The sequence below is a fragment of the Lepisma saccharinum genome, chromosome 23 (genome assembly GCF_977018435.1).
Source record: "Lepisma saccharinum chromosome 23, izLepSacc3.1, whole genome shotgun sequence".
Lineage (NCBI taxonomy): Eukaryota > Metazoa > Arthropoda > Insecta > Zygentoma > Lepismatidae > Lepisma > Lepisma saccharinum.
In genome coordinates this window covers 31,119,671-31,191,759 of record NC_139251.1, presented here as the reverse complement: position 1 = coordinate 31,191,759, position 72,089 = coordinate 31,119,671, and the positions used below count along the sequence as shown (strand labels likewise).

Genomic DNA, 72,089 nt, shown 5'->3' with positions numbered 1-72,089 from the left:
GTCATTACTTATTTCCAGAACTTCGATCTAATACTTTCACTCTCTTACATCCTTTGATCTATCAACTAGATATTCCATTATATACTCAATGTTCAATCCACTTCAGAGATCTAGGTTTACATGCATTGTACAGAGAAAAATGGCCAATGCATGTAATGATTTACACCGATGGTTCTAAGAATAACAATAGTGTAGGGTGTGCCTATTACATCCCAGAGAAAAACATTTATCAACAATTTAGATTACCTATAGATTCATCTATTTTTACTGCGGAAAGTTACGCCCTATACAAAGCCTTACAATATGGAATAGCGGAAGACTTTAAAAAAATTCTTCTCCTTACAGATTCGCTGAGTGTTCTTCAAGCATTATCTACATCCTATCCCAAATTATGTCACCAATCATATCTTATTATTTTAATTATTCAACAAATTCAACTTGCTTGCAAAAGAAACATTGACATACAATTCAGTCATGTCAAAGCACATGATATTAATGTAGGAAATGATAGAGTGGACATATACGCTAAACAGGCCAGAGATTTACAACTCATAAGTTTCAATAGGTTAATATATACTGATTTATTACCACGAGTAAAAATCAAACTTATGGAACAATGGAATGAATGGTGCAAAGATCAATTTAAGTTTGTGGGCAACACATATAGATGGATTGCAGAATTTAAATCTAAAGTCCCTTGGTTCAATTCATACACACTCCCACGGCAAGTCATAGTTTTTATTAATAGATTAAGAACAGGACACGTACGTACACCAGCACATTTAGCAAAAATAAAAATTAAAACTCAAGAAAATTGTAAATGTGGCAATAATAATCCTGATGCTCAACATTTAATTCTAGAATGTCCAATCTATTCAGATCAACAAATCATACTCTACAAAGGTTTTCAACGTTTAAAAATTCCATTTCCAATATCACTATCATCCATTTTAACAGATTTATCCCCTTCAGTAATATGGATGCTGTATGCATATTCTCGAAAATGTAGACTTGAAATATAAAGTGATTTTTAAGAAACAGCAAAATGGACAAAAAAAAGTGAATTATTTATAATAATTGTTATATATTTGTGATTCCGATTAATTTGTGAGACTAACTGCCAACTTTAGAAGAAAACATTAAAAGAAATAAAAAAAAAAAACAATAACGATGTCCAAAGTCGACAAGATAATGCTGACAGGGACAAAAAAAAAAGAAGAAGAAGAAGAAGTCTATTTTGTGAAAAACGCTGTTTTAAAGAAAGAGCAGCAACTTAATTCAAAAGTGATTGTGTTGGTGAATATTGTTATTAATTAGCAGTGATTGTTTAAAGGAAAAATGTTTTATTAAATTTGTAAAATAGTAAGAAGCTATTTTCTTGTTCAAACCGTTTCGTCCTGAGAATCCAGTGTAGTATACATTAAGGTGAGTCTCATAACTCCGCCGCACAGGGAGATTGGGTAGCTACCGTGACGTAGTAATCCGTGATCCAGTGGCGAACACAAGAAAGGAACGTCACAGGTAAATTTGGCGCTCAACGTGAAGGCATCGATGATGTAAAAGGATAAATTGTAACTGTAATATCGTGTGAAAAAAACGTGTGTTTTGTGCCGTGTGAAGTCATGAGGAAATTGTCGACCGTTACAAAGTCTGATAACACATAGATGTAAGTCATGTGATCGATTTTGCAGAGATATCAAGGTATGAGCAGGAGAATTTTGCGAAGCCAGAGCAAGAAGAAAATGGATAAATTGAGTTGTTGTGATGATAAAGATAAGCCTTTGGACGAAATATTTCAGTGCAGGAAATGCGAGGCGTATTTCCATTTAGGGTGTGCAAATTTGCCAATATCCAGAGAATTTATTCCTGATGATGACTTAGTTTGTAAAAATTGCAAATCGCATAGTGCTACTTTAAATATGGAGGTACTTTGTGGATGGTTAAAGAGAATTGAAGAAGGAAGGAAAGAAGATCAGAATGAATTGAGGAAGATCATTGAAGAAGGAAGGAAAGAAGATCAGAATGAAATGATAAAGAGGTTTGAGAAAATGGAAGAAGGAAGGCTAGAAGATAAGAATGAATTAAGGAAGATCATTGAAGAAGGAAGGAAAGAAGATCAGAATGAAATGATAAAGAGGTTTGAGAAAATGGAAGAAGGAAGGCTAGAAGATAAGAATGAATTAAGGAAGATCATTGAAGAAGGAAGGAAAGAAGATCAGAATGAAATGATAAAGAGGTTTGAGAAAATGGAAGAAGGAAGGCTAGAAGATAAGAATGAATTGAGGAAGATGATTGAAGAAGGACGGAAAGAGGATAAGAAGGAGTTGATGAAGATTATTGAAGACGGAAGAAACGAAACTAAGGTAGCTTTCAGAAACTTGGAGGAGGTATTTAGGAATGATAAGGAGGAAATGATGACGAGAATGAAAGCAGACCGAGAAGAATTGATGAAGAAGATTGAGGATGAGCGGAAAGAAGATAAAAATGAAATGATGAGAGTAATAGAAGACAGAAGACAAGAAAACAAAGAAGAATTGGAAGTTGTGCGATGTGATTTGTTAAAACAGATTGATGAAGGGAGAGATGCACTAAATAACATAGAAGAAGTCAGGGAAATAGACAGACGAAAAGTAATGAATGAATTGGACACCGTAAAAGCAAGGATAGAATCCGTCGTGGATCAGCAAAGTACTTCAAGGAATTTGTATATGCAGGACAGTGAGAAGATGAATAAAGAAATTAACTAGAAGTTCTATTTTATGGAGGAATTCCTTTTAGGGAAATTGGAGAGATTACATTTAGAATCTGTCCAAGGAAATCCAGGAATGACTGCTGAAAATACTGACAGATCTGTGGAAAATGTTCGATGGGTGAGAGATGATAATGACCCTTTGATTTCCGGTATATCTTCAACAGAATCTGTATCTTCTGCTGAATTGTTGACTAAAAGGAACCGTAAGAGGAGAAGACGTATCCAAAGTACAAAAGGGATACCCAGAGAAGATATTGATAAATCTCCTGATGTCTCTCATAGTCCATCTCACACTGGACATTTTTTTAGAATGTCGGATATTAACTCTCTGAGCAAATTTACCGGAGAAATAAATTCCATATCAGCGGAGCGTTATTTGGAAGAACTGAAAACGTCCATGGACATAATGAAAATGCCTATGCACTATAGATTAAAGGTGCTTCCTTCTGTAATGAAAGGGAAAGCTAAAGCCTGGTTTATTGCCAACGAGAGAAGGTGGAAGTCTTTTGAACAGTTTTGTGCCGCGTTTAAAAAACAGTATGCCTCTGCAGAAGCGAAGCAGAGAGAGATCCAGATTTTAAGAAACAGAAGATATTCCAAATCCTCAGGTCTTTCTATGGAGGATTATTGTTGGGACGTCTACGGGTCATACTGTAACTTGGTCGAACGTGTGGACCAAACAGAAGTGTTAAGTTTAATTATTCATCAGCTCCCATACAGAATACGGCAGCTAGTATTAACAAGAGATCCTCGAAACATTGACCAGTTGACCAACTTCTTGGGGAAGTACGAAGCCTCAGAACAGATAGATGGGTGGAGAGGCGACGGTAATAAAGCAGAAGAAAGAAGACCTAACCAACCTCGAGTTCGCAGAGTACAGATGACAACTTCTACTAATAATCCTGGAGGATCCCGCAGCGCAGAGAGCGGAAATGGGAAGGAACCAATCACCAGAGAAGGACAGCGATTCCCGGGTGGTAGGTGGAAGAATAGAAACTGGACAAGTAACAGACTTTATAGAAGGACTACGCCGTACACAAATAGTTGGAGAAGAGATCAAAGAGCTCCAGAACGAAAAGAGTGTGCGATACAGACGGAAGAGCTACCTTCCAGTAATCTTAGAGTTACAGCGTCGCCACGGGAAATTAACTGCAATGAAGTTCTGGGTTTAGCCCAGCGCCCGTTGTAAGCGGTACTCTTACGCTTGCAATGAAGGGCATGCAAGTAAAAGAAAGCGACGAAAGTGAAGACCCATTCCTAACAGAAGATCCGTTAGAAGTATTGTACTTGAATATCGAAGCCACTCCTCTAAATTATTTAAAAATTAGAAAGACGATAATGGAAGAAGATAGGGATAATGTGAAGAAACCTGAAATTTCAGTCGAGGTATTAGGATTCCAAATAAAATGCACTCTGGACACGGGTAGCGAATGTACCCTTATGAATTATAATATTTGGCTTCAAGTACGAGAGCGATTACCAGGTCTTAAATTGCAGAAGTGTCCAGGCGTAATATTAAAAGATTTTGCTGGAAAAGAAAGATCACGGATAGCTGGTTTCAGGCGAATAAATTTTGAAATTGGCGGTTTTATATTTGAAGATTTGGTATATGTGGTCAAGTGCTTAGAAGCTGACTTATTATTTGGTTATCCTTTCCTTCGAAGATACAAAGCCACTCTGGATGCAGGCGCAGAAAAATTGTATCTGATCAATGACGGACACACAGTAGAGCAACATTTACTTCCTAACGCTGGAGATTCAGAGAAGGGCGAGTCGCGGGAGAAGACAGCCTTTATACAGTGTACGAAAACGGAGGAAGAAGCTAACGCTGATGAGTGGACTGCAACAGAATCAGACATAAGAGATAAAGCCTTTGCTTCAGATGTTTTGAGAGTTGAGGAAAAGGAGCAGCTATTTAATTTATTGTTGAACTATAGAAGAATATTCGCCGACAAGCCATGATTATCTAGAAATTCTATCTGTGAAATAAATCTGACCAGTGAAGAACCTGTTTTCTCCAATCCTTATCCTGTTCCGTTGTCCAAGAGAAAAAAGCTGGAAGAAGAATTATTGAAGTGGCAAGAGTGGGGAGTAATTATACCCTGCAACTCACCATATTTAAATCCCTTATTGGTAGTGGATAAACCGGACGGGTCGGTTAGACCCTGCATTGATTTTAGAAAACTAAATAAACAAATTGTAGCTCCCAGGAGTACAGTACCTCAAATTCAGGAAGCTCTACAGAAATTTAGAGGGAAGAAGTATTTCTCCTGTTTGGACCTTGCTTCAGGATATTTACAAATTCCAATTAATAAGAAGCATCAAATATACACAGCCTTTACATACAACGGAAGATCTTGGTGTTTTACGAGAATGCCTTTCGGTTTGACCAATGCAGTAGCTGTATTTATGTATTCCATGCACAATTTGTTTAATCCATCTACTGAGAAATTCTTGACAGTTTATATAGATGATCTTTTGATATTTGATGAAACGATTCACAAACATTTTCAACACTTGTCATTCGTCTTGGATACTCTTCAGAAGGAAGGTTTTACAGTGAAACTTAAGAAGTGTGAATTCGGAAAGGAAGAAATTAAATATCTAGGCCATATTATATCCGGAACACACATCAGGGTTGATCCTAAGAAGAATGAAGCCATTTTAAAATTTCCACGTCCCAGGAACAAGAAGGATTTGCAACAATTTCTAGGGCTGATTAACTGGAGACGTCGTTTTGTAGAGAATTTGGCACAAAAATCTGCCCCTTTATAACAATTGTTGTCACAGAACGTTAAATGGGAATGGACCAACACAAGAGAAAACTGTTTCAGAAGATTGAAACAGGAACTAGTGCAATTGCCGGCGTTAGCGCAACCCGATTTTTCTAAGACGTTTTGCATAATGTGTGATGCTTCTTCGTTAGGACTTGGATCGGTTCTATTTCAAGGAAACCACGAAACTCCAATAAATCTGACTGAGATTCACATTATTCAGTATGCCAGCAGAAAATTAAAGCCCCATGAAAAGCATTATACAGTGCAAGAACTAGAGTGTCTAGCTGTGTTATTTGCGATAGACCATTTTAAAGTTTATCTGTATGGTCAGAAATTTTTCATCTATACTGATCATAAAAATCTAATATGGTTAGAAAATAGTCGTAACTGGAATGGCAGATTAACGCGATGGGCTCTGAAACTTCAACCATATAAATATGAGATCATTCATGTGGAAGGAAAGAGTAATAAGATCGCTGACGTACTAAGTCGTTATCCTGTGGCTGAAGGGGTTCTGGAGACAGAAGGCAACACTCCTACCATTCTACAGGTGTGGTCAGCTAAGAAAATTCTCATGCCTAACCAGGAGATCCAACTGTGGAAGGAGTCCCAAAGTCAAGATCCAATGTGTAAAGATATATCAGACAAGTTAAATAATGGAGATGAAGAGGCTAAATATTTTTTGAGGGAAGACATTTTATTTAAGAATTCTAGAGGTAAAAAGAAATTCCATTGTATAATGGTTCCGCAAAGTTTAAAGGATAAAGTGTTGGAGGCTGAACATGATAACACTGGCCATTTTGGGTTTACAAAAACTTATCAGAGAGTAAGAAAAAGGTACTTCTGGAAAAATATGAAGTCTGACATTTCACGATATATTCAAGAGTGCTTGATATGTTCAAAGAACAAGCCCGATAAGCTTGGGATATGTAGAGAGAGATTGACCACGACCCAAAAGAAACCACATGAAGTTCTGTCAATAGACATCATTGGCAAACTACCTAAGTCTTCATCGTTCTACTATATCCTGACCTTGATTGATGTAGGAACCCGATACTTAACAGCCTATCCGTTACGAACAGCCACTACTAATGAAATTATTAGGAAGTTAGAGCAGGGATACTTCACCCATTATCCGAAACCTAAGTATGTGCTGTCCGACAGAGGAAGCCAATTTCTGTCCAAGCAATGGCTACAATTTATGGAAAACCACTCTGTTAGACCCATCAGGACCACCCCTTATCACCCAGCAAGCAATCCGATTGAGAGAAGCAATCAGGAAATTGTAAGACTTTTAAGGACGTTTTGCAATCGGAAACACGACTCCTGGTGCGAAAAAGTGAGGACTGCCTGTTGGGTCATCAATAATTCTATATCCGAGGCTACCGGTTATGCCCCAGTGGAGTTATTTTATAATCGACCTGTAGCAGCTAACTTACTGCAGGAATTAGACTGGCCTGAAGACAGTGAGTGGAAGACTCTAGCCTGGGAAACCAAATTATTCATAGCAGAAAGTCCAAACAGCCGACAGAAGAACAAAAAGAACATACGGATCAATCCCCATTCGTTCACACTAAAAGAAGGAGACCTGGTTTTAAAAAGGAACCACCGGTTAAGTTCAGCTAAAGATAAAGAAATATCCAAGTTCTTTGAATACTTCGTTGGCCCGTATGTAGTTGAGGATGTTAAGCACAACACAGCTAACTTGCTGGATCCTTGGAAGGATAAATTAATAGGAAGGGAAAATTTTTCCAACCTGAAGAAAATTAATTGTTCACCCGAAAGAAGACAGGAATTATTGCAAAGATGGCATCACCAGATCAAAAAGAACTAATTTTCGTAGCAAAGAAAATTTCGTACATAAATATTACCTCAATTTTCTTTGTTTGTATGGGAGGAGAACTTGATACGCTTTGTTTATTTTGACCATATGAAATATTTTATTTGTTTTCTGTTAATTTCACATTTGATTTATTTGTTAGTTTCAATACTGTTGTTTGATATTTTGATATTGGCTTAAATTTGTAATTTTTGCTGTACATTTGTTACACGCAATATCGGAAGTGGAAGTCATTTCCGGTTTGTGAAGATGTGTAGAACTGTCCAATCTTTTATTGATTCGGTTGCGAGGACAACAGTGCGTAAAAAGAAAATAATAAGTTGAGTTGCGGAAGATGACGTCTATTTTGTGAAAAACGCTGTTTTAAAGAAAAAGCAGCAACTTAATTCAAAAGTGATTGTGTTGGTGAATATTGTTATTAATTAGCAGTGATTGTTTAAAGGAAAAATGTTTTATTAAATTTGTAAAATAGTAAGAAGCTATTTTCTTGTTCAAACCGTTTCGTCCTGAGAATCCAGTGTAGTATACATTAAGGTGAGTCTCATAACTCCGCCGCACAGGGAGATTGGGTAGCTACCGTGACGTAGTAATCCGTGATCCAGTGGCGAACACAAGAAAGGAACGTCACACGTTCAAGAACCTTGGGTTTATTCTTAGAATGGGGAGGGATTTCAAGAGTATAGTGACACTAAAAGTTTTGTATTATTCATATGTAAGACCCAAACTCGAATATGCATCTGTTATATGGAATACAGACATAGCAAAGTACAGTGTAGCAATTGAAAGAGTACAATCGAGATTTCTTAGATTTTTAAAATACAAATTTCAGAAAGTTTACCCCACATTTGAACACTACGACAACCTAATATATGAATGTAAGTTTACAAAGCTGTGTCACAGAAGGAGGTTACATGAAGTAGTATTCTTGTGGAAATTGTTAAATCACGAAATAGATGCTGAACATCTACTCTGCCAGATTAATTTTCGAATCCCGTCGTCGAAAACTAGACTAAAGAATGAAGTTTTTCTTATAAAGAAGGCTAGATCCGAAATTAAAAAGAAATCTCCATTGTGGAGAATGTGCACCAGTTACAATAACTTGCTAATCAAGAATAACACCATTGACATCTTTTCTATGAACCTAAGGGACTTCAGTAAAGCCACTATTATCACAATGGCCTAAGCTTAAACACATAAGTTCGTATTGAAATTGTGTGATAAAGTGTAAATATATATATATATATATATATATATATATATATATATATATATATATATACTTTATCACACAATATATATATATATATATATATATATATATATATATAATTTCTATCTCTATATTACAGAAATATATGTAATTGTAATGACTATGTATCCTTCATATGGGCTCTGTAATTAGGTATGTACCTGTTGAGTTCAATAAATAAATAAATAAATAAATAAAATTCCAACCAATTCCGGGAATCGAACCCTGATCTCCCGCGTGGTTGTCAGACGCCATATAGCGACCAGACCACCGCAGCTCCTTGGATGAGTTCCATACTTTGATTATTTCAATTTATTTTAATATATTTTCTTGTTTTTATGGATTTTCTTCACACTTAAAATGTCTCACCTCGTTGACTAGACAATTATTTCGTATCAAAGAAACAAAAAAATGCTTCTAGAATTTGTAAAAATCGAATGACTATAAAGTAGTTTCGTTCTATTCCATTCATAAATACTATATTTATCTAGATCTCTACTACTTAATAATAATAGTGGTATTAGTAGTATTATTAGGTCTAGTAGTAATTCAACTAATTAATAAATTATAAGTATCATTCATTAATTATGATTATTATTATTTAATTAAAGTATAATAAAACAACGGTAATGTGAATTTGGAGAAGTCTTTAGAAATAACCCCCCCTTGACAAATTCTTGCGTACGCTACTGCCATTGTTAGTCAACCTTATTCTGCACAGTTTGTGTGCTCGATTAACCTTGTATTAATGCGAATACCACGCCCCCACCCCATCCATCCAAACCGATTCTAAAGGCACAAGAGGTGGTGTTTCATTTCAACCCTATCGCCGCGATCACCCACAGGTAGGTAGAAAAACTATACATAATAACCAAAACTAAAAATCAATAACAAGTCAATCAAACGATACGATGCCCTCCCCCCTCCCATTTTTGTGTGAAGATATATAGAATTGGTATAAAATTTTATCCCCCCAAAAAATTCGCATGACGCAGGCACGTCATGAAACACCCTTGTGGATACCCCTGAATCTCAGTGCCACCACCTCTAGTGATGTGGTATGAGCTTCTAAGGGTATGAGTATGGGGGTTATTCCTGAGTAAACAAAAAATGATCGATCAGACAATTCGATTATTGGTGGCGGGGAAAGAACTTCCGGTTTGGCGAATTTTCTTTTCTTATTTCGAATTTATTTTCTTATAAAAGATCGGAAACATAATGGATCACTTGAAATTTTTGAGTGAGGTACCTAGAAAAGATTGGCAATTTCCCGGATCCTTTGGATGCAGATACAGACAAGGATAACAAGGGACAATACTAATATTTCCCAAGCCAATGTTGATCTTCTACCAACAGTTTCGTTTTTTAAAAGACTTCTCCAGGTTGAAATGAAGCTCACATTTATTATAAACATTGAAATACTTCGATTACAACAGTAAAATAAATAATAATAATTACTACGGTTTAAATTATTGTTGTACATTAATAATATATAACTAATTAAATAAATTTTATTCGAATTTTATTATTATTGTTGTTGTTTATTATTATCATGCTATTCGATCCACAAGTCGAGTGAATATCCATCACAACTATTTTCCATTAATACTTTTACATTTCATAGTTACTATACTGAAATGCACAGTTATTGTACTTTGATACTAACTTTTCCAAGTGTCGTTCAAGAAAGGACATTAGAAGTTAGAAAAAAATACTCACAAAGTTTAAATTGTGTGACCTCATCTAAAATTATATTTTTTCGATTCTGAAAACTGTGGAACCATTCATTCTTTGGATTAAATGGTAGAATATGAAAATATAACGTAGTTCCTGTATTTTTCGCACATTTTTTCGATCCAGGGGCGGCGCGCCCCTTAATTTTCTTCCGCACGCCCTACGTTCAACTGAAAACACTAGCATCAATATGTAATATTATGTCATGTCGTCATATTGAGCGCCGAATGTTAGTTATTTTTGTATGCAACAGGCAAGCACTGAAAGAGGTGCCGATATACAGATATACTTTTCTGCACTGGCGGCAACCTCTATAAAGATCAGTGCCCGTTTTTTCTTTCCTCAGCATTGTTGTAATTTTTTCTTCTCTTGTTTCTTCAAGTGGTCTGTCCGTGGTTTTTTATTATAGCTTAATGTGAGTTATGTTTTTATTTTTTTCATTGTTGATAAACTGTTTATTTTCCGCCTGCTTGTTCTTCCTCGCACTGGAGCAAGATTTTCAGCTGCTTTCAAGGTATCACCAGGTCGTCCTCGGGAAATTATTTAATGCGAGTTGTAACATGAAGGGTAGTTTTCTTCTTAATACGTTCTATGTATTTGTTCCACGTAACATGTCTAGTAAACGTACCATTTCAAGCTTTTTCAAAAACTGTTGGGAAGAGGCCCAAAGTTAACGAAGAAATTTTTTCAGTTCGTTGTTGGGGTGCCGCAGAAGGGATTTTAAAGATGACACAGTTGCTGTGCTCTTCGTGTTTATCTTGTATACTATGTGTTTTGTGCCTTCATTGGTTACATTAAAAAGCTTCAAAAATTCTATTTTTGAGGGCAGGTTGAGTTTATTTTGTATTTCACTAATAGTTCAATAAGACTGCAATGTGTATCTGAATGTTTACTGTATGACCACTTTCTTGTAGTATAAGACTTAATACATATCATCATGGACGTCCAGGGGGAGGGCAAGGGGGGGGGCACAGAATCCTTGGAAATGAATGTCAATCTAAAGTTATATTTCACACATATAATTTAATTTCAGTCAGTAATTTATGTTAATCAGTGGCGGCGATTAGGGGTGCAGTTGCACCCGCTTTTTGCAATTTTTGCCCCCGAACTATGCTAAAACTACCGAGGGAAAGTAAACTGTCCTTGCTCCCCCTCTCCCCAGTTTTGAAAGGTTTCATGCGTGTTTCATAATTTCCTTATTTTCAGAATCGCACGCCCTCAGCACCCCTAAATGAATAATCCTGACGCTGCCGCTGTTTCGATCTAATGCATATTTTACATTGATTGATTGATTTGTTGTTTTAAGTCCACTTTATGCACAGGATGGCTAATCGGGACTGGACCTACAGTGCAAAGTGGGATCCGAACCACTGTGCCATGTGCCTCCACCAGGTATCGAACCCGGGACCCCTTGATTACAAGGCGATGACGTTACCACTACGCCATCGGGGAGGCAAGTATTTTACATGGGTTACTCTGTTCGAATACTATTCAAGTGAACTTTATTTCTGTTATTAACTAAAAATAACAAACTTTTTGCTTGTTTACAACTTGAAATGAAGGATGCCAATTTCCAGGAGGGGGAGGAGAGGTCGATTGACCTGCCAACGCCAATGGAGAGAGCGCTTATCAACAACCATAAGGCAAATGCTTTATAATATGATTATAAATAGTTCCAACTTTTACATTTAGTCAACACATAGACAATTATAATTTTCGAAACACGTAAAATATATTCATTTGATTTGATGAGGTGCCGTCTGCAAAGCCTACTCCCTCGTTTTTGTGTCCAATCTTTTCGCTTTACTGCCTAAATCCACGGATTTTTCCATATCGGGTCTGTCTCAAAACGATGCATAGATACCTGAGAACAATTGTTTGTTCCCTATCTCATGTTGAAACCAAAAGCCACACAAATATTGTCGCCTTTTCCGAAGACACTGCCTTTACACCTTTGAATTCAATGTTATTCTTTTCAAAACCGGAAGAGCAGTCCCCGCCCGCGCCAAGGAAGCACAGAAATGTAAACATCCGGTGAATAGCACCCATTGGCATCACTTCCCGATGCCATTCGAATGTCTGTGGCCACAGAGAAGGCTGCCGGATTGAGTTCACCACAGGTCAGAGCACTCGCCGATCCCTGTCGGTCACTTTTGGGGGGGCGGGGGGGGGGGCAGGTTGTGGTTCTTGTTTTTATCACACCATCAAGTTTCCATTTCATCAGTACATCACTGACTGTTACACGTGGTATCTGGAACCTGTGCAAAACCTCACCGATAGGGATAGAAAGCCCGAATCGGTGGGTGCCGATAATCATACCCCTTTCAACCTCACAGCTCGCGTCATCCGTTCAGTTTGACTGCTTGCTGACAGCAGTGTAAAAGTCTACAGTAAACTCAATGTCCTTCATAAGTAAGGTGACCAGACGTCCCCTTTTATCCGGACATGTCCTCCTTTTTAGCTGTCTGTCCGGCGTCCGGTCGTATTTTTTAGAAATTCGTAAATGTTCTCCTTTTTTGGTAAGAGTATAGCATCGACCATAGCAAATGTGCTGCACAGAGAATGTATCCATGCATATACCGCGTTTGTTAAACCTGTCCCGCTTCCCGCGCTTGCTGATCGCTGATCCTCCTTACAGTTCAGGGGATGTCCGATCATATTGGCAATATAGTGTGCGTGTGTGTTTGTGTATGGTCCCGCACCATGACTGTGCAGTCCAGTGTTTCTTTCAGAAGATTTGCTCCTTGGGGGGGGGGGGCTGCATTCCAGAGAACCGGGAGGGCGTTGGGAATCTCATCTGCGAAATACAACATATGTGCGTTTAACATTGAGAATTACCAGTGGTCGTTCGTGGTTCGTCAATAAACTTGACGCTGAGTGTTACAGGTGGGAAATGACGTACAGTAACAAAAACAAAGTAGGATGCGGTGACCTAAGTATAGCTACTTAGTAATTCAATGTGGAAAGACATAGATTTTTCTTTTTATATGTCTCTATTTTTTTATTAGCCCTATTGTCTAACATTTTACAAATATTATCTTGTGCAATTAGCATTACAATAGTAAATAGTAAATTATAAAACATCACCTACTTTTACATTTTATCATCCAGAACAAATTCACAATGGTGAACCAGGAAAAATATTACAATTATTAAACTCAATAGAATACATCATGCAAAGCTTAAGATGGCGTGAAGAATTTACAGCAATCTTACCCTGCGAGTTTACTTCGTGGCATATAAATCTACTGCTTTCTCCAGAAAATCATCAGTTGGAATCTTAGGTCCCTCAATGCTTATTGCAATGCCTTAAAGTTCCTGGTAGCATTCTACTTCTTGTCCTAGTTAGTATCCTATTCATAGCACTCAAGAACCTTTCTACGCCGGCTGTCGTTACGAACGAATTAAACATAAAACGAAAAACACATCAGGCACGTAGCCAGGTGGAGGACTCGGGGGGCTGAAACCCCCCTCCCCGAAATCCTACAAATATCTAATTTAAAAAATGTATAGTGGTAATTAATTTTACTTCATTAGCATAATTAAACACCTTGCATAATACGTTGTAATAATCTGACATTCATCTTCAGGACTTCTAACCCCACTGGTTCAACTTTATGTGGCGGCTGCTAATAAGGGATGATCACCATCCCGAAATAGAATTCTGGCTCTGGCCTGCAATGATTCGAACTTTTAAAACCTGTCATTTCGAGCTCGGAAAGGGATTTTTTTTTTATCATTCATAGGGAATTTCATTCTGAGCCAGGAACACAACAACAGAAGTTTGGCGCGTGAAACTGAATGCGTGTAGTCGTTGGCTTCGTGCTGTGCTTCGTGTTTATTATTTATTTAGGTGTTAGTGTTTGTCGTGATAGTGCTGTGTTAAAGGATAATGGATGTGATACAAGATTTGCTGGTGAAACCTTTTGGAACAAGATCTTTTCAGGAGAAGTTGCAAATTGTTAATACAGGTAGGCCAGTGTCATCGCTTGAACTTATTTCTACACACAAAGACAAAAATCGTGAATATGTGAGGCATTTTCGCAAGCAAATTATGACAAAACACCATGGTTGACAGGAAATATAAGTGTTAATAAGCTTTGCTTTTTTGCTGGCCGTGCTTACTTTTCGGGGCTGAAAAGAATGTATGGACGCGTGGCGGATACTGTAATCTTTGCAACGCTTGTGCAGGGACGGCGCCAGAAATTTTCGACCGGGTGGGCAGAAGCTCCTTATTGATAGAATAGGGTGGGCAGTATAAATGTAAGACCATGTATGTGTACGTATGTATCCCCCTCTCTCTTACACTTCCGATTTTCCTCTTACTTCTTTTTCCTTTCCTTGTTTTCCTCTTTATTCTTTTCTAATCTATTCTCGCATCTTGTTCCATTTCCTTTCGTTTTGTCTCTGATGGACAGAAGGAAGTGTTTACACATGGGCAGCCATACCCCAGCCATACATTCTAATGTATGCATGTTAATACAGTGAAATAAATTTGAATTGGATTTAAGCTTGTGTTGCAAATACAAGGCACATACTTGATTTTATGTATTCGGCGACAATGATAGAAACTGCGATGGTAGACAATCGTGCAGTTTCTCGTAATTTAAATGCATGTTCCTGAGCATAGTATTTTCATCGTATGAGTTTTTAACTGAAAGAGTATTCTTACTCCTTATGGGTCACTTTTCTTAGCTTACAAGGTTTGTACAACTGAGAAATCTATCTGAATGTTTGTAGTAGCGGCGATTGGGTGCCAACGTTTGAGGGGCAAGGACAAAATACTTTTTCTTGGTAGAAAAGGCTTAGCATAAAAAGGCCATAGTGCAGGGGCAAAAAGTGGCAAAATTTGGCGAGGGAACCGCATCCCCCACTTCCCGGTTCTCCTAATCGCCGCCACTGAATGTTTGGATTAAAATGAACGTCTTATTAGGAATGTTTTAAAACACACACGGAAAACAAATTATTTGTTCATTGTCCATTAAGTATACCTAGGCTAATGAAAGGCTATTTTGACAGAATATCACTCACAAACAAGTAAGATCGAAAAATCTGTTCAGAATTGAAGAGATTATTAGCTAAGTTGTTATTCATTTTCTGAACTGTCATGTTACTATTGCGGGAGAAGCAATACACGTATGGTTGGTTACATGAACATATTTTTTGAGGTAACAAAATGATTTAGGACACAAGGAATTCATCGAAGTTGATCACCGTGCCAGTAATAATTCATCTATTTTTCATAATGACTTGGGTTGCATGGCGTGACCATTTCGAAGACACTAGAATGTCAACCTCTATCCTGTGCAGCACACCCTGGAAACTTGATTTTTCAGGCAACGAGTCCCTGGTGCTTGGAACCACTGTCAAAGTAATAATTTATGAGGGTTTGTATTTTGAGTGTCAGCTTGTGTTTGATTTCGCCCCTTCGTAACTTTAATCTAATCACCATTGAACCTTATCGTCGTCAGTATCAAAATTAGCATAAGAACGACTTAACCTTTAAACAGCCAATGGGTCATATATGACCCATGGTGCGGATTACAACATTCACTTGCTTTTAGGAACTTCATACTTGTATGTGAGGTTGTAAACGCTGACAGATGTTGAGACAAGACATTGAAATGTCATGTGGAAGAAAACCCACCTCCCTCCCCCTTTCTCTAATATCCAAATTAGCTATTTTTAGCCAAAATGCAAATTGTACATATTGCTTCATATTTCAGCTTGTATGAGAACTAGAACTTGAAACAAGTTTCGCTTTGTTGCAAAAGGTCTACTCTTTGAAAACAATGCAAATGTTTGCGCCCTTTTTCCAAAATAACGGGAGAAGAGGGTGCGAACGCCAGATTTTTTTTCATTGAAATTTTGGGACTTGGCCCATCCCAACCCTGTTTTTCTCAATTGGGCTTTCTGAATTGTACACGGTCGCGTGCTCTGATGTTTTTGCTTTCAAACAAAAGTTATCCGAAGTAGATTGCTCAAATAGTATCCGAGATATAACGTTTTTCTGAAATGTGTAAAAATTTAAAAATCGCGCGCAAAGGCCGCGGCGAGAGAGGGGTTACTTTCGAAAACCGGCTCGGCTGTTTAAAGGTTAAATATAACAAATCAACCACAACTTACTGTTCCAAAAATGGAGTTGCATTAGTTCATACCTCTTATAAAGTTGAGATGGTAGTTTCAATTGCACAGCGTTTCATTAGTGGATCAAGTCAAGGCAGCTAATTCCGTGAACAATGATGTTGTTTTCCCAAAGTCTCAAATATTTGCCTCAGGCAATCACCCTCCTAAAATGGACGCACCTTCTGTGGTGGTAAAATGCCACGTTTGGTGCGAGTTCTTTCTGTATATTTTCCCCCAAAGGCATAACGCTGTCGCTGTGTTCGACTCACCCCTCCTCTGGTGGAAGCACAATGCACACTGGTTCCACGTTAAACTGTAGGTTTAGTCCCGATTAGCCTAAAAGTGGATTTAAAAACAAACTAATAAAATCGTCTTCTGGATACTTCGTGACAACTTTTTTTTCTTTACTTCAGCTGCATCTGCAGATTCTGTTGCCATTTTCGGCTGATTCATATGGCAAAATTTATGTGTGGAACGAGGATTTCTAAATAAGATAAGCCACTCATTAGCAATTGAATAATTCTGTAGCTTTTTCCATACATAACTGGTTTATTAAAATTTATTCACCGCAGTATTGTAGTGATTATTGTGATTCCTTCTTATTAGTAAAATGAATATAAAGTTGATATTTCGCGTACCATATTGATATTTGAAGATAAGAAGTATATAAAAATTGTAATGAAATAAAAAAGGGACACTTCTGGAATTTTAATGCAGAGCTAATTAAAACTATATTATACTCTCTAGGTTTATGGCTTCAGCAACAGAAGCCTTCCATCTGTCCCTATTCGGGGCAAGATCAATCCAATCTTTTCGATCCTTGTCGATTTCTTTTAGGTCCATCTCAACGTTATCCCTCCATCCTCGTCTTGGCCTTCCTACTGGTCTCTTACCATCAGGTTTCCCAACAATAATCCTGTAAACTATTTTTTTCCTCTGCCATTCGTGTCACATGGCCTGCCCATCTAAGTCTTCTTGATTAAATTATTCTAATAATAATAATTAAAAAGTCAAAATAATGTATTGAGTTGCCGGTGGAAGTAACGCTAAGATGATGATTTTATTGGTTTATTTAGAGATTATTTTAACCATACCCAGGCCGGGATTTATATACGTATGTGGAGACCCGGAGCTGCAGTCCTCAAGTTCGACCTAAATTCTGATCTAATCTTGATCATACCCTGCATAATTTTGAGCCTCCTAAGCCTACTAAATGCTTTTAATTATGGAAGTATTTATTTGATCACAGTTATTGTTTCAATAGCTCTAGTATTTACTTTCACTTTCTAATGACAAAATTGGCTTTTTATGGGTTGATAATATGTGAATATTTCTAGCATAGATAATATTCACAAGTAAAATATACATGTTATGAACACCAGAATACACTTGTTTATCGAATTATTCATATATCTCCAAGTATATGTACTTATTGAATTTGATTGGGTGGGCAATCGGGTGGGCACAGGAATTTTTGGGTGGGCGCTTGCCCACCCGTGCCCACCCCTGGCGCCGTCCCTGCGCTTGTGCCAAACATGAAAAATCCAAAAGTCACATAACTTCCTTTGTTAAGCTGCAGTCTTTCGCACAGACACGTATTGACGTGCAACTGGACAAACAGCGTGCTTTGAATGTAGTACAGCACAAGTAATCGGGTCCTGGAGTAAGTTGAATTTTGCACTTAAATTAATATTGCGGGTTTTTATTTCACTAGTGCGTGTCTTTCATTTTATATTTCACAGGTTGAGTGGGACAATGAATCTCCCCCCCTATTTACTGCGAGCAGCAAAAGAAGACGGCCGCGCCATCTACTGGCCACCGATGGAAATGCAATTTCAAAGCGCAGCGAGGTTTAAATGTGGGGTAATCCTCTACTCCCTAACTCCTCTATGATCAAGGGTCGGAGTTCCCACTCGTTAGAACCAGCATACGCCACTGGGCAGTAGTCCCCACTCACTACAACGAATAGTCCTACTCGTGGTCATGGACGTCCGCAGGATTTTTTCCAGGGAGGGGCAAGCAAGGTATTTTTTCCGGGGGGAGCAATACAGATGCTCCCTCAAGAAACACTGCTTTAGTCTGAAATTATCATGTTCCATCGGTTCCATGAACACCCTTATAATACAGTAATTAACATAAATTATTGTGACTGAAATTAAATTATGTGTGAAATTGAAATATATACTTTTTAGGTGGATCTTCATTTTCCAGGGTGGGCCGCAGCCCACCCCCCTTCAGGACGTCCATGCTCGTGGTCCTTTTGTTGTGCAGCTTCCAAATGCTGACAAATCTTTAAACAATGTTCACGCCCACAATACCTAAAGCACAATAAAAAAATACGTGGAATATAATCAAAAACAGGGTTATCCCTCCTTCAACGATCTAGAACATTCTCTGGCTTGCCTTTGATCTTTCTCGCGGCAAATTGTCGTCACCATATTTTATATCACAGGCGCGCGCGTAAGCCAAAAACCTCACTTTATCTAATGTAAACAGCAAGATTTCGGGAGACTCGAGCCTCCTGAGCCCCCTTGGATACGTGCCTGTTCAGCACAAAGGATATAACATCCATGCTCAGGCCGGGATTCGAACCCAGGGCCCCTGACATAAGAGACAACCACTGGTACGAAGAGATCGGCGGCCCCCCAATATTGCATGTAAATAGTTGGCTTGGCATGGCTCTGGCAACACTGCTGCAGCGTGTTGTGTTTTGTTTGTATGCCATGTGCGAATTGGGTTGCGGGGACGTATGATATAAAAATTCAAAAAGGATACTTTTTGATATGATCTGGGATGCAAGGAAACCGTGTGATGTGTTATTTATGTATTCGGCACGATAAGACCAAACAGTACAAGAACAGGGCAGTTTTTTGGTGTATTATATAGAAATTGATTAAATGTTCGATCGGTAAAATGTCAGTAACCACCAAACGTCTCTAATTACCTTATTTTCTTATTTTTCACATTGATACTTACGTATTCTGCATTCCTAAGGATTCTTGAAGGTGGCGTTTCGTTTTTTCCACGCAAATAATCTCAATTTTAGACATACCGAGTATTTTTTTTGTTCGCTTTCGCTTGCGTTACACTCGATATGGCGGAGAAATCTTGACTAGCGTTGTCCATGATCAGTGGTTATGCAGTGTTGCAACCTTCTTCATAGAAAAATACCTACTTTCGTGTTACTGATTTTGTATTTCTTTCCAGGTTCGAAAACGCACGAACCATGCACGGATAGCCCCACGAACCATGCATGAGGTTAGGTTAGGTTCTGTTGGGTTAAGCCAATATAGTTAAAATTGTTTTTTAAAATTAGGAAAAAAAAATTTTGGGGTTCGAAAACCCCACGAACCATGCACGGCAAGGTTAGGTTAGGTTCTGTTAAGTTAGGCAAATATAGTTTTTTTTTTTTCAAATTAGAAAAATATTTTTTTCGGGTTAGAAAACCCCACAAAGCATTCATAAATAGCCCCACAAACCATGCATGGATAGCCCCACGAACCATGCACAGTTAGGCAAATATAGTTAAAATTGTTTTTTAAAATTAGAAAAATTGAAGATAATAATTTTTTGGGCCATACCAATTCCTTCACATTTCCATGGTGAATTACAAATTCTACTCGATCTTCAATGCCGTGCAATTTCACCATGCATCCTGTGCACGTCATGTTGTCACAAGGTAGTAATCCGAAATGATGAACAGGAACGCATGTTTATTTACGTTCTACAACTTTTACACAGTTACAAAACCGTGCATTTGGAAACACTGACCAGTTGTTACGTCATTAAACGCACGCAAAAATTTTGTTCACGTAGTAGACAGACATCAAGGGAACATCTTTCGTGCATCAGAGTGAAATTAGTGTCGAAAATTACATGATTTATTTCACACTTTTTTACATTGCTACTGTACTATTCTGCATTGCGGAACATTTCGTTAGATATAATAATGAATTTCTAACAAGAATAATGTCCATTTCTTACATTTCCAGGTTCTTCATTATTTCGATTCTGTAACACAATATGGCGATAGCGTACTGGTTCATCGCCCGTTGTGCCAGTGTTTTGTCGATTTCGAGTGTGCATGCAGTGTTGCAACCTTGTTCACTGCAAAATACCTACTTTCGTGCCCGGATTTGAAATTATGCTAATACCTTGCAAACCATTGACGTTAGCCCCACAAACCATTTCCCGTAAGGTAGCGTTAGGTTAGGCAAGCATAATTTAAAAAATTAAAAGAAAATTAAAACTACTCGACATGTCATGTGATAGTGAACACACGGCGAAGTTTGAAACACTTACTGGGGGTTACGTCATGTAACACACAGAACATTGTGCTCACGTGCAGAAAGCAAATGGCAGCAGCAGCAATAACGTGTCGGAGAGCTATTTTCGCAGTTAAACACATGATTTCACATTAAAATGAATCAAAACTACATTTCCGAATTTCAACAGCACTAAAGAAAATTATTTGCGTAAGTACTTTCTTATGTAAAAATTAAGAAATCCGTTTCCACTATACACAAGTGTTACGACATCTTTCAGTGTTTGTAACAACACGGGTACAGGAAGCGAAAGAAATGAATGGCAACTGTGCTTCGGAGAAAATAATATTTTCTGCTAAATTAGCTTCCCAATTAAAGAAAATACCTTCAAGAACTTGTACAATGCTATAGAAAGTATTTTCGGTAAGTAGTTTCTTCTGTAAAAATGAAGAAATGTGTTTGTGCTAGATTGAACATTTACCATAAATTGTTAAAAATTATATTTCTGGAGTAAATTTTGTAGCAAGTATGTCACACTTTGTACCAACACAATATTTTTACACTTTGTATCAACACAATATTTTTAAAACGCTACCAAATTCCCCAAGTTTTCCTAGTGGAGTCTGGACGTAAAAAATATGTGAATACTTTGTTGTTGGGCACACATTATCTTCAGCTAGCATATGTATGGCTAAATTAATTGTAATTTCAGTTTGTTCAGGCATGAGGGTACTGCCTATTTGGTCCAAATTACGATGGTGTAATTCTGAACTAGTTATGGTACACAAGCAGTGACGTGTACTGAGGAGTAGCGATTCTAGCAGTGCTAGATCAATGATCTCACGAATCTAATTATTTTTAAATCACAATATTTACATACAGTTTACTACAATACTTGTTTTTCACGTGCTTCCCACTCCTCTGTGCGATCTACCAGCGGACCTTTCCACTGCCAGACCAGTTTCAGGTAGAGCCTGCCCCGGAAACTCCTGAATTACTGACATGGTTTGATTTTTATTCATACTTATATTTACTGTGGGTGTTACCCCCACATGCCCTATATGCCTTCATGGCATGGTGCCATGCACAGGGGAGCACTTTTTTTTATTATTATTATTTGTTATTGTGTGATGAGCTATTGTGTTGTGGTTAAGCAGATAGGTTTAGGGCTCTTAGCATCAAAATAATGTCCTTAAATGTTTTTGTAGTTGTGTTAGGCTGGTCTAGTTCAATGTTCTTCACATTAAAATAATGGCATTAAATGCTTTTGTACTTCGGTTTAGGGATCTAAAACATTTCAGCAGCTGATCACGTGGTATCTAATCTCAAGGACAATATCCCCTTGTGCCACACGTAGAGTGACCATACGTCCCATTTTGACCAGGACAGTCCTGTTTGAGAGGTGTGTCCCAGTTGTCCCGTCGATATTATTAGAAAGCCACCATTTGCCCCATTTTATAAAAGTCGAAGTCTTGAAAACCAAGTGTAAATGTGAGACATTTGATACTAAAAATATATATTGTATTGTTTTGTGTTTCGTTATTTATAGAGCTGTTAATAGCATGGCCAAGAAGCACACATGCACTTTCAATAAGGGATTGCAACAAGACAAACTCAAATGACAAATCTTGTGTTGTGTGTCAGATATGTGCATAGGCGCAGACTTCATGGGGCTTGGGGGGCTCGAGTCCCCCGAATGTTAACGATGTGGGGGCAGAGCTCCCAAATAATTTTGCTTAAGAGGATCTAATGTATTATTTTGCTTCTCTTGTAAAGTTTACTCTGAATTGTGCCACATGAACTTAACTTTAAATACACATTTGAAATGTTTTAGACCATCAACTTTGGGGGCTGAGACCGCTAAACCATCAACTTTTGGGGGGTGGGGGGGGGGCTATGACCAGAGACAGCAAAACACATGACTTATTACTATATACCAAGTATGTAATTATGAGTATTGTTAAAATTTTTACTGAAAAAAAGGTTCAAAAGACAATGTGCATGAACTAGGGTAGTGGATGGGACGTTCGTTCGGACTACAAATGGCTCTCACATGACATTCAGAATGAGATCATTGATATATTAGGGAGATCTGTTTTGCGCTCCATGGTAGCATATATTAAAAGTCGGGAATATTTTGCTATTATGGTTGACGAAACTTGTGACATATCCATCCATGGACAATTAATATTCTGCATTCAAACTATGAATAAAAAAATTGATATTTTTGAGGAATTCATGGGCTTTTATGAGATTCCGAACACTGAGGCCAAAACTTAAAAAAGGGAGGGAGTGAGTCATTCATTAATTTATTTCAGTGAACAGAGCCCCCACAATAATTTTGACAAGTCGGCACCCCTGGATATGTGGGGTAAGGCTTTCGAGGAGATTTATAAACAGTTGATGAAAAATAAGCTGCTCTCAAGAAGATTGATTATTCTGAGCTGCCACTCCTCAGCTTCAACGTAGGGCTAACATCAAAGGTTGATCAGAAGGAACCAGAAATACTGTGCCAGTCAAACCGAGATTATAATAATTAATACCTTTTGACAACGGAGATCATCTTTCATATAATAATGATACTTTAATTATAACAATAATTCTATAATTAGACCTAACCAATTTTTCAGGAGGGGAAGGGGTAAACTGATCTTTTTGGGATGTTCTATTTTTGGGCCAAAATATTATGGTCACCCTAGCTACACATAAAACTTGAGCAGTAGTCTGTGCCCAAGACCACAGCAATCAAAGAATATCTGCTCACTGGGAAGTACAGATCCTTGCATAAACTAATTTTTATATAATATTTCCTCCACTAAATATACCTTATGAACCTCTAAACTACACAGTCTCTTGTTACTCTCACATAGTGCAAAAAAGTCCATTTAGTAGCCGTTAATTGATAAAATTAACAGGAAAATCTTTAGACAATACATAAGCCGCAATGTAATGGATGAACTTTAATTTGCATTTTTCTCAGTTCCATACTTTTGTGGGTTATCAAGTTTTACTCCCGAACCACCAATTTTTTCCCCAGCAGGTTAAGTCCTGACCACACAATAAATCAAAGTAAGAATGACAGCTGATACATATCATTAAATAAATTCTAATTTTAATCCCTTAAGGTAAACCAGGGTATTAAGGACCACCAAATTGCTATATCATTGAAGAAATTCATCAGGAGCTGTTCAAGAAAAAACAAACAGGATGCATTCTGGAATGTATATTTTCTAGTTTACATTAATGACAACAGAAACGAGTAGGAATATAATGCAAAGGCAAAAACAACAATGAATTGAAAGGTAGGTTGTATGGTCCCAATTGCCCCTTTGTTGGGTAATAAGGACCAGCCAATGGGGCATCAAGGACCAACTCGCTTTTGAATGGTACGTCCTTCTTTTTTGAAACACAATAATCTTGAACTACGTCACACAAGTCTTGTTTGTTGATTCCAAAACCCCACTGAGAAAATAGAATGAAGCACTCTTCTAATTTTGATTCTTCTGCAGCTGTTAGTGCAGCAGACGTTCCACGATGCGCTTTTAACTTCATACAGCCGCTCAGCAGTTCTTTATAGTGTTTTTGCGCTTCTGCCTTTTGGCTGGTTCCGTTTCCCAGTTTTAACTACACAGCTTACACGCCATTTGTGTGCAGAGTACTATTTACACAAACCAAAAAGGATCACAGGCTGTGCACACGGCTGGTGCACCTGCTGCTTCGCATTTCTTGGCGCTTTTTACGAAATTCTAGCACACGGTCCTTAATGCTCCGTGGTCCTTAATACCCCGGTTTACCTTAATTAGTTCTTCTTTACCTATTATAATTGGAAAATATCTGGTATTTGAAAGTTTAGTTTGAGGTTGTAGCATAATTTAAAGCATCATGTTTTTACAGTTTGTGTATTAGCCAGCTTGATGGCCAAGCATGTAAAGTGGTTGACTTTCAATCTTGCCACAGAAGTTTTCTATTGAAGTTATGGCCTGTGCATGGGTGTTCTTTGTGGGAGTTTAAATTACTTTTAGTTTATTTTGTGAAAGTGTCAAACTAAGACAGTCTCAGGTAAAAGATACAGTTAATACTTTATACAGAACATTTAACCTTTCTTTTAAAAAAGAATGAGAAAGACAGTGTTACAAAAACAGAGTTGATCCAATGTACTTCTAAGCTCACCAGAGAAAGAAATTAATCACGTGTACCTAATATCAAGTAACACCTCCACCAGCCTGGATAACATTTCTGTGATTTGCTGTGGCATGGACTAGACAAGCTTTTGGATGTAGGAGGCATCAGTGTACAATTACTCTTGCATCAAAGAATTGCACAGGTCAGCAAGAGTGTGTGGATGCCTGTCCATAACGTTTGACGCATTGTGCAAGGTGGTCCCACAGATTTTCAATTGGGTTCAAATCTGGTGATGCCAGGATAATCATGATGTGTGATTGCTCCTGAATGTTCATCATGCTAATCAGTCACAGTTGCAGTCTGATGAACACTGCTATCGTCATTCTGGGAGACATGGATGGGAATACCCCATTCCTGTTTATGATGAAGGGCAAACGGCAAAACCTGGTTGCTCAGCAGCATGATGTAGGCATGATGATTCATGTCACCTCAACCAAGGGACCCATTTCCGCATAATTGAAACAGCCCCAGAACATCACAGAGGTTCCCCCAGCATGCACACACTCCTTCCTGAGGTCTACGGTGAACACAACACCGAACATCATTCACATACAGACAAAATCAGGATTTGTCGTCCTAGACAACATGTTTTTAGTCCTCCATGGCCCACTGTTTGTCTCTCTTCACCCATGGTAACTGGACTGCTTTGTGAGCAAAGGCCTCTTTTGTAGAGGACTGCTTTGTGAGCAGAGGTGATCAAAGGTGAGCAAAGGCCTCTTTTGTACCACTCTGCTCCATATTTTCATGCTATGCAGAGTGTTGGTTTAGCAATGGGTTGGGAAAGACTGGCATTGATGTCTTGCAGAAATTCCTACCTTCAAGTGAAGCAATTTTTAGCCACAAGACATGCCAGCAGTTCCTGTCTGTCGGTATTGTCATTTGGCAACAATTCCGACGGAGAATTTCCTGTAGTCTGGGATTGTCACTACTGCTGGTAGACCATTGTGACCTTATGCAGCAATTTGCCTGCAAATTATGCTACTTCCTTCACAGGATGGTCTTTGGCACACCCAAATACAGTCAGACCCTTTTGTCACTCGGTAACATCTGCTTTGCGGCCCATCTTACACAGTGAACAAGATAGGCACTGCACAATCTGTGGTTCTCGTCTCCCACTCCCCAGGTATTTACCTCTTGCTCATTTTCGTTCAACACCTTCTACTGGCAGCTCTTGTTACTACCACCTTCAACATGCCAGGTGTCCCATGAGGTTATTTATATAGTACTATTAAAAATATTTTTCAAGAATAAAAACTTTAAAATCCAAAATGAGAATGGCAGACAATTTGCACTGTAAAATGTACATTATAGTGTTGGAAAGTATGTTGATTCTAATATTGTATTTCATTTTTATTTTCAGTTGTTTTCACTTAAGGAAGCAAAGTGTCCATTACTGGTGGAAGAAACGAACCTGCTGATGTTTTACGAAGATATATATTTTTTTTCAATGACAAGTGTAATTGTGAGTGATGGAGAGGAACAAAATATCTGCTCTGCATAAGCAAATTGAGAGGAAGAGAAAGAATGAAGCCTTACTTACTTTTTGGAAAAAAATTATACAAAAATGCCAGGGTACAAACAAAACTGAGGGTGAAGATGTGGATATTAGAAAGTGTGAGGAAAATAAAGAATCAAGTAAGTGCAAACGGACTCATGAGAATGTGCATGCATTTCCTAACGGAAGTGTAAACAACGCATTGACTACTCTGCAAGATGATACTCAGCGAAATGAAAATGTAATGGGTGGTGATGACCTCTCCACTCCACAGAACAGATATAAAAGGAATGAAGATAAATCCCTCATTCAATCTTTAATGAAAAATGTGGTTGGTGAAGCTTGTTTGGGAGGAGGGACACTATCCAAGAAGAAGAAAAGAAAGAAGCACAAAGTAGATCTACACTGTGAAAGTGAAATGTCCTCACAGTATGACAATTATAATCTGGAACATGACACAATTCCAAACACCTCAAGCTTGCATAAAAAGAAGAAAAAGCGGAAAGAAAAAATGGGTAATGAAGGCAGAAAGGACAATGAGAACATCTGCAGTGAAGTTGACACAAATGTATTTTCGCTAAAGGGAAGTGATGCTAAGAGGGGCAACATGCTTCAGGAAGCTGCTGGCGAATTTCAGCCAGTTGGTAAAAATGGGAAGTCCAGTGAGAGAATAAAAGAAGTTGGAGACCGGAAACTTAAGAAGAAGAAACTAAAAAGTGGCAGGAATGATAGAGAAGACACTAGCAATTTTGATTATGATAATACTGCTGTGTATGAAGTACTTCCACTGAAAGGAAATGATAATGAAGAGGACATGTCTCAAGATGATGATTTCCAGTCAGGTGGTAAAAAGAAGAAGTACAGTGAGAGTATAAAGGAAGTTGGAGACAGAAAATGTAAGAAAAAGAAGAAACAGAAAAACAGGAGTGAAGATGTGGATATTAGAAAGTGTGAGGAAAATAAAGAATCAAGTAAGCGCAAACGGACTCATGAAAATGTACATGCATTTCCTAACGGAAGTGTAAACAATGCATTGACTACTCTGCAAGATGATACTCAGCAAAATGAAAATGTAATGGGTGGTGATGACCTCTCCACTCCACAGAACAGATATAAAAGGAATGAAGATAAATCCCTCATTCAATCTTTAATCAAAAATGTGGTTGGTGAAGCTTGTTTGGGAGGAGGGACACTATCTAAGAAGAAGAAAAGAAAGAAGCACAAAGTAGATCTGCACTGTGAAAGTGAAATGTCCTCACAGTATGACATTGGTAATCTGGAACATGACACAATTCCAAACACCTCAAGCTTGCATAAAAAGAAAAAAAAGCGGAAAGAAAAAATGGGTAATGAAGACAGGAAGGACAATGAGAACATCTGCAGTGAAGTTGACACAAATGTATTTTCACTAAAAGGAAGTGATGCTAAGAGGGGCAACATGCTTCAGGAAGCTGCTGGCGAATTTCAGCCAGTTGGTAAAAATGGGAAGTCCAGTGAGAGAATAAAAGAAGTTGGAGACAGAAAACGTAAGAAGAAGAAACTAAAAAGCTGCAGGAATGATAGAGAAGACACTAGCAATTTTGATTATGATAATACTGCTGTGGATGAAGTACTTTCACTGAAAGGAAATGATAATGAAGAGAACATGTCTCAAGATGACAATTTTCAGTCAGGTGGTAAAAAGAAGAAGTACAGTGAGAGTATAAAGGAAGTTGGAGAAAGAAAATGTAAGAAGAAGAGGAAGAAACGGAAAAACAGGAGGAATGAAAACATAGACATTGATTTTGATGATAATACTGCCATGGATAATTTTGTTAAGGATGCCAGTTCTGGGCACAGTAGTTCGGTAACAGATTTGCCAAATTCTGGCAGCAATTGTGTTGGTTCTGATACGATGAAAAATGGTGGGGTGGATTTGGTACTGTTGAGTTACGAAACAACCGATTCCAGTGTTGTGGAAATAGATTATACCTGTGGTGGAAGATATGTACTTTCTCCATATAGATACAAGCACAACAGAACATCAACGTGGAATTTCAATGAAACAAATGCTTCCCCAGTGCCAGGAATTGCAAACAGTTCAATGAAAAGCAGCAGTGACTGCATTGTTGAGATTTCAGACTCCCATTCTAATTCAGGGAATACAGACCAGTGGGACAGGGTCAGAGGAAAATATTATACCAGTTCATATGCAGTTATTCACATCCTCAAGTGACATGTATGGTAGCCATTCTTCGGGTGTCACTACTCAGTCTTCACTGAAATCCAATGAGCTCAGTACAAAGCCCTCAAAACGTGGCAATAGAAAGAATATTGCTTCAAAAGTTACATTGGGCATTGAAACATTGCAAGAAAACAGTAATGCTAAAATGAGGTCTGTAAAACAAATTGTGTCTGTTTTTCAGTGTCATACTACTAAGGAATTTCCTGCAAAGTTAGCTTTCCAGAATATAAACACATTGTCAGAGAGCTCGGAATCACCGGATTTTCAAGGATTTTACAGCACAAGTGATTCCTGTAAGTTGAGATATGGTGATTCCAGTGATGATCATCTTTCTTCGGCCATGGAAGAAACTTCCAATTCAGGACCAAATAGTGATGGTAGCCTTGTTGTAGCATCAGATGGGTCTGATGAAGGTACTGTATCACAACGAAGTCATAATAATGTAGACAATTTTTTGAAGATGCAGCTGCCTTCTTATAATATACATGGTGAAGTGCAGCAATTGAACAGATGCAAGAGAGAATCATTCGATTGTCTCAATAATAACAGCAGTAATGCAAGAGATGAATTGGTGAATGGAGAATTACTGGAAGATTCTGGCGAGGCTGAAGTGAAGTCTGAAGAAATATATGCTACTTCATCTCAATGTATTGTTTTTGAGAATACACAAAACACACCTGTGACCGTAGCTTCTGAAGAAAGAAGCAAGCCAATCCATAAGGATACAAAAATTCAAGATTTGACGAGTTTTCACAACATGACTCTACTTCAATCTTCAGTCAAGTCAGACACTCCAGTGTCCAGCAGCAACAGCGGTGTTAAAGTGGAGCCAAACATACCTGTTAGCTCAGAAATTCCTGATATTAAATCAGAAAAAAGTGCTGTCTCACCACAAGAGCACAAAAACTTGAGTTTATCGTTGAGGGCTATGGAGCAGCATGGATCCAACAATTGTAGCAGTTTATCAGGCACAACTCTTGGCTCTTCACCAAGTGTGGATGAGTTTGATAAGAAACCATCAGAATGTTTTGATGTTGGTAGTAATGCCTTAAATGATGACTTTGGCTATGATAAATTGTCAACAGATATTAGTGATGCTGAAATGAAATATCAGGAAGATGGCTCATCCCAGTGTCACATGACTGATAAAACAAATACAAGCACTTCTCTAGATAAAAATCCTACAATTCTGAAATGCGACACTAGAAATTTGAAGAGTTCTTACATTGAAATTCCAGTCAGGCCTTCATGTGAATCAAAATTGGGCTTATTGAATGAAACCAAAATCCTGCCAGCCACAGAAGATGCAAACAGTTCAATCCCAGGGAGTAGTAATGTTACTGTGAAGCTGAAGGACAGTCCTGATACTAAATCAAGAAAATGGTTTATGGCACAAAAAGATCATAGAATGGCCAGCCCTTGTACGAGGAAACTGTTCACCTCTGCAAATGATAAGTTTGATAGCTCTATTGAAACCCCAGCAACTTTGAATAATCCAACAGATAAATCTCTATATGGTGTTACTTCAGAATCCCTGGATAGAGTTAATAGTAATTGTGCACTTAAGTTGAAGTCTGAAGAAATGTGGGAAAATTGTAATATTGATGAGCAATCAAAGGACAAACACATCAAAGATGGTGAAATAGCAACTGATAATGATAGTCATCTTGTTCCTTTAGAGCCAGAGGAGTGTTCAAAGACTCTTAAAGATATATCACCAAAGAAACATGGACATAACCATAACAGAGACAGAGGTAACTCAAAAGTAATTGGTACTTCAGAAGAGAATGGTAAGACTCCAATTATAGGTTGTGGTAACATAATTCAAGTATGTGAAAACACTAATAATTATCCCATCAGCAGTGCTGGTACTTCATTGCAATGTGAAAACACAAGACTATACAGGAATTCATTTGACAGTGATAACAAAATGTTGGTGCAGAAGATTGATACTAATTTATCGTCACATACCTCTCTGCATGGTAGAAGTGTGTCAAATTGTGACAGTGATGAAAGCAAGCCTTGCGAGACATCAGATGTTTATCAGAAACCATCAAAATGTTTTGATGTGGATAAGAACGCTGTAAAGTATGATTTGGGCTATGGTAAATCGCCGGCTGATATTAGTGATGCTGGAATGAGGTCTGAAGAAGATGACATCTCATCCCAGTGTCACATGCCTGATAAAATAAACCCAAGTGCTTCTGTTGATACAAAACCTACAATACTGAAATCAGACACTGGAAATTTGAAGGATTGTTTCATCAAAATTCCAGTCAGTCCTTCTTGTGAATCAAAATTGGGCATACTGAATGAATCCAAAATATTGTCAGTCACAAGAGATACAGACAGTTTGATCTCAATCGGTAATAATGGCATTGTGAAGCTGAAGGACAGTCCTGATACTATATCAAGGAAATGCTCTGTGAAGCAAGAGCACACAATGGCAAGTCCTCGTAAGAGGCAACTGTTTACCACTCCAAATGTTAAGTCTGAAAGCTCTATTAAAACCCCAGAAACATTGAGTAAACCAACAGTTAAATCCCTTTATGATGTAACTTCAGAATCACTCGATTGTGTCAATAGTAATGGTGCACTTAAGTTGAAGTCTGAAGAAATGCAGGAAAATCATAATACTGTTGAGCAAATAAAAGACACGCACGTTGAAGATCGTGAAGTAAGTAATGAGAGTACTAGTCATATTGTTCCTTCTGTGCCAGAGGAGTGTTCAAGGACTGTTACAGGTATGTCGCCAAAGAAACACAGACTTAACCATAACGAAGATAGCCCAAAACTAATTGGTGCTTTGGAAGATATGGGTGAGACTGGAATTATCAGTAGTGATAATGTAATGCAAGTATGTGATAATGCTAATAATTATCCCATCGGCAGTGCATGTGTAAATAAAGCTATTCCTTCATTGCAACATGAAAACACAAGGAGGCATAGTGCAAGGCTTTACAATAAATTATTTGGCAATAATGAAAATGTGCTAATGCAGAATGAGAATGGTGATATGCCATCCACTTCTCTACACAGTAGCAGTGTAACAAATCATGACAGCTATGAAAAGAAGATTCATTTGTTATCAGGTGCAAAACAGAAACTAATGAAAAGAGTTCAGATGATCATTCACAACACTTCAGGAGCCCCAGTTTCAAAGAGAAGAAGGCTTGTGATAGATACAAGCTGTAAGAATGAGTGTGCATCATCCAAAGAGGAACTTGTGAATTTTGATGAGGATCTTATTTCTGAAATTAGGCAACTTTTAGATGCTCATGCCAGCAAGCTTCAGGTGAGTGGGATGTAGTTTAGTTCTTGGAGTAGTGGGTTGTTTTATTTTGATAGTGACTTTTATTCCTTATGGCGACATTTTTTTTTAGTGTCTCGGAACTTTCAGAGGCCATTACTACAAAGGTACACACAAGTTTACATGGCTAGACACTCTACATCATTATTGTTGCCATAAGAAGTAAAAACCATAAAGATGTGGATGAATAATGAAATTGATGAATGGACAAACACACATGAGCAGCCAGAGGCAGACACCACAGCCTTGTTTAGTCTGCAAAATGCAGTCCAGAGTGTTGTACTGTGTGGAAGAGAGGTTAACACTTGTGCATTTCCACAAGAGATCACCATTACACCCCAAAAGCCACTATCAAAATAAAACATTATTATATCATTTGGTTATTTGTGTCAAAAGTGTTGCGTAAGTGCAAGGACTCCACTTTGTCTTACAACATGAACACATCCAGATTGTGTAAATCCGATATCATGGATATGAACATGAATCAAATTATGTGCATGTCCTCCAAACCATGCATGAAACAGACATACCGATTATTTACTAAACCTTTTGTGCAGAGCAGTTATTTCTTGCTGCTCATGGGCAGGTCATATTTGACGTTATGCTTAATGTTACTATTTATACATTTTAAGTAGGTTATGTTTGCTTTCTTTAGTATTTTCACACTTTCCCCTCCTCTCCAGAACATATGTACAATGTCTTCCATGTAGAAAAAATCTTAAGATAGCAGCACAACATATGTGTTCAACATAATATTAATATCAGGAACTTTAAAAATTTGAAAATTTTTTACAACTAAAAAGAAGGCCGCGGTGGCTCAGTCGGTAACGCGTCTGACTACCATGCTCAAGGTCCCGGGTTCGATCCCCGGCCGGTTCAAATCCGGGAACTTTTCTAACGGTGAAAGCGGCCCCGGCGCCTACCCAGCGTCGAATAACATGGGTACCTGGGGGAAACCCTGGGGGGTAAAGGCGGTCAGGGGCGTGATGCTGATCACATCACCCCCACTCACGACCGGATCAAGAAAGTGTGGGGCGTTACCCCCACACCCCCTATACGCCTTCATGGCGTGGTGCTATGCACAGGGGAACACTTTACCTTTTTTTTTTTTTTTTACAACTAAAAAAATATTAATTTTATATTGTGTATAGTAGAAATCATTATGAACTTGGGGCATCTTCTGACAGTTATTAGAATATGACATACATAACTAGAGACTGAATATTAAGCACTAAGAAAATTCAAAATTACTGACCTGGGAAACCTGGAATCTACTTTTGTACCTGGATAACCTGAAAAAATCCTGGAATTTAACCAGAAACCTGGATTTTTCTCAAAGTTACCATTTTCACTACATATGTCCACTTCACTTAGGGGCGTATGTTTTGTGAGTACGTTGACGGCTACCACTGGGATACCTCAGCAGAGTCTGTCACTGCCTCCGCTTGAATTTTGGGGGGAATGCAGCGATTCAAGGGATTTATTAATTAATTTTGAGGAAGTCAGTGAAAGCTTGCTCCTGGGTACCAAGTATGTATGAGTAAATTTTGTAAAAATAAAGTAACTGGCCATTCCCCATTCAAGAAGAATATGCAGTAACATGTAATTATATAAATTAACATATGCTTAGAATTTAAATTAATAATTTTTAGAACTTTTGTAGTAAAAACAAAATGTAAAAAAATATACTACTACCAAGGAATATGAATTACACGGCAGTTAAATGTGAGAACTCAGCTTGCTTTTGTTAGTTACTGTAAATTTTTCTCAACTGGCCTTCTGGTAGGGGTTATTAACAATAACAACTTTCCTTTGTTTAAAAAATGTAGACCTGGAAAATGATATAAGAAGACCTGGAAAAAACCTGGAATTTAAACACAGACATTTAGTAGACAACCTGAGAAGGCATCGTAAAAATCTAGAAAATGGGCACTGAAAAGTTGCTACCAAATAAAATACATCTCTATTTAATTAGGACAACATACCTCAGTAAACATGTGGATTTGCACTTCTTATAAGGGAACTGAATCCAAAGAAAATTTCGCATACTTGACATTGATGAGAGCACTATATCACTGTCATGCAATAGTTCTTAGCAGTCATTAAGAAATAGTCATTGATCACACATCACAATTTTCCACGTATAAGTTTTGTCTTCTCTCCGACAATACATTTTACAGTACTGAAAATGGTCTCTCCACGTCTGGAGCATATTTAAACAGCACTACTGTGTTTGGATCAATATCAGTTGAAACTTCTGTTTTCATCTCTAAGGATCATTCATGTGTCTTTTAACCGGTGAACATCCCGAAGCAAGAACTTGCTGATAATTTTCTCATACAGTGCAACCAGCAACACCTGGAACCCCTTCAAAAAAACATTCAGAAAATATTGGCTATTGTACATTTGATTTTTTTTTAATTCCATGCAATGTTAATTTCAAAAATCAGATAAATAGGTATTTATAGGCACTATCCATGAAAATAGGCATAGTGTACGAAACCCTAATACCCTGACATGAACTTATATTAAGGGTGGTTTCATCTCGGATCATACAGGTGCTGTCAACTAACCATCACAGATTTTACTGGATATGATACATGTCCAAAAATAAAATATTTTCCTTCTCTGTTGATTTGTTACAGAGTTACAAGCTCACGAAGAAAGACACTGTTAAAAAAAATTATGCAAGGAAAATAATGCAATTTTCAAACCACTATAAATAAAAAAAACAAAAATGGTAGAGACTTAAGGTTTCCTTTATTTGAATGCTTGTTCCAAGTACTTCCAAAACTTTATTAATGAATATATTTTTGAAACCCTCTTCGACTCTAAAATTGAATTCAAAATAACAAAAATTTGAAATTTTTTTCTAAGTTCTATTTTTTTTTAAAGTGAAGAACAACAGGACATGAGTCTTGCTGGAATAATAGAATATGCAAACTGGACTAACTATTTGCAATGCCATTTCTGCACTAACTTCTAGCGTTATGTAGAAAATTCTTTGTAGAAAATGAAAAAATCAATTTTGACTTTTTTTCAAAAATAATTTTCTCGAAAACACCCTTCTCAAAATTTCTGAAAATTGTACAATATAGTGTTTGGTTACTGTACTTGCAGCAGGTGCAATCAGACCAGGCAATATTTTTGTGTGTAACCAGGGAGAATTTTTAAAAAAATGTCCTCCGTGTTCCAATCCCAATCTTTTGAACCACATGTGAGCAAAATCTGTATTTTATCTGGAATATTAGCAACTGAGGTATCGAAACATTTAGGAAATTACTTGAAAATAATTTTATCCCATGCCCATTTTCCTTTTGGGGATACCATGAACATAAGTATTGCATTATAAAATATTCCGTGCCTTATTCTTAAGACCATGCTTCAGTGTTAATAATAATACAGCAGATTTCAAAGTTTTAAAGTAAATATCAAAACCAATCTTATCATAATTATATTACTAATTATTGGGTGAGATAATTACAAGTCCTTTAATTGTTTTTCTTTCTTTTTTGCTCCTTTTGCAAAACTGTGCTGGATTCTGAAAAATCGATACCTTTCCCAACTCTTTTGTACACTAATCAGTCAGGAAATTCCAAATGATGCTATTTAAAAGTTGGTAATTCTGGATGTTTTCTGCACTATAAGTGTATGAAATTTCTTGAAATTAGTAGGTTTTATTACAGAAAGTCAAGAATCAATAACTTGAAGGCAGTGGTCAGAAGTAGTGTGCTACTTGTAGCGTCGCTACTGTAGCTAGCTACAAAATTTGTAGCGGTAGCTGTAGCGGCACTACATTTTTTAAATTGTAGTTGTAGCGGTAGCGAAGCTACAAAATTCCTGTAGTTGTAGCAAAAATTTCGCTACAGCTACATTTTTTCTCAGCATTTTGAGGTAATTTTTGAATGTGGCAACGGCGTCAAAAATAAATGACAATATTGCTTACTTTTGCAAGAGACTCAAAAAGACGAAGTCCATTACATGCAAATACAGATAATCTAGATTATAAATATCTTTATATCGCAGATTTTAAATATCTGCATAATTTATTTCATTAGCATCTGAATAATTATAATATCCAGATAACTAACTGGCATATATGAATATATTCCGGCTAATTGCCATTTATTTTAGCTGCATCGCTATTTTGGGGAGAATCATGCCTCATTTGCTTCACCGCCAGGAAAAAATGCCCCGTTTGTGCCACCCCTGAAACAAATCCTGTGGATATTGATGGCGTAACAGACAGCAAAATATCGATAATTACTGTGTAAAACCCAACTTACAGTGCAAAAACGGGCAATCCATTTCCTACTAATCTGACAAAGCAATAGTGCCAGCAATCAAGGAAAATTACAATATGTTTAGAACACTCGGGTTTACACATCAGTTTCCTCAATGTTGTAAAAAGAACGTACAAGTTATTGACTTTCCTGCAGAAATGACAATTTTCTTTTGTTAAAATACACAGTTTTCAAATTTATGTATTTTTCCTACTTTTGCGTCCCTTTTCTGTAACTTTTTCTAATCATGGCAATGAGGATGCATTGTTTATTTAGTTATTTTCTTATATAAGGCCGTTTTCTGCCACTTTTGACTAATTGTGAGAATGGGGAAGAATGATGCGCAGAGTGACGAATGGAGGAGCAGGAGGATCCCATCTTCCCAACTAGGAGTCTTTCCTAGTGTTTGTTTTGAGTCCACTTTATGCACAAATCAGCTGATCGAGACTGATACGAACCACCATGTGCCCTCCGCCGGGTGTCGAACCTGGGCCCCTTTGAATACAAGGTGGCAATTACAATTTCCATTGTGTCTTCGGGAAAGCATTTCCAACAGAAAAACTTACGTAAAGCATTGTTCCACCTGTTTCTCATTTATACCATTAGAAGCATCCCCCAGCTATCCTCAAGGTTCGAGCAAATATCCGCCATTCCCCAAATAACATTCTGGTAAGTTAAGAAGATTAAATTGCTGAATATCACATTTTTATCTTATTCCCATTTTAGGCAACACGTTCTAGATAATTTCGATACATGTGATATTCTTTGAATTAATTTTAAAAAGAAGTCTGTCACATAAATATTTTTCAAATGACAATAAGAACATCACGGATACGTGTGAGACCTAGTTTTTTGAATTGATATGCCACTTACAAAGGTACTTGATTCTCAAACATTTTATTTAAAATATGTAACTGAAGTAACACTGCTATAAAAATTATAGAATAAAGGGAATCATGGTAATAAATAACAGAATCTATTTTTCAGTACAACTATCATACTAGGGCTTCTTTTGAATAGCCATATAGTTGTTTAAGTTTTTAATACAGAAGTAGCGCAAAAGTAGCGAAGTAGCGAGTAGCGAACAGGAGTAGCGTAGCGAGCTACTTTTTGGTAAATGTAGTTGTAGCTGTAGCGAAGCTACATTTTGGAAGAGTAGCTGTAGTTGTAGCGAAGCTACTTATAAAATGTAGCGTTCTGATCACTGCTTGAAGGATATGGTATGTAAAATGTGAGATTTCCGGTGCCAAGAAATTTTGGACATATCCCATCGTGAAGATTTCCTGACTTAGTTGGAAAAGGCCAAATTTTTCCTGTCCCGACCCAAAATTTTCCATTTAACACATCCCTAGTAAACAATAGGAAATATATTGTTACACCAGTTTCTGTGATTTTGATTAACCTAATTCATTTTCTATAATATTTTCAGAAGGTGGATCATCTTTCCATTAACATAACTTGGAAGTGCCCACTTGCACACACAATTTCCACAGCTTTAACAGCAGTATCAACCAAGCTGCAGAACAAGTATTTGGGCAAACGTGTCAAAATATCCAAAGAAGCCTTTTCGGGGGAAGAAGAGGAAGTAATTATGAGCAATTGGAAAAAGTTTTGTGAAGTAAGTTTCTGAATTTTTTGTCATTTTCAATTTTTGGAAATATTAATACACGTGCTTAAATGTTGTAGTATGATATGGATCCAATCAAGATAAGGCAGGGAAAAGAGGGAAATGTCAGGTTATTTGGTTTCTCAGGAAAAAATCAGGTAATTTTGCAGATTGTCTGGAATTTATGTGCATTTTGGAGTCTGCAAGAGAAAAAGTGAACAAGCAGTTCCAGTACTGGATTCGGTTCTTGTGATTCCACTCCAAAAAAAGATTCAGTTTAGAAACTTTTTTCTTTCGTTCTTATGATTTTCAGTCTTGGTTCCTTCGTATTTCTGTAATAAATTTTCACTTTTATAATACTAGATATTATAAAGAATATCAAAGTAAAACTTGCAGTCCAGCTATCTGACTGATTACTAAAGTACATTGACAGTACGATCATAATTATCAGAAAGGTTAGTGAAGATGAGGTTATCGTCTATCATTTTATGGATCTTAGTCTTATTGTCATTTCCTATAGAATTCCTATATGCAACAAAAATTTCTCCAGATGCTAATTCAGCATTGTCCACGACACTATAAATCCACCATAAAATGAAAAATTGTGTATGGTTTATGAACTTTTTCTGTTGTTTTTATACTGTTGAGATCTGTTATGGTGAAATAATGTACCTCTGTTATCTTAGCCTGAAGGCTAGATTCACGTGATTGTAGCACCCAATACAGTTGATGCCAGTTGTAATTTTACATTTTACTCTTCGAATTTTCATGTGTTCTTGTGTGTGTACAATAAAATTTGCTAAAAAAAAGTTGTGAAAGTGAATATTCATAATAATTTACGGATTATACCTAGGTATATTTAATTGGACATACTCAGCAAATACCACAGATACCCATCGACAGCCTTGTGACATGGCGAATAAACACCACCATAAAAGTGTTTGTCCCCACTGCCTTGTGGGCCTGGAGGGATCCAGAAAGCCTAAGGGAGTTGGAACCCTGACAGAAAACAAGGGTGTACCTGAGAACCCACAGGTGGCAGCCCCACCACTCAGGTGTAGGCTGTGACAGGCCTGATTAGCCGACAGCCGAAAACAAAAAATATCGAGTTAAGAAAGAAGCAAGCCGGACTGGAAATTGGAGACGACACGGGCTACGAATAGGAACATGGAATATTAGAACACTGACAGGAAGGACTGAAGAAATTGTGGATCTAATGGAGAGAAGAGGAATCGACATCTTTGGAATGAGCGAAACAAAATGGAAAGGCAGAGGAGAAATGAAATTGAGGAAAGACTACTGTACTGGGCAGGAACTGAAGAGGGCAGACGAAGTGGGGTTGGATTTGTAGTCAGAAGTGGAATAAGTGAGAAAGTAGAAAGGTTAAATAACAGAATTATAAAACTAAAAATGAATGTAATATGGAAAGTAATAGAAATAATTCAAGTATATGCCCATAAGTAATAGAAATAATTCAAGTATATGCCCATAAATAGGATGTACAAGGGAGGAGAAAGAAGAATTCAAACAAGACTTGGAAGAACACGTAGGAAAGGAATGGCAAATTGTGATGGGTGATTTTAATGCACAAATGGGAAGAGAGAGGAAAGGGTATATGGAAGTACTTGGAGCAGATAGATGGGGACAGGAATGAGGGGGGGGGGAAGGAGGCTACTGAACTTTTGTAAGAGAAACTGACTGTTAGTAGGTAATAGCTGGTTTAAGAAGAAATATGACCACCATAAGATAGCCATAAGATGGCCACGGTGGCTCAGTAGTCTCGCGCGAACCGCGGAAGAAGGAAGTTGGATCGGTGCTCTCTCCCGTAGCTTGTAGTTGAGACAGCGCGCGTGTATTACGTAATCGTCCAGTCGAACAAAACTGAAGTCTTGAAAATGGCCATCAAGCGAGTGAACACGTTGAAATTGAACTTTAGAGAAGTGAGATATAAGCCAACGTCAAATGAACTACATCGCTGGATAAGTACGAAATTGAAACTGAAACCAGAACAGGTTGTAAGTATAGAAGTAGACTATTATCGAAAATGTGTTTTTGTGAAATTATTGTCTAAAGTAACGGGTGAACAGTTATTACGCGAGTCGAAAGGAGTGTATATGTATAATGACGATGACGGCGAACATGAAGTGATAATGACGTGGGCAGATGAAAATCATGTGATAGTGCAGCTGCATGTCGTGCCGAGTGAAATGTCAGATGAAGCAATATATTCTGTACTAACTAACTACGGACAGGTGATATTCCTTGATGACGAAACGTATTCGAAAGACCACATATACCCAGTGAGAACCGGAAGAAAATTAGTAAAGATGAACTTGTCCCGTGCGATACCTTCATATGTTACGATCAGTGGCGGCCGATATTGGGTCAAGATCGTACGTGTTCCTACTGTGACGCGGTCGATCACTTCTTTAACCAATGCCCTAGTCGCCAGAGGCCAACAGCACGCACAAGTGATAACTCGTACGCAGGGAGAGTGCGACCCGCCCCATTCAACCTCAACAGTGCTGAAGAAGTGATACACAATGATCGGACAGTACTTCCAGCTCCAATAACCAAGACGCAAACTGAATCAACCGTAGATGCCAATTCCGATACAATCCAGGATGTCCCTTTAACACCGACCGAAGAAAACAGCACCCTGCCTAGTGTCGATCCCATGGAGGTTCCAGTATCTGCCAATGACGAGACAATAATCATGCCGCTAAGTATCCATACTACGCAGATGACTCCTGAGGAAACCATCGAGAACTCACCACCAGTAGATGCAGATTCTTCGCAGACGACAAACATGGACCTGACTCTAGAACCCCCATCATTGCCGACCCCATCTTCACCCATACTGGGAAAGAAGAAGAGGAAGAAGCAACGTAGCACGGACCAGAATCACACCCACCCGGCGAAGAAAACGAACGAACAGCGTTCACCATCGCCAGTGAAGTATACCCTGACCCCAATTGTGCCCAACCCTTTGGAAACACCCCCCAACCCCACGATGACGACCACTCTAAATACCGATTCTTCAGGAAACCTGTAAGTACATGCAATGTTTTGGTTGTTTATATCATTAGTGTGTTACATGACGGCTCCCGTGTATCATTTTGCCACACTAAATCTGAACAAACTATCCTCTACAGTCAAACACCATGCCTTGACTGATTATATAAAGCAAAGTGCTCTCGATCTTCTTTTCCTTCAAGAGGTCGGTACAGACGATTTTACATGTGGCCACGACTACACTATATATAATAATTTCACATACAACGCCACAGGTACTGCCATTTTGGTACGACAAGGTATACCTGTTAACAAAACTTTCCTGCATCCCTCTGGGCGAATTACTTGCGTCGAAATAGGTAAAATCTGGTTTTGTAATATCTATGCGCCTTCAGGATCAGTGGCCCGCGAGGCACGAAACACTTTCTATGCAACAGAAGTGGCGACAGCTTTAGGGGGCAACCACCAACATATTGTCCTTGCTGGGGATTTTAACTGTGTGTTACGACGACAAGATCAATATCCAGGGTTTAACTCATCCCTTAGTCTCTCTACCCTGGTCGATTCCTTTCACCTAAAAGATGTCTGGCAAACCAAGCACCCACAACTGGAAGGATTCACCTTCATTCGTCCAGACTCGGCCAGTCGATTAGACCGTTTCTATGTAAGTGCGAACTTATTACCCAAAGTGTCATCTATAAAGATTTTTCCCACTTGCTTCACCGACCACCTCAGTGTGCAACTAGACATGGCAATGGACGCCAAAACTGCAGTTCGGGGACAGGGATACTGGAAACTTAATAGTCGGGTTCTTCAAGATGAACAATTTCGAACAGCCTTCAAACAAAAGTGGAAGGGATGGGAAAATATGAGCAGGCGCCAAACTGATATCATCACATGGTGGGACACGTTCCTGAAGCCGTCAATCAAGCATTTTTGTATAGCATACACACATATGATGCACACGGATTTCCGTAAGAAATACAACTTCTATTATCGCGTACTCCACGAGTTGACGAAACAACTCATATGGGGCGACCCAGTCCTGCATGAACTGAAACGCATACAATCGGTCCTACTGAGGATGCACCACGAGCGAATGGCAGGTTTCGTGGTGAGAAGTCGTCTCCCAACAATTGACCCCCAAGAACAAGCCAGTATTGCCCATGTAAGCGCAGAACAGCGAAGTGGGAAAAGGAAACTCATAACGAGATTGCAACAAGGGAACGAATACCTCACACAACCCTCGGACATTCGTGCATGCCTATATGAACACTTTGCAGCACAATTTAAGGCACCCCAGGCGGAAGAAGAACACGTGACATACCCCGATATCCCCACGCTATCAGGGGAAGATGAAGCCATCTTAAACCAACCGTTCACTAAGGAAGAAGTGGAAGCGGCCATCCAACAAGCTCAAAAAGGAAAAACCCCGGGCATAGACGGACTACCGATTGAGTTATTTCAAACATTTTGGCCTACCATGGCAGACCTGCTTATGCGGTGGCTCAATGCCTGTTTTGCGCAGAAGAAGTTAGGTCGTACAAGCTCGACAGGGGTCATGGTCTTAATCCCGAAAGTGATACATCCCTTAACACCTGAACATTATCGCCCCATCACTTTGTTATGTGCCGATTATAAAATATTGGCACGAATATTAACGCGCCGACTACAACACTATGCAGCTACCCTACTAGGCCCTCATCAATTTGTGCACGGAACTAATGGCAATATAACTACCGTTCTCACTAGCATACGAGACATCGTTACTGTAATGAATGAAGCCCCTGACTCGGAAGCAGCTCTAGTAGCCCTGGACTTCAAAGGAGCATTTGACTCATTGTATCATCATTATCTATTTCGGCATTTAACTCAGGTTGGATGCGGAGAATCCTTCGTAGAAGCGATAAAGAGCCTATACACCCAGGCTCGGGTACATTTGTGTGTAAATGGAACATTATCCTCGCCGTTTGTTCTTCAGCGCTCTGTTAGGCAAGGTTGCCCCTTTTCACTCCTCGCCTTCTGTACAGCCCTTAGTCCCTTCCTACACCAAATAAATCAACGACTACAAGGAATACAAGCGTATGGCATGACCTACCGAGTTTTTGCATACGCCGACGATGTCACAGTGGCGGTGCGTGATCATCAGGATTATGTTAACCTAATGGAAATCTTGGAACAATTACGAGTAAACACAGGCTTGTGTCTCAACCTGAGAAAATCAAAAATACTACCCTTGGGGAGAATGGCATGGAACTGGACAGAATCTGTCCCAATGACCGTGACGGACGTATTCAAAGTACTCGGGATCTACTTCTCGAGAAACCTGGTCGAGACTTCCAACCACACATTTCAAACCATAGTGCCCAAAATACAAGCAGTATTACATTTCAACCGACTCCGCCAACTGTCATTAAGCGCTAGAATCAAATATGTTAACACTTATGCACTCTCGAAACTATGGTATGTGGCGCAAATACTACCTGTGCCTACCCAAACGGCTGCGAGAATCCGGAGAATGATCACACGCTTTCTCTGGCATGGTCACCTGTTCCATGTAGCTCATAACACACTATGCCTACCAACTCGCCTTGGAGGACTAAACCTGCTGAGTATCGACCGACAAGCGCAAGCCTTATTTTTGCACCGCCATATCACCATCATAGTCCAGCATCAAGATAGCATTACGGCTCGTGTGCTACGCTCCATGCTGGATGAAGTGGAACTATGTGCCCCAATTTACCCAGGTGTTATACCCACTAAATTTCTCTATTTACGAACAACCATAGTGGAAATTTGTTACATGTTGATGCTCCTTCCAAGTGTGGATCCTTCTGATATAACAGTCAAATCTCTATCAAAAATGCTGCAAACCCGGATGAAACATATTCCGCGTATTGTCCCATTATTCCCCAGTGTGCGCTGGAATATCGTGTGGAGAAACATAGGCGCGACCCACCTCCCCAATCGAGTGCGCTCCATATGGTACTTAACTGTACACGATGCTATCGTCACTAGAGTACGATTGCAGAGATACCTTATGGCAGACAACTCCCATTGTACCAAATGTGCACAGGACGACACCTTAGTGCATCGACTGACGACATGTGTGACAGTCGTGGAACATTGGAAACACCTTAAGAAGTTACTTGGAATCATCTGCCGCCGCTCCCCGAACGACTTCACTGTGAACCATTTATTAACTCCAGAATTTCAGTATTTTCCTCTCACAAGAACACGTGCAGTGCAATTTCTCATAGGACATTACGTCTATTATGTGCTTGGCAACCAACCTCATGTACAAAAACTGTCATTCAAATTCTATGCCAATGAACAATATTATCACAATGATCAGATAACCTGTAAAGCCTTGTATGCAAATTTCCTACATGCGATACTTTGAAATTAACGTCCAAATGTAAAAATTGTGTAAATAGTAGCTAATTTCAATAAAGAAAATTTAAAAAGAAAAAAAAAAAGTCGGTAACGCGTCTGACTACCATGCTCAAGGTCCCGGGTTCGATCCCCGGCCGGTTCAAATCCGGGAACTTTTCTAACGGTGGAAGCGGCCCCGGCGCCTACCCAGCGTCGAATAACATGGGTACCTGGGGGAAACCCTGGGGGGTAAAGGCGGTCAGGGGCGTGATGCTGATCACATCACCCCCACTCACGACCGGATCAAGAAAGTGTGGGGCGTTACCCCCACACCCCCTATACGCCTTCATGGCGTGGTGCTATGCACAGGGGAACACTTTACCTTTTTTTTTTTTTTTTATAAGATAGCAAGATACAGTTGGAATCATGAACAGAAGTCTGTAATAGATTATATATTGGTAAAGAAGGAAGTAAAGAAGAAAATTAACAACATTAAAGTAATACCCAGTGAAAATTTAGACAGTGACCACAGGCTACTAGTAGGAGATGTGAGGAGATGGAAAATAAAAGATAGAAGGGAGGAACAAGAGAGAAGGATAAGAGTGTGGAAATTGAAGGATAAGATGATAAAAGAGAAATATCAAGAAATATTGCGAACAAAAGTGCCAAGGGATGAACCCAAAGGAGTAGAAACAGAATGAACAAGATTTAAAACAGACTTAGTAGGAGTATGTGGAAGGACAAGCAAGAAAATAAAGAAGAAACACCATGGTGGAATGAAAGAACTAGAGAGGCAGTGAAAAACAAAAATGATGCATTTAGAAAATGGTTTAAAGTTGTAATGTTGTAAAGCTGGATCCTTTTTTATGTTATAAATTGTGTATGTCTATGTATTCCTGTACGTTTGAGTTCTTGGCCGTTGGGGAGCGGTAAGTTTCCAGTAACGGTTTAGGTCATTAGCGGGGCCTATAAATAGGAAGAGCAGGGGAGCAGTGGGTCTCAGATGTTTGGCGGAGTACAGCAATGTAAGAGGTATCTTTTTCTCTGAAGGGAGCGGCTGGGTGAGCTTTCTTTCCTTACTAACAGTTGGGCTGAAAAGTTCGTAGGCTAACATAGTAAAAAATATTTTTTTGACAAAATTCGATTTTATTATTCAATATAGTTGCCTTTGAGGGCGATACAACGATTATAGCGGTCATACAATTTTTCGATGCCATTTTTATAGTAAGATTTCTCTTTAGCCTCAAAATAGGCCTCAGTTTCGGCGATTACCTCTTCATCAGTGCTAAATTTCTTTCCAGCGAGCATTCTTTTAAGGTCTGCAAAAAGGAAAAAGTCACTGGGGGCCATGTCTGGAGAATATGGTGGATGGGGAAGCAATTCGTAGTCTAATTCATATAATTTTGCCATCGTTTTCATTGATTTGTGACACGGTGCATTGTCTTGATGAAACAGCACTTTTTTCTTCTTCAAATGGAGCCGTTTTTTCGTGATTTCATCCTTTAAACGCTCCAACAACGCTATGTAATAATCTCAGCTATCTCGATCAACTTCACTTTACGATCATTTAAAATTATTTTGTGGACTTTTTTGATGTTTTCGTCGGTAACAGCCTCTTTGGGGCGTCCACTGCATGCATCGTCTTCGATGCTCATTTCGCCTCGTTTAAATGTAGCAAACCACTTCTCAACGGTTGACTTTCCTGGTGCAGAGTCCGAATAATGTTTATCAAGCCAAGCCTTGGCTTCAACAGTATGGAAGAATGGGCCAAAGTGCTAGAAGAATATGTAGATGGGAACAAGAAATTATTGTATGGATTAGTGGGAGAAAGGAGAAGAGAAAGAGGAGACATCTGTAAGAAAAGGGACGAAAAGGGGAACATAGTAGAAGAGGATGAAGAAATAAGGAGAATGAAGAAGTGAAGGAAAAAAAGAAAAGAGGAAGGAAAAAGTGAATCTCACATGGAAAGAAGTGGAGGAAGCTCCGAGGAGAATGAAGAGAGGTAGAGCACCTGGAGTAGACGAAATGCCAAGAGATTGGACAAAGGGACTAATAGTTCCCATATTCAAAAATGGTGACAGAAAGGAATGTAAAACTACAGAGGAATAACACTTATGTGCCACTTTCACAAATGTGTATGAGAAAATATTAGAGAAAGAATAAGCGAAGTAACAGAGCTGAACATGAGAGAGGAACAGGATGGATTTAGGAGAGGCAGATCAACAGTACAAGGGCAAATCAAAAAGTCTTTCCGCCTATTTTTTTTCTAACTTGTTGTAAGTGTTATTACAAAAGCGAGATATACAAGCGATCCAGTAGGCTTTTCTTCGAACAGCCCTATTGTAACTTCCGATTTCTTCCAAGCATGGCTCTGTTATCAGTTGGCAAAGATGGCCGAAGTACTCAGGAAGGCCATGCCGTATAAGCAGCAAAGTGTTATTAGTTTTTTATGGTGAAAGCTGATCAACATGTTCATCTGAAGGACATTGCCACTGAACTCTGCATTTCCTATAGTAGTGTTTACGACATTGTTCACGATTCGTTGGGATACCGCAAGGTGTCGTGTCGGTGGGTTCCTAAGCTTCTTGATGATGTCCACAAGGGCAAGCAAATGGTCATGTCACAACCATTTGCAGCGTTATGTTGACGAGGGTGACAGTTTCCTGGACCTCATTGTCACTGGCTACGAAACGTGGATATTGCATTACACTCCCAAGTCAAAACAGCAGAGCATGATGTGGAAACATCCCGGCTCGCCAGTAAAGAAGAAATTCCAAACAACACCATTGACCGGATGAACACGTCAATCAGCTTTCACCATTTCATCAACACGGGTAATGTTTTCCGGTGTCAGCGAGGAATGAGGTCGGCCCGATCGTCATTGTCCTCCACACTTTCCCGTCTATTTTCAAAATCCTTGCACCACCACTTCGCACTTTGCCCTGTTAAACACTTGTCCCCATACACTGGCTCCGTTTCCCTGTGGATATCTGTGGCTGTTTGTCCTTTGCACCATAAAAAACAAATAACACTTCGCTGCTCATATGGCGTGGGCTTCCTGATCACTCCGGCCATCTTTGCCAACTGATAACAGCACCGTGCCATGGAAGAAATCGTAAGTTACAATAAGACCGTTCCAAGAAAAGCCTACTGCATCGCACGAATATCTAGCATTTGTAATAACACTTATAATAAGCTAGAAAAAAATTAGGGCACAAAGGCTTTTCGATCTGCCCTCGTAGATCTGATATTCACCATTAGGCAAATGCAGGAAAGGCACTACGAGTATGGAAATGATTTGATTATGGCATTCCTAGATATAGAAAACGCATATGATAGTATAGACAGAACAAAGATTTGGAAGGCTCTAAGAGAGAAAGGCGTCAAGTAAGAGATAGTGTGCAGAGTGCAGAGCACATACAAGGTCAACCAGAGCTGTGTGAAGACACCAGTGGGAAGAACGGAGTCGTTCAGTAAAAGTAATGGACTAAAACAGGGAAGTGCTCTTTCCCCACTGATCTTCATAATTACAATGGATGCAATTAACGAAGAGGTGGGAAAGAAGATAGAGGAGGAGATGAAGGCCCTGTTGTTTGCAGATGACTTAGTAAAATGGCGAACAGGGAAGAAGAAGTACAGAGACAGCTTGATAGTTGGAATGAGGAAATCAGAAGATTAGGAATAAAATTCAGTGCAGAAAACAGAGGTGCTAATAACAACAAGAAACAGAGCCGGAAAGGAACCAAGAATAAAGATGGACACGGAAGAGTTGAGAGTAGTGGAGAGCTTCAAATATCTAAGAAGCATAATTGAGAGAAGTGAAAGAATAATTGAGGAGGTAAACAGAAGAGGACAAAAGGGTGGTGGACTATATCAAAGTGTTCGAAGATTAATATGGAACAGGGATGTACCAAGAAATGCAAGAAGGTAATATATAACACATACTATGTGCCGATAATTATGTACGGAGCAGGGACTTGGACAATGACAGAGAGAGTCAAAAGAAAGATGCAGGCAGTGGAGGTGAAATTTTTAAGGAGTATACAGAAGGAAGACTAGAAGGGACAGAATAGGGAATGGGGAGATCCAACAGACATTGGGTGTGGTGAAGCTTCAGGAGAGGATAGATGAGATGGTTCAGACACATGAAGAGGATGGATGCAGAAAGACTACCAGTAAGAGCTTACCATGAACAAGGAGTGGGAATAAGGCCAAGATGTCTGTGGAAAGAGCAGATGGCGGAGAGTGTTAGGAGAAGAGGACAAGATTGGAACACCGTGGAAAGAGAGGAATGGTGGAAGACCAGGAAAAAATGGAGAGGCTTGACTTCTATGTCAACCCAGCCAGAGGCAGAAAACTGCAAAGGATGATGATGATATTTAATTGAAAAACATAATGTTCAAAAGCAAAAATTTTGATGATAAACATGTCTGGGAAAAAAAAAAATACTGAAAAACGTAGAAATGTCAGGGAATTTCATAATCAAAAAATCGTAGCAACCCTGTAAGGACTTATCAACCATCTGCACTTGGCAGAAATGAATGCAACATTTCACCAAAACTGCGTATGATATTTCAGTTCTGTCTTCTTTGTTTATTTGTGTACACATGAGGGTGTGAAATACTCAAATCAAAAAGCATAACTGTTATTATTTCTATTTTTAATAAATGCTTTTTGAAAAAGGACCTTTTTAAAAAAAAAAAATTGTAATGTTACTGAAACCTTAGCACATTATTGGGTTATTACTTTTCAATCACAGTTTCTTGCTGGTATGTTTTACTTACAACAGTGATAATGAAAAATGTACATTCTACAAGACTTTTTCATGGTGCTCAAGTTCGGGGTTCGGCAGGAGATGACAGATTTCGAAAATTTCCAAATTTCCTTTTTTTTGCAAAATGTGGGGATGGAAGTTCTATGGTATTGAGGAGTGGTCTTTTATTGTCCATTTCTGCAAATTTCATGCATCCAGCTTCCATAGGGCTGACGCTGGAATCTATTTCCCAGAAATCTATTCCATAAGATGGCTACACTGATTTTTTTCTGGCTAAGTTATAAACGTTTTTCACTGGAACTTTGCTCGATTGTAGGAAGGTAAAAGTGCTACATATCAGATTTTTTCATTCACTTTAGTTCACTTTGGTGACGGTAGTGACACACATAAGAATAATTTTTGTTTAAAATTTGAATATATATAGGGGGAATGTATAAATTTCACCTCCCTTGAAAGGCCTGTCATTTAAAAAAAAACAAAAAACAATCGCACCTTTCATGTCTCGCACCATGGCTGTGCAGTCTAAGGCGTCATGCTTGGGGCTCCGGCTCCTGGAAATGCGCAGGTTCATGTCTCCTGAGGGAAGCATAACAACCTTTCTCCTGAGTTTTCAGCCTCTGTATGGGACCGGTGGCAACCTATCGTCGTGAGGAAATTGGGGAGCTGTGAATGAGTACAGTAACCTGGTCATGGAAACCTACAAGAACTGGGGGTTCGTCGTGCTGACCACACATCACCCCTTAACTGTTTGGCAGATGAGAGAGGCCGGCAGTCAGTAGGTAAGCCCTCCACAATATTTTTGTGATCATGACTGCACGTTTGAAAAGCATGAACCTGGAAACGTCCCATCCTTGGAGGCTTACAGGTGGGAGAGGCTACTGTTGTTTGTTAAAGTTTAAAGCTTGTGGAAACATAATGGAGTCTCAGACGGGAAGGAATTACTTTGTTATAATATGCTCCTTTTGTCTTTACAGGAATATGATGTATCAAATCCTTCTCCATTTGTGGACTTGCACAGAAGCAGCCTTGATAATGAGCAAAGAACTAAGTTTGTACAGTGCATTGGAAGAACCCTGAATAACCGAACCCTGCACCAAATATACAGGAGGTTTCAATATTTGATGTCTAAACATGCAGACACGCTGTAAGTATTCTGATTTGACAGCTTGCATTTGTAACTAATATCTTTCAAATATTGAAGAATGTTCCTCAGGATTTACCTACAAATTATTTCTTAGTAATAACATTGTGTATATGTAGTTTTATTCTCATATGTACAGTTGATATATGTACATACTAGGACTGAGCCGATGTTTCGGTATCTGCCGATACCAGTGGTATCGGTATCAGAAAGTATTGGTTGGAATTTCTTCTACCTATACCAGCGGATCTTTCCCGGCATTTTGGATTTCATGGGCCATGTGACACTTTCGCAGAGTCTAATTAACCTGGAAATTATGAGGAATTGAAACTTTCTTTTCACTTTGCACCAAATTTCCACAAAAAACTGTTTCTTGTGATTACATAACATCTATTTTAATATTCTGATGTAATTCTTGAATATCCTAAAGCAAATTTCTTGGTAAATTCATGCTTATTTGGAGAAGAATATTTACACACCAATGTTGATCAATATTTTGAACAAATTTTAATTATTGTAATTTTCAAGTATCGGTATCAGAATCTGTGGATATCGGTGAGAGTATCGGCATCGGTTTCAGCTCAGTCCTAGTACATACATCTTGTTTTTTTGTCTAGAAAGCCCTGTAATGATGGTTACATATTAAGAGGGAGGTGGAGTTTGGCGAAGGTCGCCGTGGAAAATGCTTAAATTTAACATGGGCTTTTTTGCATTTTGTTGAATATAACGTTTTAGGACAAAAATTTGCCGGAAAACTCGCAGTAGATGTGAACTTACTTTATGAAACTTTGAGTACATGACACATTTATGCAATTTCAGTTCGATAAATGTGCACAAATTCCATTATTTTTTTTTCAATTTCCCATAAGGAAATACGTAAATAAGCACAGAATGGTTATAGGATTTGTGGGTAGCACCAACGAAAATGGCCATTATGATGCATACTAACGTAATGCTCAATCCTTTTATGACTAAGCTAGGGAGGGCTTTTCTTTCAAAAGTCACTTGCACAGCCCAAAATTATTGTTTAAAAATGTCATGTATTATCGACGGCGAAAGATACGGCCGCTTCAGCCGAATTTCATTCATCATAGTTCGCCACTTGGCCACTAGATGCCTCTGTTCGAATTGCCTCAGGCTGACGGTGAGGGTAAGTTCGCGCGGGTGTTTGAATCCTCTGCACAGCTGGGTTCTGTCCCCTCGTCAGAAGGTCCCGTAGCTGTCACAGCTTGATTTATTGCCTCTTTCCCAGGCAAGAAAGCAGGAAGGCCATGAGTTTGTGTATGTTTGAGTGTAGAGAAAAAGAGCATATTTACCATGAATTGGAAACAGTGACACAGTAACTTTATCTTGACCCCTACCGCAAAGGATGTATTTAGGGGGTCCAGGTGTCCCAACCTCCCCCCGAAAGACTTACCAAGTACAAAAATTAAATAATGAAAATAATGAGATCATAAAATAACTTCAATTAAGTAATGAAAATAAGGTTGTTGTTTAATCGCAAATTGTTTATTTCCGCAAAAATATTGGAAAGCAATACGACTTTGAATGACAGTACCAAAGAAGATTTATGCAAGAATTATTACTACTTAAAATAACATGCAAAATATTACCAGGAATTTTACTTTCGTCAACTGGATCTAACATAATTTTTTCATACTCAATAAATATTATATTCTTTATCTATTTGACATTAATTTCCTTGCCAGGGCAGTTTCTATTTTTTACAAATTTTGCCGACCTTAACTACACGTAAGCTAAATAATGAATACGTGATGTTATACCGCCTTCTTACCTATTCATGTAATAAAAATATATTAATTAATTTAATATAATTATACTTATTTTAATTTAACATTATTAATATTATTATTTTGAGACATTACGTTAGGACGCCCCTCCGAAATATATATCTAGATACGTGCCTCGTGTTCGATTTGAATAAAATGTAGAAAAGACGGGGAGGGTGGTAGCGCTTCCTCCTTTTACATTTATATAGTTTTACCTCACATGTAGTACTTTGTGAGTCAACGGTGCAGATAGGAAATACGTGTACACACACACATAATTGATGATTCGCAAAGGAACTTCGTTAAATTCCCATGCTTGTTCCGCTCACAAATCACATCTTCTCCAAATTACAATAGCCTACTATTGTTGTTGCTTACATATATGTGTGTGTGTGTGTGTGTGGTTCCTAGAACTTCACTACTTCCAATCATAAACTTGATGTGACTCTTACAAAACATTTGTTTTTGGAGTGGAAAGATCATGAAAAGGTCTACTGTTTCTTTGCAAATCTTCAATTAATGTAAAATTTAGTATAAAAACATAATTTTGGCTGACTTGCTAACTTGAGATTTAAAGAAATTATTAATTTGAATTCTTCATTAACAATAACAAAAGCGACATAAAATGTAGAAGGACAAGATTCTTGGCTTGGTTGAGAATTACATTAGAGATGTACAGGTTAGGAAAGGGGATGGATAATTCCCTGTCTTCTTCCTCTTCAGCGCGAACCCTGCCTCCTACTTCTACATGTCCATTCAAAATGTCTTCTTAGTTTCGGATATATTTTGCCTCCCCTATAGCGTAATGGTAAAGATGACCCTCATAATGTCAAAAGGTCCCGAGTTTGGTACCTGGTGGACGCCCAATAGTTCAATCCCACTATAAATGTAGGTCCAGTCCCGATTAGCCTATCTATACATAAAGAAGACTTACAGAAACTCAAACTGAAGATACTCAAACGACCGGCATAGGGTTGACGGCGCTTGGTGCTGTGAGAGAGCCCCCTTTGCCAAATCAAAATTAGGAAACAAAAACTTATCTTCAGCTGTTCCCCACTTTTTCGCCATTAGATGCTGTTCTGCATCGTGACCGTACGGTGTAAGGCTTCATGCTTTGGGCTCCAGCTACGGGACGCGCGCAGGTTCGAGTCTCGTGGATAAAGCGTAACAACTTTTCTCCTGATATTTCGGCCAGTCAAACTCGTGGCCCGCGGGCCGCATGTGGGCCCCAGCACAAGTGTGGCCCCACTTAACACTTCATGCTTGAAATTATCTATACATTTGTAGTTATCCCGTTTTCTCTTTTCTCGTGATTCAAGACCAGACTCATCCAAACTTCAACACATTGACCAATTTTTCCTACACATGTATACATTCCATTATAGACTAGGTGTTGTGTCAACTAAGCAAGCTGATTGACATGTTACTTCTGAAGTACGAAAATATCTTGCCAGCTGGGGGAGGGCAGCGTGCATACTTTCTGTCGCCTTTGAGTCTGGTTCTTGATTTTCAAGGATTTACCTGGAAGAAAAGCCAGTTTCTGTAAAAGTTTCAGAGAACCATATCGCTGCCCAAACTTCGTGGGAGTAAGAAAAGGACTATGGAAGAGGAATGTAGATTTTTCAAGTGAAATGCTTACTTTTGTTGTGAAGTGAATACTGAAAAGCGTAGAAATTGTGTACCCTGATAAATTCATTCAGAAGTATTTCTTTATCACGAAATAAATTTGCCATAATCTGTGGCGGAGTGGTTAGCACAACCCGTTGCGACACCAGAGGTTGCGGGTTCGAATCCTGGCCTGAGCATGGGTTTTCTTTGTATGTGTCCCTTCATCAATTTCATCATATCATTACTCATCCTCATCGTCGCCATTAGGCAAACGTGGCAGAAAAACAAAGCTAATAAAAAAATCAGAAATACAGTTGAGTAGAGGATTTATGACTTAGTCAACGAACAATTGAAAGCGAAAATTGTTCGTGTTGTTGCCTTTTCGCTCACAATATGCGAAATTACGGACGTCTGTGAGCTAGCTCGGTTAGCTCCCTTCATTTGTGGATGCGATTCTTATCTCAATATGACAGTAAAACTACTTGAATGATTCCTCCCCGTGACACAAGAGTTGATATTTTGAAGGAAGTGGAGGCCATTTTGCAGTTACAGTCTTCCGTTATATTAAAACTTTTTAATAAAGTTATAATTTGTCCATCCCAACTTCTCAGGAATACCAGGAATGACAGGAATATTTGTCCACAGTAAAAATACTACGTGATGAAGTTGGAAACAGGTTTCAAGACTTCAGAGGGTGCGAAGGGCAATAATCTTGTTCTGCTCTGCTCCCTTTTCTTTTGATGATGAGTGTGCAAGTCCTGACTTCGAATGGAACTTATTTAATTGCAGTGCAACTCGTTTAGGTGGGCTATTCTTGATTTTTCTTATATCTCCCATAGCAGTATCCTCGACTGCTGTAGAAATTTTATTAATTTTGGTTGCACCTGCCTTGGTGAAAAGTTGTTTTCTATAATGAAGATTAATGAAACAGCCGAATGATCAAGAATGACTGACAAAACATTTGTTGTTTGCATTAAGAGTTTCATGCTAACAAAAAACTTATTGCAGACTTTTGAGAAGCTTGTTAAAAAAACAGTGAAATCTGTGCAAAACGAAACTATAATTGCACACAAACAGTTACAATTGTAACCAATTTATACTCGAAACTAACATGTAAAATACTATAACCATGAAAAAATATGGGGGGAGGTCTATATAATTTACATATCGATGCTGCAATAATAATCACTGGAATCCCCCTCCCCCTCGGCCCCATTGGGTCGAACCACTTAGTTCTGGATTTTAAGGTGTTGGGGTTCTAGATGTGTGGCCAGGATAGTTTTGACATTATCGTTATGCGGCCCTACTCACTTGACATTGCTGGTCTATAAGACCTGTTGAGGAGATATATGTGTGTGTGTGTGTCATAGAACATCACTACTTCCAAACAAACTTGATGTGGCTCTTACAGAAACATCTGTTTTTAAAGTGGAACGATTACGAAAAGGTTTACACTGGCCTCCCCGATGGTGCATTGGTAGCGTCGTCACCTTGTAATCAAGGGGTTCAAGGTTCGATACCCGGTGGAGGCACATAGTGGTTCGGATTCAACTTTAAACTGTAGGTCCAGTCCCGCTTAGCCTTACTGTGCATAAAGTGGACTTAAAACACTAAATCAATCAACCAACAAAAAGGTTTACTGTTTCTTTGCAAATCTTCAATTATTGTAAAATTTAGTATAAAAACATAACGTTCTACATTCCATTCAAAATTTCTTCTTAGTTTCAGATATATTTTGCATCCCCTATAGCATAATGGTAAAGGTGACCCTTGTAATTTAAAATGTCCCGAGTTTGGTATCCGGTGGACGCCTAATAGTTAGTTCAATCCAACTATAAATATAGATCCAGTCCCGATTAGTCTATCTGTATATAAAGTAGACTTAAAACAGAAACTCAAGATACTCAAACGATTACACTGGTGAACAAAAAAAAGATTTTATTTTGCGGCATAAAGATTAATAACAGTTTCAGCAAACAAAACAGCTGTTATTGCCAATTGTATGATTGGTTCAGTTGAATTGACTCCAGTTATAAAAATAAACACACCATGGAAAATATAGGAGGTAAAATTACTCTATGCTTTCCTCGGTAATATCAAAATTTGATAATGGGCTGAAATTACCATAATAAACTTATTTATTTATTTGTAAATTGTTGCTAGGCAACTTATGGAAGCATTGCTAGGCAATATATCGGACACTCAACAAACCTTAAGGAAGAATACCAAAACATAAAAATGGTTTTAGAAAAAAATTGAATATGCTGCACATAAGTGGCTCGTGTGTGTGGATTTGAAGATGGTGATTTTTTTACTAGGACAGCAAAGTGGGTACACGAAGTATCCCTGTTTCCTATGTTTGTGGGATAGTCGTGCTAGAGAAAAGCATTGGACGATAAAAGTTTGGCCCCCAAGGGAAAATATTAGTGGGAAAAGCTAATATCATTCATGAACTGCTGATAGATAGGGACAAAATCATCCTTCCGCCACTGCATATTAAACTTGGGTTGATAAAACAGTTTGTCAAGGCCTTAGATACAAGTGGTGATTGTTTCAAATATATATGCCACACTTTCCCAGGACTAAGTATTGAAAAATTGAAGGCAGGAATCTTTGACGGACCACCACAAATTCGTACACTCATAAATGATGCCAATTTTACAACTTACATGTCTTACATCGAATCTGAGGCCTGACTGAGCTTTGTGTCCGTCGTCAAAAACTTTTTGGGGAATCACAGAGCAGAAAAGTACCCCGATATAGTTGGAAATATGTTGAAAAATGTTGAGAAATTGGGAGCTAATATAAGTGTGAAGATACATTTTCTACATAGCCACATTGACAGATTCCCTGAGAACCTTGGTGATTTTAGTGAAGAACGGGGAGAAAGGTTCCATCAGGATATAAGGATAATGGAAGAAAGGTACCAGGGACGGTGGGATCGCCACATGATGGCCGACTACTGTTGGAGCTTACAGAGGGATTGTCCTAAAAAGCAATACAGCAGGAAATCGTATAGCAAACGTTTCACATAGTTTGTTACTTCATTGTGTACATATTTTCTTAATTATTATGATCATAGGCCTATATAAATTTATTTTTATAATAATTATTGTAATCACAAAAAGAAATATTAAATTGTTGTTGGAAGTTCATTTATATGTATGTCTTATGTTTCCGCCATTTTGGTTGAGTTGCATTTATTTCATAAATTAGAGCCAATTCAGGCAATATATTATTATATCATTATTCAGCAGCATGAAATAGCCCTAAATTAGCTCTCAAACACTGTGCCGCAATTTCACTGTTCCCCAGTGTTATCATAGGGTTGGCGGCGGTTGGTGCAGTGAGAGAGCCCCCTCTGCTCAATCAAAATTGTGAAACATAAACTTTTCAGTCAGTAAAACCATCGTGGTAGGAACATTAAAATTTTTGTTTCAATTACATATTCGACGTCGTTCTTGTTCACCAGATTACCAATTGTGATAACTTTTCTCTGCTTTAAAAACTTCACAAGGAAACAAGTTGAAAACGTGAATTGGACAAGGTTTCTTCTCTAGAACTGATTTTTAAAAAACCATGTCTTAGAGATGCTCTGAAGGATATTCTATTCTTAAAACGCCAATCAGAATAAGGGATCAGCACTTATGTATATTTTCTCCCGCAGGCACGTGACCGGGGGGAAGGGGGTGAGGCTGAAGACCGTTCCGAAATCCTACAAATATAATTGAAATCCTACAAATATGTAATTAAAATAGGGTATAGCGGTGATTAATTTTACTTACATTAAACATCTTGTACAATAACTTGTAATAGTATACTGAGAAATTCATCTTCAGGGGTTCTATTCCCCACTTTTTCGCCCTTAGATGGCAGCTGCTGATAAGAGATGAGCCTTCCCCCTGAAATAAAATTCTGGCTACGGGCCTGCTGTTCTGCATCGTGACTATATGGTCCGATGCATCATGCTTTGAGCTCCATCTACGGGACGCGTGCAGGTTCGAGTCTCTTAGGGGAAACGTATCAAGTTTTCTCCTGAGATTTCTGCCTGTGTATAGGACCGGTTGCCATCCACCATCGTGAGGAGATTCGGAAGCTATTAATGAGTCACGGAAACCTACAACAAAGATTAGGGGTTCGTCGTGCTGACCGCACATAACTGGTTGGACTGGAAGTGAGGCCGGCAGTTAGTAGGTGGGCTCTGACCCTCAGGGGCTGTAGCACCACGTGTTTACTTACGTATATTGGCGTAGCCATGTGTGGGTCCACAGAGGCTCGGCCTCTCCTCGAAATTCTGTCACTTTATTTTGACCAATTCACTGGGATTTTTTAAGAGTACTTTGTAACACGTGTAGTGCTGATCTTGAAGATCATACTATAATTAGTTGGACTGAAATTTCACTCGGGAAGCAATCAATTAACGTTGGGAAAAATCACAATAGGAGAGAGCAACTCATGTGATGCAGGAACTGGTCATATGTTTCCACAGGGGATTCCCATCACCTCTGAGAGTTTGTCCCCACCCTTGGCCGATTAGCCGGCCCCGTGGCGGAGTATTTATCTCATTTCGTTACGACGCCAGTGGTCCCGGGTTAGAATCCGGTCTGGGCATACGTGTCCTTCGTGAGCGTCTCTTCATCGATTACATCATATCATCATTAGCCAAGAGTGGCAGAAAGGCGAAGTAAAATAAACAAAATCAATAAACCTTGGCCGATTAAAGCTGCTGTGAACTCCAACGATAAGAACTGTGCAAAGGGACTTAATTCAGATCATAACAAAGAAAACTACTTCATCAAAGTGTAAGTTCAATATTAAACTATTGTTTCCTGACATCTTTGTTACTACTGTACATTTTGTTACATTGTTTTTTCCGTCTTTCTCCTTTTCAGTTTTTCCATATGTTATTACGCATGTCCACATTTCCTCTTTTTAAATTCCAGGTAGTTTCGCTCCTGCCCATCTCTAATAGGGACTCTATTCGTTAATAGTTGAAATAATAATTGTTACTAATTTTTGCCTTATTATTATTATTATATATCGATTTTGTATAAAAAAACACCCCCTTCAAAAAAAACAACGTTTCTTTCAACTAACATTCTCTACCTCCTTCTTTACTCTCAATTGATAATTCCAACCTCAACAAGAAAATTCAACATAATTATAGTAGCCACTGTAATCAACCAAATTTATTCAATCAAAACTTCAGTGATGAAGGTTCTGTCTCGGGAGCCTGCCACTCTTCTCGCTCCATGCAAGAGTCAGCCAGCAAGCAGTGGAGAAATTTTAGCCTCCGAAACCAGAATGAAAAGAAACAGGTGGGTGTCCTTTTCCTGGAAACCTCACTGCGGGAGTCACGGAGGAGGGGAGGGGGTGGTGAAGGGAGGAAGGTTCTCTTCCTAGTCCTCTGATGTGTCGCTAGGTGTCTCTGTATCGCATCGGACCAGGAAACTACTTTCATGCCAACCTCCAGGCCACTCTTAAGAAAGGGTTAACATCCTATGCAGGGATGTATATTGTAGTGCTGTTCAGTTTTTTCCCCCATTGCTTTCAGTGACTTGTCCTCTCATAACCTCATCACGATTAAACTGGAAGTTCAAATAAATGACATGCAAGAATTCCAAGAAATCTTATCATGTACACCTTTTTTTAAGGGGGTGGGTAGAAAGAGTTATTGTAGCTGTTATGTCATACAGAAGTATGTGATTGAGAAATGGGATGGATTAATTGGTATCAACCGATGTATGCTTATCAGATAATACTTAACGAGGTTTTAACAATCATAATAATAATAATCCGTTGCGCAACAGCCCATGAAGGGCCTAGGCATACCTACCGACTGCCGATTTCCCTCCCACGCTTTCCTTCGTCACCTCTAAGCGTGGAGATCTTCAACCAGTATTGGAATAGTCGGGGGGTCAGCCCGACGTACCCCCAGCCGTTATAGTAGGTCTTCTCGACCGGATTACGCTCACTCACTCGGAGCTCCCCAATTTCCTCACGATGGTGGGTTGCCACCGGCCCTATACGCAGGCCGAATAAATTCCGACCAGAGCCGGATTCGAACCTACGCCGTCCCGCAGCGAACGATCTCAAGACGAGTGAACGCCTTAACCCGCTCGACTACGGAGGAGGACTTAACAATCATATATGTGTATAAATAACATGCAATTTGGTCGAAAATTCTGCCATTTTGTCATTATTTTTATGAATATAAACCAGTGGTGTGGCGTGGGATTTTTAAAAGTGTTACCGGTTATCAGTAGGACATTTAAGGGAGGAGCCATAAGACTTGGGCTCCTCTCCACCTCATGCCCCCCCCCCCCCCTCAATGTCTTCCAAGTAGTTCGTATAATATTATTCTGGTACAATTGAAATTCAATACCAGATTTTGGTAAAGTTATTAATCAGGGTGAAAAAATGTTGGCATAAGCACTGAAGTGAAATCACACACATTGGTTGTTGACACAATAAACATTAGCCTAATAAAGAAATACGTAATATGATACTTACAGAAACATCGAAGGCTACTTATAGAGCAGATCAATCCGACGACTCTTCTTTGAAAATAGTTCTATGATGCTGTCATAAAATAAAGTTTTCTTCTTGAGATCTCGAAGCAGGTTTTTTTCTATTGCCATCAATGATAGACCCGACAATCTATTCTGTCCTTGGGTGTTTCTCTGATACGTGTGTATCCGCCTCAAAGCGGAAAAGGATCGTTCTGCTGAAGCACTTGTAGCAGGAATAGTTAAAAATCAAACAACACAATTTGGTTACTTCAGGTAACGCCTCAGTGAGTCCAACGGTATGCAAGTGCATGTTTATGTCATGAACTGATTTGCTTCTAAATTCAGGAGTATGCAAGTTCATTCTTGAGGCGTATCATGTTAAAAAACTGTCCAGAGTTTCTCAAAAGTACGCGAAGCGCTTTTTCTGGGAAGTGTTTTGAATAAGTTATGAATCCATCACAATCAAGCAAGGCCAAGAATTCCAATTTATCAATATCTGCAAATTTTGTTATAAATTGACCTTTCAACGTATCGGTGATTTTGTAGAAGAGTCTCCGACAGATGTCTTTCTTACTGATAGCAACTCCACTAACTTTTAGTCTCTTTGACTGTTGCGCACTCACACTTTCATTCAGATTTTCCATTTTCGACCACAAAACGTCAAAATCGTCACGCATTCTTGTAAGGCTGTCAACAAAATCACTGATTTTCTTTTTGCAATACCCAACATCGTGTATTTTCTTTTGCAGAACACTGAACAAAATATCGGCTTTTGGAAATATAGCATGAAAAACTTCCAACATAAAGTTAAAATCAAAGTTTTGAAGGGCTCGAAAGTATCCTGCTGCACAAGCTCTAGTTTCGCCATCCCATTCATCCGTGTCTTCCATCATGGACTTAAACAAACTTGTCAATTCATTTTTACAATTGAAAACCACCTCAATTATTCTATTCCTGTAATTCCACCTTGTGTTAGAAACTGATGGCAATCGCCTATTAACTTCACGGTCTAGAGCTTCTGTTCTTTTTGATGATTTTGATAAAAAAGAAGATAAACCTGAGATTGTTTCAAAGAACACCTTACATTCTTTTATGAAATTAACAGATTTTTCCAAAACTAGATTAAGTCTATGTGCATGATTCAGTTTATCGTCAGTTTTGGCCATTAAATGAAGCAGTTCCACATAGTTCCCTCGATTCAAGGTATCGTTGGTTTTGTCGCTTCCTCTGAAGGGTAATTCTTGTGTAGCTAAGTAGCAAGTGGCGCGAATTAGACATTCTAAAATATATCTATTTCTTTTAACGTTGTCATTGTACTTATCCACAGATCTCTTAAAAGCTTCGCTCAAAGAAAAATCCATCCTTGTTGTACCAAATGAAGCTAGGGAACACATTGATGCAATATGCTGCTTCGAGATCTCGTGCCGTCCCCTGATGGTTCTGAAGTTTTCCATGTTATCCACACCTGAATTCCACATGTTTTTTTCACCCGAAAATAGAGTACATGGCCAACAAAACAGTTTCGACAACTGCGCACATCCACATAACCACGGATTGTCGTTATACCACGAAACATTGAAATGTCGGTCATATCCAGCAGACGACTTGGTTTTTAAATGGTTCAAAATAGGCGTTGGCCTTCCTTTCGTCACAATTTTGCTTTTTTCTGCAAAAGAATGCGAACCGAAAGATTTCTTCAAAATATCTTCTATCGCACAATTACACACACTGTTCAGATAGGACGAACCAGACACCTCGGAACTCGGAGCAAGCTCCATTTCGCTTGTTAATTAATTTACAATGCCCGAAAACAACACAAAGACGAAAGACACCACTCACAAAAATAGCACTGCACAGTCCCTCCCGCCAACCGTTGTTTACTTTTGTAACATGTGAAGCACCCCATCTCCCTTGACCCCCTCTCCTCTCAGCATCAGCGCTTCCCCAATAGCCAATATTTCCTTCAGAACCTTACACTGCAATAAATCTAGTTCTACTAGTGTTGCCATCTTAGTTATTTTGAAACCAGATTTGCCTAAATCTTGAAACTTTTCATTTCAAATAAGATGTATGTAGAGTAGGTATCTTCATTTGTTTCCTAACTACTCCCATTCCCATGTTTCGCTAAATCCACAGAAATCTCATCTCTGACACCACTACTATTTCGTATATTTTACGTTCCTTGCTACCTTTAAAACTTTCGCTTTATAGGATAATCGTAATCGTGACGATGACGATGCATGGTGAGTTATTGAAATAAAATTATTATTATTTTGTGTATGTAATTATTAATTTTTATATAACAACAAACATTGAAATAACCATTTCTTGCTGAGGATTCGAACCTGTGACACCTGACACTTTAGAGCATGCTAAGATAACAATCTTGAAATTATGCTTGTAAGTAATGTTTTCATCCAAAGTGCTGCTACCTCAAAAACATTGCTTCAATCAGAAATTATCACATTCCTGCGTCAATCTCAATCGGCCCTTTCAACAATTATCAAAAATTCCTGTAACCGAAATAATAATATATGTGTGAAATATAAAATTTTAGGTTGACATTTTTAGAAGGACAGCGGACCCCTTGATCATACCCACCCCTCTCCTCTCCTTCTCGCCCATGATGTCAAAAAAGGACATAAAGGACTTTCGTAATCGCTGATATTTAGAGTAAATACAAAATATCACTTGGTAGTTTGCTTTTCCCCTAGTGTGATTTGATTTTTTTTAAATTTTGATTTGGCGATTTAAGTCCACTTCATGCACAGTAATGCTAATTGCGACAGTTTAAAGTTGGATCCGAACCACTTGTGCCTCCACCGGGTATCGAACCCGGGATCCCTTGATTATAAGGCAGTGACGCTACCACTGCGGCATCGTTCCCCAGTGTGACTGGACACCTTCTGAGTAAGATAGACCCAATTAGGCAACTTAGCTCTTTTCTGTCAATTGAATATGGCAACACTCATCTGTTTCCTGTAAGGATCACCGGCAACTGCGCCGGCTAAACAGTCTTGCCAAAAACCTGCCTCCTCCTCCCGCAGTCAGTCTTTGCCGCAACGCGAAGTTATCCTTGGGTGGGCTCAGGGCCCTTTCCTCATGTTGCCTGTGGAGGGTACCGGATCAGTCCTCCTCTTCGCTTTTGCCGGTGTCAGAAAAAATGTCAGTCTGCAATGTTTACTTTACGACAATATTACCAGTTTATGTACCTAATAATATTTTAAGACGGGTTCTTCAATTCTTTATATTTTGGTGTTACCTGCGGTAACAGCGGCTACATGCACGCCACGCCTCTGATATAAACATATGTTTCAGGTGCACTGTGTCTATCAAAGGCAAAATCCATGCAGTCACCTGATTACATACAGTAATTAAGGAGGTTAACCATTCATGTTCTTCAAGAAACATTTTTGATTTTATATCGGATTGGTAGAATATTGATATCAGTAAATTTTATATTCATTAAACATTTCATATTGGTATATCCCTAATGTAATAAATAAATGAAAATGCCATTTGGCAATGTAATTTTTTTTTTACCTTTGTTACTAATTCTAACTACTTCAGTAAAATGCTCAGGCCAAAGGTGTTATTTAACGTAAAAAAAATTACTCCTAGGTTTTCAAGAGAGGAAAACGAGCTCATAAAATACTTGGTTACTAAGCATAAGGTAAAATTTGGCACACTCTGCAAGATTTTTACCAGAGATTCATATCTACTTTGTCTGCATTACCGGAAACTTAAAGAAGAATCCTGCTCATGTAAGTTTTCCATTTTTTTTAAAACAATAATATGTTTGTCTACATGGTAACATTTTATCTCTTAAATTACCATTTCAATGATAAGGATCTATTTGTGTACATAATGCTTTTATAATGCAACATGCTGAGTTATTTTTAGGGATAAAAAAATTATATATTTGCTTATTTGCCATGTATGGGCAAGCTATTTCAGTTTCAGCCCTAGTTTTGGGCTTTAAAGTTCCTAATGTTATATTTTGCAACTACAGGGTGTCTTAAAAGTCTCCATACATAGGGAATATCACTTCAAAATAAAGTTTCATGAAATGTACTCAACGTGGTAGCCTTCCAGAGTTCGGCACAGGTCAATACATTGCCGTCATTAAATTTGTATATGTTGATGTGCTTGTCACGAGTCAATAATATATTTGATGTCTCGCCTGCAAGAAAAGATTGTGGATTGTGGAATTTAGATCTGTTGTTAAGGCGATTTTATATCATGGTGAAAGTTTTGTTCATTTTCCCCATCAAGCCTGTGTAAGCTTACAGGGCAACTTTGGTCACGGTTATCTCTAGAACCAATCAGCAGCAGAGGCGAGGCATCTGGTCATTGGCAGATGTGGCGATGACTTAGCAAAATAATAAAAATACTGCCCTTTAAATATTTTAGGAAAGAAGTAAAAGAATAAGTTAGAATATTCTCATATTTGTGCAAAATAAACCAAGCGACGTCATGAAACAGCTAGAAATACGCAAGAGATTCACTAAGTTTAGTGCATCGGAATGAGAGCCCAATACTATTCCCCGTGGCCAACACTCGCACTGCGTTTCCTATTAAAGGCAATGGTGTTCGCCGGTCAAGGCCATCGTAGAAAATGTGCGAATCTCTCTACCTGCTCGGAAGACAACCAACAACCACCTGAAGGTCTGGTCATAAGAGGCCTTTTTTTCAGCTCTGATGTTTACGACAGAATTTCTCTGACGTCATCAGGATTAAAATTTTTCCGAGTGCTATTTCCATCATTGTAAAGCATGCAATGCAATTATCTAATACACGCAATTAGTGATGTCATCAGTGAAACAATTTTTAAATAAACAGGAAAATCAGACTTTCTTTCAATTATGTTAGCAGTAGGTCCCAATTGCCAACAATCTTGAGAACTGTGCATAAAGAGGAGGGTTGTGTTAAGGAACAATTTATTGGTTTTACTGATGTGAGTGCCGATTTTATATCTGATGGGTTATTTGTTCATGTAAAATTTGTCAATAAGTAGAACTGGAAGATAAATTTATTGCTCTAATTTCTGAAGGGACGACAGTTATGTCGGGACATTGAGCGGATTTGCAAAGAAGGTCCAGGACAAGGGTGAGGTGTTATTTACGAATTGCTACGTTCAGGTATAGATTTAGTGCTGTCTCAGGGAATGAATGAAATACCATGTATTCTTTCTTATCCACTTTCCACACAAGAATGTTAAAAAAAGCCATTCCATCCTTTTCACAACCTAGGTGGTGTTATAAATCTCGCTTAGTTAACACAGTTGAACAATACAGGCAGGTGTGCACAGTGTATGAATTGGTGCACTTTTTGCAATGCTTTCATACAAAATTTTTACTGAAGACATTTTCTCCTTTGATGAAACATCACTCTCATTAATCAGATTTCAAAATTATCATCGTATGGAATAGCATAATTTGTCTTTTGTAGTCGTAAGGTCTATGGTACTGCAGTGATCTTTTACGTCGAATAGGCAATGGCTTTCGCGTTTACTGCGAAGAAATATTGTGCCCCCCCCCCCCCTTTCCAGGTTGGAAAGATAACCCTGACGTTTAACAAGTCTTACGATGACTCCGTAAAAATGTCAGGCTTCGCCATTGGTCAGCAGTTAAGTTTCAGAACACCTGTTTCAGTTACCTGAACATTTGAGAAAGGATGTTCGTAGGAAACCACTTTTTCATATTTTGATTTACCATCAACTTTACTACATCAATAACACTTCTAAAATATAGATTTTTTTTTTCAATTTTCTTTGCTGGGCAACTAACTGCAGAGAGACTAGTTGGCTCTCCATGGAACCTCATTCATGACTAACAAGCTGGGAGGAGAGGGGAAGACCAGAAGGGAACATACCATGTGCTTCTGCAGCTAGTTTAAGCTATAAAAAGCAAAAGGAAAAGCCTTGTGAAGATCGAACTGATTATTTTTGAAATTGTAGATGGAAAATGGTCATGGGAATTTTTAAAAATATATGGTATGCCCAAATGAAAAAGAGACCTTTCCTGTAGCGGCGTTGTATCTAATTGAAGAAGGTAAATATGTTTGCCAATAGATGGCACGATGTTTGTCCCAGTTTGCAGGTGTAGCAAACGGCTTTGCCTTCTGTTTCCTCAATTGGCGAGAGTTGTTTTGCATGGACTGGTGCAATATAGATTCCTCCAGATCAGCGCAGAGAGCTGTAATCCAATTTCTTCATGCAGAAGGCGAGCATGTTTCACACATTTATCACAGGATGAAGAATGCACGTTGCACCATATTCTGTTGGTGTCAGCATTATGAGGCAGGACCAGGACGCGAAAGCACCAAGGACTTGCCACGACCTGGGCAAGTGCACGTTGCTGCTCCAGGACAACGCTAGACCACATGTGGCCAAGAAGACCCTCGACCTGCTGAGAATATTTCAATGGGAAGTCCTCACACATCCTCTGTACAGCACAGATATTTCCCCATGTTCCTTATCTTCGGCACCTTAAAACAATCACCGAAAGGTCAACGGTTCACCTGTGACGAGGAAGTGCAGAACACCTTGGAAAACTGGATCCATAAGCAACCCATGAGTTTCTACACTGAAGCGATCCACTCTCTTACTACGTGCTGAGATCAGTGCATCAATATCAATGGCAATTATGTGTAGGTATCATATTACACATTAACTGTAATTCACATATTATGTAATGCAAATATTCTGTAATATAATTTGCTTTAGAGATATCCGTAGTCTCCTTTTCATTTGGACATACCTTATACAAACCGAATGAACACAACTTAATCTTTGGTTATAAAATTTCCGTGATAGTGAAGTATGCTGTAAAACAGCACTGTACTCAATGAGAGGTTGAGTGTAGCATAATACCCACGAATAGAGATGAAGCATTTCCATTTCAAAAATATTTCAACAACAAAAGGTACTGATGATCTGTGATGACAAGAACGTAAAACAGCTAAAGCCACATAGAAAATAACATCCAGCTTGTTAACATGATCAAAAGAATTGCCACCTCAGAAAGTTTTTAATTGGGACATGCATAGTTTTATTACATATTTTAACTGTAGGTTCAAAACTGATGAAATTGTAAGCATGGACTTGTTGCATTGTAGTGTTTTTTTACACTGCAGGGTACCACAGTGTAGATGGTGATATGGAATAATGCCCACAATAGTGGCAAAAGGGTATTTCTTTTTAGTTTTGTTATTAGTCACTGAATTATATGGGAGTAATAAGTAATCATTGTAAATTTTCTCTTAGTAAAATGTACTTTTTTTGTATCGTAAGTTTCTTTTCATGTATTTGTAACTCTGGCAGTTGTTTAAATTTGTCATAAAGCTGACCTCTGTGGTGTAGTGGTTACCACAGCATGCTATGATGCCAGGAGTCTCTGGTTGCAATCCCTGCCTGGGCATGGGTGTTCTTTGTGAGTGTCTCTTCATGAATTTCATATCATCACTAATCCTCATCTTTGCAATTAGATAAGAGTGGCAGAAAAGCAAAGTAAAATAAACCAAATCAGCAACAACAAACTAGTCTTAGATGACAAATACATGTTCCAAATAATAATAAGAAAAAAGGATTTGGTCTGACCATTTGGGAAATACAGGGTGAGCGAAAAGTCGCTGGACTGAAAGTTTAAAAAATCATTTTCAAAGTTTGGTTCCGTTCCGTAGGACCAAACGTGCAAGGCTTGTTTGGACAACCCTTGGGTAGGGGAGGAGCCTATTTCGAAAGCGAGGCTAGCATTGTAACTGCAGCAATGGCTGTTTGTTGGAGGCTTACTTTGAGCTGAAGACCTATACTTTGTGTGTGGAAAAGCGGAGAAGACTGTATCCCGATGATCCTGTAGAGGATTTCATTTTGTGCATTTGTTTTCTTTATTATCTTATCTTTTTTAATATTGCACTAAGATCTATGTTAATAATACAGAGCATTCCCTGACATTCACAATGAGACTCGGCGGCATGCGGCCCGGCATCAGCGCTTGTCTTTCCTGGTGAACGGGGTCCGTGACAGTCGCTGGAGTTGGCTATTAAAATTACAGTTTTTTTATTGTGTACTAACCTTGACTACAGAAGGTGTTGAAAATGATGTCCCTCTGCTTCAACACATTCCTGGCATCTCTGAAGGAAATTGGCATTTACATGTGCAAGTTCGTCTACTGTAATTCTCCCGATTTCTCGTACAATACTCTCTTTTAACTCACGGATTGTCTTTGTATACTTTATTTTTCAGATTTCCCCATTTTTCTTTCCAATTTTATTTGAAACTGACCCTGTTACTCTAAACTTTTTTACGAAGTTTAATATAGTGGTCCTACGTGGAACGGTAACACCAGGAAATTTCGTTGCAAAACATCATCGCACTTCTCCACAATTCCTCTTTCCCAAGTAACAGTCTACAAGATAAATCCTTTGTTGTAATGTAAACTTTTGTGGTGCCATATTAAGCCACAATCTTCAACACACGAACACGACACAACACAACTTCCGACATCTGCAACGTCAACAGAAAGGGAAAGAGAGCGAAGGCAGGGAGAGGGAAATAATACAGACTGTAGCGTGCGACTGTCACAGACTCGTTCACCGGGAATTTTCAATTTGTTGAATTTATGAATAAGTAGCTATGTATAAAAAAATTCTCAGTTGAGTCTGGCGACTTTTCGCTCACCCTGTATTTAATATTTCTTGGCATCAGTGCAGCCACTATGCTGAAGTTGATAAACTCATATTTCAGTTATCACAATTTCAATTTTTTTCCTTTCCTTTCCAGAGAAAATACACCAACCGCACAAAAATTGGATTTCAAGAGCAGTGAAAAGTCAGAAATTTTACATTCAAACATTTAGCTGGGCTGCTAGTAGTAGATGACTGGTGCGCTGCAAGTCACATATACTGTTTCCTTGCATTGAGTAAGGAGTATAAATTTCAGTATACTATTGATAAGCCAAAGTATAATATGTAGTAATGAACAGAATTATGTATTAATTTTTCTTGTTCTATTATGGCCCATATATAGTTAAATGTTGGAGTGCATATTTTATCACTTCGCGAGCATAAGAATCTTCCATGTACTTGTACACATTTTCCATAAATACATTTTTGGAGAGAGACATTTTCTCCAGAAAATTAACCACTCTGTTCCTAATAGCAAGATTAGTATCAAGCATTGTGATATTTGGGTAGTATTATGAATATATATGAAGGCTGTGAATACATGATTAATTAAAAATAACAACCTATGATATTCATGTTTCGAGAAATATGAAGAAAAAAAATGTCAATATAATGGAGTTCAATGCTAATCAGCCGATTAAAGCTTTTTTATAAAAGACATATTTCTGTTTATGCCATTTGCTTATAATTTTTAAGCTTTGTTGGTGTTTTGAAAGAATTTCACAAGTTATATTTTGAATTGTTGTTTATTAACGTGTTTGCTAAATCCTTTTTTTTGTTTTTTCTAGAAAGTTCTTTCGTGTACAGGGTGTCGCAAAATATGCTGATGGATATGTTTTTTTACATAATTGTTGTAAGGAATAAATGAACCATCTAAATGGAAAATGAGAGCTTTATTCTGGATTTTTTGTGCATTAAGAATGAAAAGCCATATTCGCCAAATGACCTCCCCTTCTTGTTTGCAAACATATGCCCTTCTCAATGTATTTTCCATGTCGTCTCTAAGATTCTCAGGAGTTATTGCAGCTATCTTGTGGCAGATGTTCTCTTTCAGTTCTTTGATGGTTTATAGGTTGTGTTGTTTGTTTACAAAACCATTTAATTGAAAATGTGCTACGTCACTCATTAAAATTTGAAAGAAAGTTGGCATTATTTTGACGTGATTGAGGAATGCACTGGTTTTGCAAATGTAATTCCTTGTGTCTGGGATTAAGGACTTGAACTAATTGAATTTTATGGGGAAGAGATGTAAGTCGTTGCTCAAAAATTCATTGCCTTGCAACTCTACAATTCCCATGTCTTCAAACATTTTAACTAGACTGTTAATTGTTCCTATTCAGTGCCTTGAAAATGTTATAAAATAGTCTGTACGCTCATTGCCTTAAAACTCCTGATCAATTATATTCTAAGAATATTGTCACAATTTTGATTTGCTGAGCAACTATCTATCCTTAGTTAAATTCCTTAATCTTACTTGTAATGAAAGAAATACATAAATTAAAAATTATTAATTATAAGAACGCTAGAATTTTTGTACAGTATTACCTTCTTGGATGCCTTTAAGGTTAAAATCTAGTTTTCAACTTTTCTTTTGGTAGTCTATAACTGTTACATTTACACGCACTTTGGACTACAAAGCTCAAATTTGAAACTTTTTGCTGTAATGCACAATGATCAAAGAATATTTCATGGTTAAGTGGCTTTCTTGTAATCGTTGATACTGACATTATTTTGCCATACTTGTGTCTTACTGTAGAATGTCTTTTTTAGAAGCATGATTTCATACTGTGATAATTACAATGTGATATTCAAAACTGTATGTCTTTTGAATCTCCATTTTATAGTCTGATAATTAACATGTGTTATGCAAAACTATGTCTTTTTTTTAACCTTCATGTCATACTGTGATAATTACTATCATGAATGTAAAATTTTACTGATATGAGTAAAGCAAGAGCTTTGTGTGAACTCGATCTCATGGTGGAGGGGGGTTTAAATGCTAAAGAACCAACTTGGATAAGTGATGGATCCAGGAATGTCACTTAAGGGGAAGAGTTACAATTTCGCACCTGTTGTGCATTTATTTCAATATCATCCAAATGGGCAATGCTACTGAAGAAAAATGCGGGTGTTGAAGAGAGTATGAATTTCTCCACATGTTGCAAGGGAAAGCATTTTTTAAAGTTGATTATTAAGCTAGATGTTTGAAAAATATGATGAATAAGAATTTTCAGAAACCCATGTATTCCTTATGGGCAATCAACTTCAAGTTATGGCTAATCAAATGGAAGTTTTGACTTTTCCACCTGTCAATTACTACTTCAATCTGTCCTTTTTTCATTGATATCTATGCCATCAGAAGTTTGATATTCCCAAGAGAACAAATCAAATAATACTTGCAATTGACAATAGTTTGAATGAAATAATCATTGTAGGAAGACATAGATAACACAACCTAGTTAATTTTATTAAAGTTTTTACATTATTTTGAACAAATATGTCAGCTGTTTGTCTGTGTATGGCAATACATTTATTTTAGAATAAATAGCATCGTTTGACTTAGTGTGTTTCTCTGTATCCAAAACACTAAATTTTTCACATAACTTCTATTCAGAAGTGAGGTAAAGCAAGATGAATGTTCGTCACAGTGTGCATTGTTAAACATTTATCCTTGTTTCCGAATAATGCGAGAGGTAGGAAAACATTTTAAACAGGAGCCGAAAATCACGTCAGCAAATGGTCAGCATGCCTGGCCTCTTCTAGGATCTGCACTCTGAGACATTCCAGTAGGTCAGAATATACTCTTCGGAGATGGTGTGACCCCTTTCAAGGCAATCAATCAGTTCATAATGGAAAACCTAGCGAATCCCAAAAAAACTGATGCCATCACCTTCTAGGTTGATGACCTTCTTCGGTGTGAAACATGATGCATGCTTCCATTGCTACGATTCTTCTTCTCTTTCCGGCTGATAGTGGTGGACCCAGCACTCATCCATTTTAATGAACCGAGCAAGAAAATTGTTCACATCTGCTTCAAACAGTTCCAAATTTTCTCTTGACATCTTCTGATGAGTGCGTTTCCGCTCAGGAGTCTGAAGATGTGGGACCCATCGAGGAGCAGAAACTTTTGAGAAGACAAGCTCTTTCTTCAACATGTAGTCGGCTTCTTGTATGAGATCCCCAATCTGTCTGCTACTTGACGTGCTGACAATCGGCGATCTTGCATGATGATCTCCAAAACAAGGTCATTGTGTCTTTGGTGATGACAGTTACTGATCTCTCGAACCTCCTTGCCACTCTTGAACTGTTGTACCCAGCGTTTGACTGTGTCATATCAAGGGGCATT

General features: G+C 38.4%; 1 protein-coding gene across 1 annotated transcript; it reads left to right on the top strand.

Moving 5' to 3' along the window:
- Window positions 1-28,634: 28,634 nt before the first annotated feature.
- LOC146005250 (uncharacterized) lies at window positions 28,635-70,766 on the top strand. The gene is made up of 5 exons (XM_083144344.1): window positions 28,635-31,939; window positions 37,667-37,855; window positions 49,982-50,151; window positions 63,680-63,822; window positions 68,841-70,766. Coding segments are annotated over exons 1-5 (3,807 nt in total). The 5' UTR covers window positions 28,635-28,636; the 3' UTR covers window positions 68,843-70,766.
- The last annotated feature ends 1,323 nt before the right edge of the window (window positions 70,767-72,089 follow it).

Excerpts from the sequence above, each read along its gene's own strand:
- LOC146005250 (XM_083144344.1), top strand. The coding sequence starts at position 28,637 with ATGTATGGTAGCCATTCTTCGGGTGTCACTACTCAGTCTTCACTGAAA. Across the intron at positions 31,940-37,666 it reads CTCATGCCAGCAAGCTTCAG|AAGGTGGATCATCTTTCCAT; the intron begins GTGAGTGGGATG and ends TAATATTTTCAG. Across the intron at positions 37,856-49,981 it reads ATTGGAAAAAGTTTTGTGAA|GAATATGATGTATCAAATCC; the intron begins GTAAGTTTCTGA and ends TTGTCTTTACAG.